This window comes from Parasteatoda tepidariorum, chromosome 9 (assembly GCF_043381705.1).
Source record: "Parasteatoda tepidariorum isolate YZ-2023 chromosome 9, CAS_Ptep_4.0, whole genome shotgun sequence".
Taxonomy (NCBI): domain Eukaryota; kingdom Metazoa; phylum Arthropoda; class Arachnida; order Araneae; family Theridiidae; genus Parasteatoda; species Parasteatoda tepidariorum.
Genome location: NC_092212.1, coordinates 60,908,922 through 60,981,010, shown reverse-complemented (window position 1 = coordinate 60,981,010; position 72,089 = coordinate 60,908,922). Strand labels below are relative to the sequence as shown.

The window sequence follows — 72,089 nt, the reverse complement described above, 5'->3', positions numbered from 1 at the left end:
ATGAATTAGTCTTATTCTTATTGGCGCGTTACCACTAAACACTCCAGCCCGTCAATATCACGGGAGCGAGAAATAGCGGGCGAAATCTCACCCCGTCATTTTCAAAGAAGCGAGAAGGAAGAGGTTAATTTTGTTACCACTTCTTTAAACTTACAACGCCCGCGAGAACCCTGTTTACAACATTACTTGGCTGAATTTCTAAATTTATTAGCTTAATAAAAATAACTTAATTACAATACTTTTTTTATTATTTAAGAGTGGTACTTTTAATATTTTAATTTATTTAAAGATTTTTGCATACTCATATAAAATATAAAACCTATGATAAGTTGCACATTAAGAAACTTATGCATTAGTTCCAATAAAATAATAATAAATTATTGATGTAATTCTGTAGATGGTTTTCAATAGTAAAATTCATGCAGCAATCTCCAGATACTACCTAATTAAACAAACATGGCACTAAAACTTAAGAGGTTGCTCTATTTATCCATGATCCGCCCCATCCATACACATGCCTCACTAGTCTTGACAAATAAAACACAAACTCGGCTAAACAAATTAATAGTCTGCCAGAATAAATTACTAAGAAAGATAGTAAAATCCAGATTCGTAAGAAATGATACACTGTTTGAACTAATATAAGTAGAATTAACTCTATTAAATCACTTAAAATGCATAATACATTGTTTTTTATATAATTTTTAAAATAATGTATAATAATCAAGGTATAACAATGTTTAATATTAGAATAATGATTGTTAATGGCAACATCGGAGTGCAAAGGGTTAAACCTAATTAGTAGTGTTTTTGTGTCCTCAAAATTCCGATCAGTTTCATTTCCATTCAAATGAGTCTGCTGAATTTATTACCCCTAAATAAAAACTTTAACAAAAAATCGTAAAAATTGTCAGAATCTTTAGCGCTCGAAAACTCCTCCCAGGGAACATAAATTATCTACCACACTGATTGACATTTTTACACTTAATAAAGTGTTTAGAAACCACTTTATTTAGAGACCTCCATGTATTCTATGGTAATTGTGCAAACAGTGGGTTTTGTCTCGTAAAATCTTAGTGGTTACGTCCGTTTTTTTTCGTTTTGTTTTTCTTTTCTTTTTTTAACGTTAAAAAAAAATTAGTGTAACAGGTTAAACGAGGGTTTCCAGAGATTTAAAAAAATTTAAATAATAACAGATTTACAAAATCTATACTTTCATTTGGCTATCAGTTTAACAGTTAAAGACTTAAGGGTCGTAGAAAGAATTATAAAACGTAACGGAGAGGGATAAAGTGTGGAGAATGCAGAAATCATATAACTATGAGGAGTCTGTTCTATTAACAAAAAGTATAATGGCGTCTTCACGTTTTTTTGAATAGTGATTACTAAGGCCCGGATTTTGATGACATTTGCATTTTTTTGCATTTTTTGCATTTTTTGGACATTTTTTGTCTTTTAGAGCACTTTTTTAGATTTATAGGGCATTTTTCTTTAAATTTTGGGGCGTATTTTGCATTTTAATGCATTTTTTAAAGTTTTTTGTTAGTTTTTTCCAATTTTTATTATTTTTTATCAACTTTCATTATTACACTGGCTTCCAAACAATGAAGAAAATCTATAGGATATTAACAGGTGAAGCAAAATCTCTTCAAATTGAAGAAGAATTGTCAGTTAGTGAGACCGTCTTTTTCAAGTACGCACCTATAACATCAGTAGACGTTGAAAGAAGCTCCTGCAGGAATGAAAATTTACTTTCAGACAAGAGACGCTCGTTTACATTTCAAATTATCGAAAAACATTTAATAATCCAATGTAATTCTGATATTTAGTAATATGAGATGGAAGTTGTTATATCCATTAAAGTTTCTATACAAAATAAAAATATTTTGGTGTCAATATATTTTCCTTTTTTTGTTATTTTAGGATATAAAACATATTTTTCAAACTTTAATGAACGTAGAACAAGTATTGCATTGTTTTATATTTTTTAAATGACTCATAATAATTTTAAAGAGCGAAACATTTGTTTAATTCAATATTTTTACTTTATTTAAGGCATTTTTTGCCCAATTTTTGCATTTTTAAGGGCATTTTTTGCCCTTTTTAAGGGCATTTTTTGCACTTTTTAAGGGCATTAGTGGAGATTTTTTAGGTCATCAAAATCCGGGCTCTAGTGATTACATATACAGATTTATCAGGAGGGGTGCAGCTTTGGAAAGATATACTGTTCAGCTTTCACGAAATCTCGACTAATATTATTTTTGTCTCCTACTAAGAAAACAAGGGTAAAACCACTTCTGATGGGGGGAAATTGATGAAACATCATGATTCTTCCTACCTGCATCAAAGTGAAATAATTAATCCCATACTCTTATTGGAGGCGATTTATCCTCGTAACCACAATAATCGCCAACATCGAGTCTGTTGAAGTTCTGTGGAACTGTGCAGTTCTCCCCTTTGTTATTGATTGCATTATCACTAACCTATTTGCGTCCAGCCTCCATTTAAAAGAACGGTTTCTTTTTTCAAAAAATAAAAAAGTGGTAGCACAAACTTATTATTAGTATTCATACAGCAGGAATAAGAAATCTTTGTCTACCCTACTACATTAATAATGCAAATTATATTAACTTTATATAAAAAAATATGTACTACCATTTTATCATGATCATGATAGTTTTTATGTATATGTTATGTAGCCCTCTTTTCGTAGCCCGGCATTTTAATGGCTCAAAATTCAAAAATACCATTTTAATGAGGAAAAAATTGTCCAAACTGAGTATTAAAATTTATATCACATTAAGTTTAAATATAGCTACCTGCATATTTTAACTCTTACTTAACACGCCTAAATCCGAAAGCGCAGGCTTCGAATTTTTAATTAAGTGAAAATTAGGTTTAAAAATTTTTCAGCAACTTCATTACAAAAGAGATACTAGTTTTTTCAGTTGCGTTTGAACAATGTTTTAAATCATTAGCCTGACACCACTTTTTAAATGTTGTCATTTATAAATCGTTAACTCAACTAATATAAGATGCATGTCAACATCTGTCCAGCATTTGAATAATATTGTCACAACAGCCATTAATAATTAGTGTAGTAGTAGTATAACTTTATTTACGCCATACTAGAGCTGCACAATTGGCTATTATTGGCGACGTTCTGGGAAACACACTTAAGGATGATCCGAAAACATGTCATTACAATTTTGATGCACTGCAGAGGAGATGGCTTCCCCGTTTCGCTCGCCCGAAGATTTGCGCGTGAAGTCGGGCACTTAACGGCATAACAATCTAACGAGGATCAATACCGCACACCCTCGGTTCCTTCGAAAGCTGATCAAAGCGGTCACCCATCCACTAACTCACTGTTTCTCAAAGTGTGGTACGCGTACCCCCAGGGGTACGGAAACAGTTTAGCGGGGGTACGCGTTCTTATGCGAAATATCTTGCAACAAACGAAAATTTGAAGAAATTTTATTTAAAAACAAAGCTGGTCATGAAAATTTACGATTACGTATTTTTCTATTGACTATTTTTTGCAGAGTTAATGGTTAATAATTAGTGGTGTCAAGAGCCAGTTGCGATTTTTAACTTTAGTGTAATTTTTTCATGGCAAAAAATAGATTAATTTTTTTTTTTTATTAGTGGTACACAGAAAAATTTAGAAAGGGTACAGAAAAGTCATAAGTTTGGGAAACACTACGCTAACTGAACGCTGGCAGTGATGCTTGACTTCAGTGATCTACTGGGAAACGTGACTTACGATGTGAGGCAACAATTATTGAAATTGCTTTATACTTCTAAATATTCTTAAACTTCATAGTTAAAAAGTGCTAAGTAAAGATTTTTGATATCGGTGAAATATATTGCTATTTTAATTCATTTATTCCCAGACACAAAAAATAACCAAGATAGAGGGTGTTCTCAAGTTCTACTGACAAATTCTAGGGAAAAGGCACAGAGAGGGTGAAAACAAGCGATAAAACATGGAGCCCCAAACTACATAGAGAGGATGAAAATCGCGAAAAACCCATGCAAAATCAAAGTCAAGCTGGAAAACAAATACAAACTTTCAAACTACAAAAATATTTAATTGGTTAATTATTACGCGAGATGTCCAAAGTGGCACTTACTGACATCAGAGTTAGCCTGCGTTATTCAAAATCTTCGCCCTCTCAACCTGGTTTTCATTTCGTTGATACGTTTTACTACCCTTTTAAATTACTCAGTCAAATTTTGTAACCTTCTGCATGTAAAAGAGCTACTTGAAAAAACTTGTAACGCATATTTGTTTTTTCTAATTTAATATATCTTTCAGTTACATAATATTTAAAGCACCATACTTAGACTTCAGATACAAATATAAATATTTTTATTATTAATATACTATGGAAAACAGAATTACAGTCAAACCCCGCTATAGTGAACACGACTTATAGTGAACTCCCGGATATAGTGAACGAAATGCTCGGTCCCGTGCCTTGCTATACTCGTATAATGTTATTTTTAGTGGATATAGTGAACCAAAAAAGTGAGGAAGTTGGATATAATGAACTTTTTTCTGTCTTCGACTGATTCCCCTCCCCCATTTTCTTTGTAATAATTTTGAAATTTGTACTTCAAAATAAATACATATGCCGATTTTTAAAATCATCTTTAGAAACTACTTTTATATGCTCGAATGGCAGGTTAGACATGTTTAAAAAGGGGAATAGCAGAAATTCAGGAAAAATTATCTGAGAGTCGGGAAGTGTTTCCATATCTGATGTTGAGGATTGCTCATCAGCTAAAGATTACTAATTTTTATTTGTACGCAACACGAAGGGTGATGAAAAATAACACATTTTTTGCTACTTCATAATATTTTTCACTCATTTGTATGAATATAATGTAATAAAAGGGAGGAGTTTGGGCACCATTAGTGAAATTGCCTGCGCAACGGATATAGTGAACTCCCGGTTATAGTGAACCGAAATTTCGGTCCGTTGAAGGTTCACTATAGCGGGGTTTGACTGTATTTGGTTTCTGCAAAATCAATCTTAATAATGAAACACTTGTGCAATCATTTTTCGAAGGAACTTTCTTTTTTTATAAGGACGCAATGCACAAAATTGTTAATAAATTCGGATAGTGCTCAAAATAAAGAAAATTGAATGCTTGATACTTTATAAGTACTTGAAGAGATTTATTTTGAGCGGCTTTTTACTATTACTTTTCTCTTAAAATCAGATTCAGATTATTCTTACTTATTATAGAAACATTAAAGCTTTCTCGCAACAGCCCGTTGTAGGCCAGGGATGTCATGGCTGGTTAGGCTTCACTATTTCGTGACAAAGAGCTGGTACGCGAAAACAACATACTGGCAACATACTCATATTTGTGCAAACTGATAACAATTGATCTAAAATTTGGAGGACTTCAAGCCGCCACTGAATGTTTCACAGTGACTCAAAGTAAGTATAAATGTTTATTAGTTGTGATCAATTCTCTCAGCAAAATAATAAAAGCAATTTTGTCATTAATTTTAAAAAAGTACTGTTATGAATTGCCAAGACATACGATCCTTTTACTTTAAAGTCTCGCGAACATTATTTTATAAATGATAACAGCGATGAACTTTTCTTCGATAAGTGGATACATGCTCCTCTTTTGTTTTTATTTTTCAGAAAATTCCTCCTTTTTTACGTACTTTTAGGAAATTCCTTTCTTTGTTATTTTCTTGCTGAAAATTATACCTTTATTTTCTCTCTGAAAACAACACCCGCTTTTTTTCAAAAAATCCCCCCCCCCTTTTTTTCAAAAAATCTTCCCTTTTTTATGAAAATTCCATCCATATATTCTGCTTGAAAATTTTCTCTTTTTTTTTTTCACTCTTCCCCCTTTCTGTTTTTATCCCCGATCCATCCTGCTTTTTTTTTGCTTTTACCCTGAAAATTCTTTCCCTTTCAATTTTCAGCTAGAAAGTTTCCCCATTTTTGTTTCCCTCCTCAAAATCCGATCTTTTTTTTTTTTTTTTCGAAAAATCCTCTTTTGTTTTCTTTTCGAAAATTCCCTCGTTTAATATTTTCTGCATAAACCCCTCTTTTGTTTTTCTTTTTCTAAAAAAATTCTCGTTTTTTTTTTGTTGAAAATTTCCCCTGATTTGTTTTCTTCTAAGAAAAAATACAAAAATTAAGATTATAAATAAAAGCACCTTCCAGTGAAGTTTATAAATTTTCTCTGAAACAACACATGCCTTTTTTTTTCTTTTTATTTATTTATTTATTTATTTTTTTTGCTCTCGTTTTGAAAATACCTCCCTTTTTTTTCCTCAGTGGACCTCCCAAAAGGAACGTGAAAGGATAAGCTTAATTCAAAATTATCTTCCAGCAAATTTTCCAGGGTGCGCGAGAACATATTCTAATTTCCCTTCCGCTCTTTTTCCTTTTTTAAAAATACCCCTTTTTTTTACACCTCTAAACGGCAAAAAAAATAAATTAATTAATTAATAAAAGAAAAATTATTTTTACAAATATTTTATATGCGGCAAATTTTTTTCTAAATGATTCTCGTAATTATTCGTTAAAAAAAAATAAAACTATAGATTTTTTTTTCTCGGATACTGAAATTGTAAGCTTATATTTCCCTTTTTAATTTTTCTCTATTAAATATTTTTTAATGAATTATATTATAATTTAAACATGGCAATAACTTCTTTTAATTAAATTTATTTTTCCTCTTCATCAAATTTAAACTTGTCATTAACTTTTATCTTACTTTTCTCATGTCGGCATTAGGTTAAAAGGTTTTTAAAAACATCAAATGCAATTTAATAAAACTGAAAATAAAATATATATATTTATCCATTTTCACTCACCCCAAAACAGCGAATCATTCTGTTCGAACTAATTTAACTTCAATTCTTCATCTTGAATGACTTTCTCTAAATAAATCCATGATGCACCCTACCGCAAGTTCACTATTTTACAAACGCTGAATGAAAAAAACGTGTTCTTAAACATGAATCGGGCACACATATCAATAAATAACGCAAGTGTGTCGGCGAGTCCCCACAATTAATGGAAGTAGGACCAACTGGTTTCGCGCTTCCTCGCTTTCACATAGAGAATCTGGTTTTTCAACAAGGTTGCCAGTTGGCGATCTTTTTCATACATTAAAAGCTCATTAACTAAGAGAACATTGGACGAACCTAACGGGACATTTTTATTACCATCATTCAAAACTGGATAGCTGAATTTGAATGAATAGTAATGAGATTGGTGTCTATATGAGAACGCGTCTCTTCAATAGGCTATAAAGTAGAGGAACGCGTCTCTTCAATAGGCTATAAAGTAGAGGAACGCGTTTCTGGTTCTGAAGAACAAAGGCATAGCTTTAAATCAGGCTTTCTCTTGTTGTAATTAAGAGGATGCTATTCCACAATAAAAACTTTTCATCTCAAATACTCTTTCACCTCAATTACAAGTAATTCAAAATTAAAATAATAGAACAAGTACGTTCAGACGAAACTAGAGTAAGCCATGTAATTTCAAATAGAGAAAAGAAATTCTCAAAATAACAAATTATGAGAGGATAACTTAATAATTTCGCAATCGAAAAGTTCTCTTCCGATAATTTGTTCGAATTTTAAAATTTTCAACAAAAATTATTTTTTTCAGCAATCGAAATTAAATTGGCTTAATCTAGGTTTGCCTGAACTCATTTTTCTTATAACTTTATTTGTTGTTGTTGTTAATTTAAGTCCCAGTAGAGCTGCACAATGGGCTATTGGCGACGGCCTGGGAAGCATCCCGGATGATGATCCGAAGACATGCCATCACAATTTTGATCCTCTGCGGAGGGGATGGCACCCCCACTTCGGTAGCCCGACGACCTGCGCGCGAAGTCGAGCACTTTACGGTAGCACAGTTTAACGAGGACCAATACCGCACACCCTCGGTCCCTACGCAGACTGATCCAAGTGGTCACCCACCCGCACACTGACCGTAGCCAGCGATGCTTGACTTCGGTGATCTGCTGGGAACCGTGTCTTAACGATCAGTCCACTGCGGGACCTTATAACTTTAAGTTAGTGATGGAGGTGAAACCATGGTGTATAGAGTAATCTAAAACCAATGGTTCTTAATTTTATTTCGGCAATAGAACCCTAATCGACTAACCCTCTTTCGGTGGAAACCTAATTTCATAAAAAAAAAAGTTAATAAAGACGATTGCGAACGTATCTACCCAATAAAAGATTTTATTTTAAAAATACTTAATCAGAAGAATGAACTTTCTTCATTTATGTTTGACAGTTAAATTCGAAGTCACGTTCTAGTTATAAATTTGTTTTACGTGTAATACATGCTTGTTGTTGAAAATGAATAAAATAAGCAGAAATATGGTTTTCTTTGAAATAAAAACTATAACTAGCTACTGTAAACCTTGAAGACCGTTGTTAGGGAAGCATATTTCTTTATTAACAAATTTGGCAACTTTATTGTCATTTGAAAAACGCGATGAGAAATAATAAGGAAAGTTTTACAAAAGCGTGATCTTTTTATAATTTATACGATGCACGTTATTAGAAAAATATTAAAAAATTTATTAAAAAAAAAAAAACATAATCCATTTCTTTTTCAATGGCATTTTACTTTAACACGTTGAATGCCAAGCTAATTTTACATGGCTGCCGGTCTGGCCAAACGGTAAACTACTAAACTACAAACTAAATTTGACAGCTTTTGCTAGTTTTTAAATGGTTTATCATGACTATCTGAAAAAAATGGTGAATTATATAAGCCTACGAATTGTTTTGAAATAGCGGTGGATAAAAATCTACTAAATTGAATTTATTAAACCAAGAATCACAATTAATAAACTACGAGTTGAAAATATTTATTCGCTGTCCGGAGCAAGTTGGCATAGCTGTGTATATAAATAAAACTATTTTTGTGTGTTCCATGTTGCATTAATTTCTTTAAACCATTTTAGTAACGATAATAATATAAAAATATTAAAAATTTAATCGAATTATTTGTTTTTAAAAATCTTAGCTTCGCCGGTCACCGGTGACCTCCATGGCATTCAACGTGTTGAATAATTTCATTAATGAAATTCATTAATTAATGAATGAGGAAAAGTCGGCGTGTTTCAAGCTCTCAAGAATATGGGAAACAGAACGCTCGAAGTATATCGATTTCTACCCCCCCCCCCCACCTCAAGTTTTTGAAGCAATTAATGATTTTATATTATAAAGAGTAGTAGTCTCAGTAGTTTTGGCAAGAGCTGTTATAAGTTAGGGCCTCTTAATATTACTTTTTGCTATACTGAAAGAAATTTTTAGGAGATTCGAAAACTATTTGCGCACAATTATAAAATTAAATTATTCACACGTGTAAGATCATGTAGGAAATGAGTCTTAATAATTATTTTAATTCATGAAGGTCGCAAACTTATATATTAAAACAAATTTTTACTCTATGTAATCTTAAATGATAAAATATAAAACTTGAACGAAATCGGTCAAACAATTTTTAAGTTACAAAAAAAAAAAACATAATTAAATAAATAAATAAAAATAAAGAACGTATTTTTAAACTATTACATTATAAGAATTATTTAACCGATTTTGTTAAAATTTTGTATTTAATCATTTCAAATTATACAGTTAAATAATGAGTCTAATTATGAGTTAAATAGTAATCTTGAAAATTAGTTACAATTTATATGAAATTAGTTATGAATTTTTTTATTTAAACGCTTTGCATAAAAATACAAACCATCTAATTGCTTTTAATCTTTCACTCCACACTTATTAAAAGTGAATAATAATTATTATTTTCACGAGAAAAGATTGGTCAAGGAATACAGGAAAAATACAGAAAAAATAAATTACAATTTTTTTGAGGAAAGGATAACTTTCCTCTTTGCATAACTGCCAAACTGTGTGTACTATGTTATAAATTCACTTACACCCAACGCTAATGTAAATAAAATCTTCTAAATAAAAAACACAAAAATCAAATGAAAACTAAAATATATATATATATATATATATATAACNTAGACAGACCCCTGATATATATATATATATATATGTGTGTGTATAAAAAATGAAACGACTGTAGCTTGAAACAGCAATAATACCAAATAGCTCGTACCAAAATGGAAGTAGTTGCGTAGTTAACTAGCTACATGCATGGATACGCCATTTCTTTCAACGTTTAAGCTAGCACAGTGGTCAATTCTTTTTTCTTACTAAAACTTTGCAAATGTGCAAAGCAATTTTCAATGTTAAATGATAGAGAACAACAGAAAAAATCCAGATTGAACTCAGCTTAGCAGATATGCAAAGGGTTCCGGTTAAGAGTTAAAAAGAGAAAATAGGAACATTGTTTTGTTTTTTTCTTAAATTTTATTTCTACACATTAAAATAGAAATCTTACAAGAGAACACATAAAGTATAATTTTCTTTCATACAAAATACATATTTACAAATATAAAGAAAAAGAAAAAAACAGTCTATAAGATGACATTATAAACATAAAATAGTTTGTATATAAGGCAGTCAATAGGCATGACAAATTAAAAGTATGACAATCCCAACATGCATAAATTACTTTACAATTATTAAAAAAGAGGTAAAACCCAACCATTCCTAGATTTGAAAAAAATATAAAGTTTGCATTTTTAAGAGAAATTAAAAAAAAAAATTTGAGCAACGATTTTTACAAATTGGCGTAATAATTGGCTCACAGTTAGAGGGCGAGTTGATTACATATCCAATTAAATAATTTATTAAAAATGAAAATAGATGAAGTTTAATCGGTGCATTAGGTTAGTTTTTCATCGATTAGGTTTTTTTTTTTATTTCTTTACATTTTGGCGACTGAGGATCATTCTTTTTGCTAATCGTTTTCAAATTATCATTAAAATTTGTTTTGTTGCTGTTATTATGGACTTTCCAATCAAATTGATTTATTACAAACTTAGTAGTCTAAACATTGGAAAAAAAAGTAAATTGAGCTTAATAGTTTTAAAAAAAAAGTACAAATTGAGAAACAATTTAGTATAACTACAGTTAAATACAAAAACGTTAGTCTTTCCCAATCTAGGAATGTTCATAAAATAGTATTTTCAAATAAAAAAAATATATGTGGCATTAAAAAGAGAAGAATGTAACGTTAATTGTATAAAAATCTAAAAACATTCATGCATAAATAAGTAAAAATTAAACTCTAAAATACAAAAAGATTAAAAATTAATAGTGCATCTAAAAACACTACAAGCTATACCTAAATATAAAATATTAGTTAAAGGAGTTAAACTTTAAAAATGTTTCTAGTTCATATTGATATTTAAAATTTCTTTTTTTCCAAAATACAGCAATTAGTATTATTTACTGCTGAATAAGTCTTTCCAAATTATCAAAGTGATATAAAGAGTTATAAGTTTTACAGACATGTCATTATTTTAAAAATAAAATTCACTTTAAATTCAAATCGTAAAAAAAACATCACAAATAAGTATACAGACATGATTTAGCGGCAATAGATGTTTTTTTTAATACAAAATTTAAGTAGTTGGCAAGAAAAAATTTTATATATAGCTATAGTTCATATCAGCGACATACTAGAAAACTAATGTTAAAATAAAATAAAAAATTTTTTAATTCATTTCAGTATTACATGAGTTATACTTTTTAAATACTTAGAAATTTTAATTCAAATATCTTGAGTTACATACATATTTTAAATGCATTTTCAGTTTTTTCCATTGAAAGTTTTATTGTAATATTAATAATGATTTTTTAAATATTTTAATGTAAGCTGAATTGTAATTTGATAATGCATTTTCAAATATTTTCATTGTAAGCTGCATTATAGTTTAATAGGGCATACTTAAATATTCCAATGTAAGTTATATTATGACATAATTCCACATAAAAGAGAATGATTTATCAATATTAATTTAGAATAATACGTTATTATTATTAAAAATAACGATAACAAATTGTGTGTTTTACATGAACATGATTTCATAAACAGATGTTGTCAGCAGATTTTAATACAAATTTTGTACTTTCTTAGTTACAGTTCAAATTAGTAAACTAATATACAGAAATATAAAAAATATTAATTAATTTTAGTATTTAATTAATATTCATTTTTTAAGTATTTCTAAGATGTAATGTATTTAATATGCAGTTTAAAATACATGATTATATATTTTTTAGCAGCAAATATAGTTAAATATTTCTGTTTTAAGAACCAGAACCAGTTTCTGGTAAGAATCATAATCCCACCTCAGTTTATAATAAATTATTCAATTAAAAATGCATCACTAATATAGTACTTGGTAATTATTAATCATGCTTTTTTTCAATACTCTTTAAATAAGTGAAATAATCTAAAAAAAAAAGATTTTTTTTAATAGTTATGGTTTGAACATTAATTTCAATACTTTATCGAAGTAAAATAAGAAAGTTAGAGTAATATTAAAATAATAAAATAGTCCAATTTACAACAAGCAGGTGATTAGTATATGTCTAATTAAATTATCTATAAAGGCACATATACTTTAATGAACTTAAAACACATTTATTAGATATTGTTAAAAATATGACTATTGTAGGTAACAAAATAATTTTAGAGGGATTTTCTTGTCACTGTCATTTTTCTAAATAGGTAAATAATAGTGAATACGTTTTCCATTTGATACGGTTGGACATAATAATATTAGAAAAACTAGTTTTATATAGAGAAGAAAAGATGGTTTTTCAAAGTAAATGACCCCTAGATTTTTGCATGTAATGAAAAAACATTAAAATGCATATTAAATAACACTAAATTTAAAAATACATGCAATATTTTTTTTTTTTTCTAATTTTTTTTTTTACAAAAAAATATTTTATTTTCCGTAGAGCAACTATTGAATCTACAGAGTACTCTAGCATACCTAAAGCAAATTTAGTCCTAAAGATACAAATTCAACAATATGTATTTGAGAGGCAGTTTTTCAAAAAACAAAATCAATTGAACTTTTATCCACTCAATAACACCAAACAATCAATATACCAAAAAAAAAAGCATACAAAACTAAAATGTTTAACATTCATATTAGCAAATAATAAATGCAGATATTGTATTTATGTAGTAAATAATTAAGATAATTTTGTGGAATAAAATGCAAAACTAAGACACCACAGCAGGCACTAGAAAGATTTTCTGAAATTGTTAATGTTTTTATAATCGTAATAATGTAACAATCAATATGATTTTTCCCAATTTATAAATATTAATTATTTGATCAATTATAATTTGATCAATATTAATCAAAAATATTAATTATTTGATATCTATATGAGAACATAAGCAAATTTATACATATACATTAATGTATAAAATATAAATACAAAAATAGGACTAAAATACTTTCTAAAAATTTCCCTTCAGTCTTATGAAGAAACAAGATATATATTTTACAATAATTGTTATTAATGATAATTTCATAGAAAATATTTTTTTCCAAGCCTTCTATAAAAATTTTTTTTAAGATAAAAATATATGTAAATATTTTTGAACCATGAATTACATACATTAGATATTTGAAAATTTATATAGCAAAATATGTAATATTATAATATTCATATTTGTCAATTGCAATAAAAAAAATTTTGATATAAAAACCAGTATAAAAAGTCAAATGTCAAATAATTAAAGATAAAATATTACGATAAATATTAATCCATAGGATACGAGTAAACTATATTCATAATCGTAAAATGTGACATTTTCGGATTTTAAACAGTGACATTTTTAGATTTTAAAACCATTTAAAAATTATAAAGCTTATTACATGTATAATGGATAAGAATTATCAATTGATTATGAGTAAGAAATGAAAATTTTGTATAGTAAACATAAATTCAAATAACTTACTTAATATAAAAAAAACTTAAGTAAATAAATAATAAAATTGGAATTAACAAGAATATAAACATTTATTGACTAAAACAAACGAGTTGCTACACTTAATGCAATTAGAAGTAGAAACAATTACCGTGTTTCTTGCATATTAATATAAATAATTTTCTGGAAATCCAGTATTTTTTTAAAAAAATATTATAAATTATAAACCACAAACAAATTATATTAAAATAAAATTAATAAATCAAATTTTAAAGAACTTCAATATTGATTAAAGGAGTAGCATTAAAAGCTCACCGGAAAGAAAGCAGAGATTGGATTGAAAAAACACAGACTGGAATGAGAAAACAGGGATTGAATTGGGGAAACAGGGATTGGATTGAATGAAGATTTTCATGGCACAAGATATATAAAAGTTTATATTGTGTAAATGTGAACATAATGCACTCAATGAAAGGGCGCAATAAACTAAGTCTGAGACAAAAAGATAATAAAAGTATGAAGAATTTTTGTGATATCTCAGAGCCACAAGAACAAGACACTTTTTTAGTAAAAGAAAGACTCGCTTTAAAAATGAAGTAAAAATTAATAGGGCACCCTAGGATCATTTTTATGGCATTTAAACACACTAAAAACTCACACTTTTAAATTAAAGATAGAAACATGTTCCTGATGATTGCTTAAAAGTAAAAAAGATAAAGGTAATCATTGATGGCTAATTTGCTAATAAAAATATTTTTTACACTTGAGAAAAATCACAATGAATTATTATTTTAGAAAAATATTATCGTTCCAAAGATAACATTTATATAGATAAAAATTTGTTTCAGAGAAGCTCAGCTGCATTTGATATGAATAAAATATAGCAGTGCTCAAACAGAATAAATTTGTTTTTACATAAAAAGAGATGGACAGCTTTTAAATTAAGCTCTTGCATCGAAAAATTATTCAGTACTTCTAAAACAGGGGTTTCTAACTGGCGACCCGCAAATTCTTTTTTTGTGGCCCGTGAACTAAAGTATATTATTTGTCATTTTTTGTGGACAATTTATGTAAAAAATCTATATAGGTTTAAAATACTTTTCTCGGTAATAAATACCTATTTTCTTCGTTTCTGTGAAAATTAACATACCAACGGTGCAAAAAAAATTATTTCTCAGGTTTTGCATTCAAGAAAATTATTTATTCAAATACAAAAATAATAGTATATGTTATTCTTTTTTATTACTTTTTTTGTATTTTGTGAATATAATTTAGCATGTGCGTATGAGAAATTTTCTCGAAGAAATTCTCCGATTTAACTTTTTAAAACCACTCATTTAGGACGAAAATATTTACACACACATTTGTAAATTTTAAATTTAAAATGTAAATATCTATTCTCTGGTGGTTGCAGCAGACAAACCTCAATTTTCTCATTGAATATTTTGTGTGCTACTATGTAAGTTTTAATACCAACCTTTTTAAAGTTTTATATCTTAACAATTAGATATCTGTTCCACAATAATTGTTTAATACATAGGCGCACATTAAAGTTATTGTAGCACGAATTTTCATTATTTATTTAATATTTTTTAAAATATTATTAATAACAATTAAATATTTTTTAAAATTTACTTCTTATTTTAATTTGTTATTCAATACTTTTGTTTTGTACAACTTGGTAAAAATCCAACAGTAATAATTAATGTTCCTTCAAACATAAAAGAGTTCTACATAAAATTTTGATGAAGTTGTGGCCCGCCATTTGATTTGTGTTTTTAATTGCAGTCCCCGGCCTCATGCAAGTTGGAAACCCCTGTTCTAAAACATAGTTCTAAAAATAGCTCATCTTAATTACAAATTTTTATGTTTTGTTTGCATCAGTATATATTTTTACACAATAGCCTGTATTAACTCAGTTCTTTGTTTGAAAAACTATTTTTATTCTATTTTATAGTTGCAAAATGGGTATAACTCTAGTTTAAAATATCGTTATAAAAATAGCTTGCTCTAATTACAAATTATTATTCATTATACTTTTCTTAAATTCATTCAGAATAGTTTGCACTAGTTATACATCAAACTTTATATCACAAAACTTTTTGCAGTTCTAAAATAACAGATCATCTTTAAAATATACAGTCGTGTCCAAAAGTTTAAGACCAGTAGCAGATTTTCCGTATTTTAAGGCATCACATCATCAGTACAGATAACTGCATCATCTTACACGTAGATTGCATCAGATGCAATTAAGTGATATAAATAAATGCCTCTTTTTTTTACCTCCTGATTCCTTTACAGATTTCGCAATAATATGCACAGTTTTATTGTTATAGATTTAAAAAAATTTTACTTATAGTTGCAAAAAAAGTAAAAATAGGGTCCTTGTATAGAGATATATATAATTAGTTTAATTGATTTTTTTAAAAAGAATTAAGATTTGCACATGATCAAGACAGTTTCCTCAAGCTGCCAGTAAATTAAAAAAATTTGGAACATATACAGATCTGAATAGGAGCTGTTGCATTACCCAAGAAAAACAGTAGCATATGATCCTCTGTTATCCATTGTACATTATCCAACTACCTCATACAAGATTAAACATACTCTGAAAAATGCAAAATCAAAAAGGAACACAATTTTATGATGATTAATAAAAGATTGTGCTCATTTACACTATTAACATGCAATGAAACGGTGGTCCTAAACATTTGCACACGAGAATAGCTTGCATTGATTATAAATACTCTAGATGAAAAAGGCATAAACAAAGAAAGTACTATTTTAAGATATACATAACCAAAATTTATGCTGAGTTATCCTATAAATCTGCAAGGAAATGGTGGTCCTAAACTTTCGCACACGAGAATAGCTCGCATTGAATATGAATACTCTGGCTGAAAAAGATATCAAAATGAGCACTATTTTAAGATATAAATCAAAGATTGTGCTCAATTGTTCTACAAATCTGCACAGAAATGGCAGTCCTAAACTTTAGTACATGAGAACTACTTGCATTAATTACGAATATTCAGGCTGAAAAAGGCATCATCAAAGGTAGCACTATTTAAAGAGGTTTAACAAGACTGTGCTCAGTTATCCTATAAGCCAGCAAGGAAACTGTTGTCCTAAACAAACCGGATGCTCAAAGGGCAACCTTCATCAGTGCTCCTGATGCACTGATGAAGGTTGCCCTTTGAGCATCCGAAACAGCTGTCTGCTTTTAATAATATTTTTGTGCTCTTTAACGTTGTCTACCTCAGTTTGTATTTTAGCACAAAGGTCGCCCACTTGTGTATTGTTGTCCTAAACATTTGTACACAAGTACAGCTTGCATTGATTACGAAGTGGTTAATAACATTTACTATGTATATGAATCTATGAAAAGTTTATAAGTTTGTCATCATTGAGTTTTACATCCGTCTTTTGGTTTCTTTGATTTTTTCTTTTCTAAAGATGTGGTCCTACGCGTACCTTGAATAGGCATATAAGGAGGAGCAGGTTCACTGTCTTCCTCATTCATTAAATAGCTGTCAGAGACACTGCTGCTCGGACTATAAGGGGGTACATCTAAAAATAATACGATGTTTTAGTGTTTGTTTAGTCAAAGATTTCACAGGAACAGAAAAGAGTATTACAGATAAGAGGCATAAATATACTTATTTTGAATGAAAACTATAAAAATAGAATTTTGTTTCTTGAAAAAAGTAAAGTGTCTTCCTTGAATAAAGCAAACTTTTATAATGTGTATTTCCTTGGAAGCATTTAATACAAAAATCTTTAACCGAATTATGTCAGTGGCTTTTATTGAAGACATGAGCTAAATACTTCCATATGAGCCAATCATTTCAACTGGTTCACAAATATACATTGGTAATTTATTTACGATTACCAAATATGAATAAAACTTATAAGATGTAAATAAAGATTTGAAAATTTCAAATTCAGATTTTTTAACTCTTAAAGCAGTTTAGGGTAAGCTTGCATAGGAATTTTCCATCAATGCATTGAATAACACATGTTAAACCCTGTTATATACATAGGATAGCAACTATCTAATATGACTGAAAGTTTTAGGTTAAACAAGAGAGTTATAATATAGGTGGAAATTAAATCTCTAAGACTTCACAATATTCTTCACTAGTTTTTACTTTTTTCAAATAAGAAATATTTTAAAATGGTGAGTTTGGAAAACTCAACATTTGCAAACTATCATAGACACAAACTATCGAGGTTGGAAAAAAATCAGGGTTTTAGGAAAAAACTTAACATGTATGGGTATTTCAAGAAAAACCTTCAAAAACTTGGGTTTTTTTCAAAAACAAAAGTCTCCTTTATTTATTTTTTTAATAAAATTGGACTTTTAAAGAAAAAATTGAGTTCTAATTGATTTGAACCTAGTCAGTCCAGCAAATTATTATCTAAAAAAAATTTTAATGTGACTTGCTTTACCAAAAAAAATTCCATTTTAAAGTGCAAATTAAATTCTTTTGGGGAAAATAATTTAATAAATTGCACAATTTCGTTTTTTATTTTTTCAAATTTAAACTTCTACTTCAAGTAAAATATCATGCGTTGAAATTTTCCCTGATAAATCTAATGTAGAAGAATTTAGAAATATTAACACAAATCTTATGGAAGATATGAATATAGAATTTGAAATTTCTTTACAATTACTAAACAAAAAAACTTCAACAGATTTAATAATTATTTCTCAAATATTTAAGAACAACACATTATAAAATAGTTTTTTTTTTTTTTTTTTTAAATAGTTATAGCGATTCTCAATTTTTTAACGTTTGACATTTAAATTAATACAAAAATAATAAATTATACATTACATACCATTAGACAGTGGAGAATTGCTTGAAAAATTATGAGGGGATAAAACATATGAAGATTGGTTACCACCATTGTATGTTGGATCAATAGCTGCAGCAATATTATTTACAGAACTCCCAGGAAAATTACAGCCATCAACTGGACTCCTAGAATAAGCAATAAATTTTGATAAATTTAATCAAACAATATGTTTAAAAACATTTAATTTTTTAGCTCTCAAAAATTACCAATTTGTGTAATCTTTTAGTTCCTTCTTATTTTTTTTAAAGATTATTACACAATATTTACACTGTTTTATTGCAATTTAGAAATAGGTGATAAAACACACTGCATGTTTCTAAATTCCAGCACAAAAGGTGTTCTTCCGTCCTAGTTTGGAACGCTAAATATACAGATAACAATGTTCCACAACTAACCTAGGATTTAAAAAACCTAGGAGAATAATTATACGTGTGATGTGTTTTACTTACCAAATTAGATAACTTATCAAATTTCAAAATTAGTTACAAAATTTGTAAATAAATGGCACTACCAAATGAATAAACTGTTAAATAGTGATTTCAAAATCAAAGTTAATTGCTGTAATAAAATGGTGCAGTGTGAAGAAAAAATCAACGGTTGTCAGAACAAATCATTCAGTTTCAATGGTCAGATATGCTGCAAACATATTTAATACTTTTCCTTTGTTACTAATTTTGAAATTTGGCCATAATAAATTTTCTAGTAACCTAAGCAGAACAGAGTAAATTATAAATATGTTTTCCTATTTTTTATCGAATTGATTTTTTAAATATATCAAACATTTTTAAAAAAGTAATCAGTGGCATTTAGATGAACATTAAATACATATATGCAGCATAAGAAAACTGTAGCTCTTTCTAGTAGTTGAACATTCAAGTAAATTTAAAATACTTACTGTAAAGTTTGAATAAAAAATTATTATAATTTCTTTTTCTGTTGTTAAATTAGAAGTTACACTTTTAAACACAGTATAATTTTCAAATTCGGCTTTATAGCCAATATTGTTGCTTTGCTTTTTTTCTTCCCCTCTTCAGTCTTTTCCAATTGATTTTTGATTGATTTTTTTTTCAATATTTTCTTTTTTATAGTTCTTTAGCAGAGTTAAGTTTTTCTCTTAAAATATTTAAGTTTATCATTTTAATGACATTTTATAGTTCACATTAAGTATAGTGAAACCTTCAGGAAAAACCACCACTGTGTAGTAACCTCCTCTATTCATGACCACTTTAGGGAAGCGTGGAATTTTTTCAATAGACTTTGCGTTGAAAATAATTTTTAGGAGAGACCATCAAAATTTTTCACAGTGATCAGGCAAACCTGTGCACCAAATGTGGAAAAGTTAAATAAGAAAACAAGAAAAAATATCAAAATAAAAATATTAACAAAACAAATATGTAGATTCTAATGTATTTAAAATATTTGTGAGCGGCTCTTATTTAAAGAGCTTTTCTTGACTATCTCTTAAAACGATTGACAACCACATGTTACGGTACAGTGCACTAAAGACGATGCTATCAATGATTTAGTTGTGAGTTAAAAGTTAAATTTAAAAAAAAAAATTTATTTATATAAAAACAAAAATTATTTTAGAAAAACTAAGCATCTCAAACAGACTTCTCATTTTTAAAGTAAACTAATTTTTATGATATTAATTGATATTAATATTAAATGCAAATTTAAGCAAAAAAAAAAACATAATTGTTTATTTATTTAAAATAGTTCTGTCATTAATAATTGGTAAACTTGTTTTTACACATAATTATATCAGATGGGGTCATTTTTATTTGAGCTAAATTTTATTTATTGATCTAGTTTTAATGATGCCAACATAAATGTCATTTGATGATGCTGAGTAAGTGACATCAAATGATACACAGTAAAATTAAAATTAAGCTCACAAAGGAACATGTATCTTCGATAACATTTTGTAGTCAATGGAGGAAACCCCTAAGATTGACCAACCACCATTAACGACCATTTTACTGTGAGTTGTAGCTCCCGAGAGGTTTTTCTGTATTAAATATTGAACAATATGTAAGATGATTGGCAATTTTTAATATAGTTTTTAAAAACCAGCTCTCAGTGTCCTTTTCTCTACTAAATGCAATTTTTTCTAATTCACTGAAAAAATTTGCATGTTCTGCCACTAAATGCTTCATAAAAATAAGGTAAAGTCTACTAATTTTTCACGTAACTTAATTGTTATAGGTAGCTTGCATAAATATACAAAACTTTCAAGATTTTGAAAAGTAATGTATAAACAAACTGGACAATTACAAAACAGACTATTAAAAAAAAAACACACACACACACAATAAAACATACCTCTCCCTTTGTTTTTGAAAGATATACATACAAATTTCCTTATAAAGTTATTTTGATTGTTAGATTTAAATAAAAAAAACTATTAACAAAGAAATTTTGATCAACAAAGAGAAGCTGTAAGGAAAATTCAACAATACATTAAAAGTCTTAGAATGGGTATCAAAAAATGGGTATTTATGGTATAAGGATACTTAGGTATTAATGGGTATTTAGAATAGGTATATATAAAAAAAATGGCGAAAAAAATTTTTAATACAATAACCAAATAATGTTTAAAAAGAAAAAAGAATTTCTCTTCAAATTCCCAAAGAAGATGTAAAAATTAGAAAAAAATATAGACTGAAAAAAAAAATATATGAAAATAGTGTGAAACTTTACAAAAAAAAAGGAGCAACAAAAACTAAGTCAACATTTGCAATTGACTACAACAATTGACCACAAATGCCTTTTATTTCTTGCTTATAAGAAAAAATTACACAGTGTTCTGTACTTCAAGTAAACAAGCTAGTTTCGGTTTCGCTTCTGCTATGTAGTCGCAGAAAACTTAATAAACTTTTCTTGTTTTTCTGTGTAGCAAAAAAAATTTACAAAGATAAATAATTCATCATCATTTTTAACAAAAAAGAATGGAATTTGGAGACTTTTAGCAATCAATGAAAAAAAGTGACTTTAATCCTGGACTTTAAAAAAAGTTACTAGGTGTAAAAAAGTTACTTTTTTCTGATTATTACCAACTTAACAAATTATGTTGAATTCTAGTTAAAAGATACAATAAATAGATATCACAGAGAACACTTTCTTAATGAATAAATAATTACTACTGTCTTAATGAATAAATTATTACTTACCAATCAGGACTAGACAATCTTTCTTTTGTACATGTTTCTCGACTCGGTGCATCAGGCATGTGTCCTTGTAGACCTAGAGGGCGTGTCTAAAAACAACATAAGAATAATTAAAAGAGTTCAAGAATGCTTAACTATATAGCAAATAAAATATTATTTTCAATATAGATTCAAGTTAAATGTCATATTCAATGGCACAAGTGTCGGAATTGATTATAATGATCAAACAATGCATATTGTATGTATTTAACAATGTATAAAACAAGAAAACAAGAAGAAAAAAACCAGACAAAAAAAGTAAAAACATACTACTACTTAAAGAGGTGTATCTACTTAAAGAAAGCAAACTCCTTAGAGGCATTAAAGATATAATTGTCACAGCCAATAAAAAAAACAAAAAAGTACATTTAGAAATTCTGATACATGTTTGGGGATACAAATTATTTTACAACAGCAGAGTTTACAAATTGTGGAAAATTTAGAAGTTAATTTTAAGAAACAAGCGTAAACATTAAGAAAAAGGTTTTTTATGATGATGAACTTAGAAATGAAAAACAAAAATCAATGTTAAACTTACAAATATGCTATGGTACTGTAATTAAATATTTAAATACGATATTAATATTTAAAATTAGTTTTTGTCTTTTATTAATTTAAAAATTATAACTAAATATCACTTTTACACGGCAACTACTTCAAGGTTTAGCAAACTAAATATTAGCACTTCGGTATTCATAATGAATTAAAATTTAAAAATAAGAAATAAAAATTTTTTTCATAAAAAGGACAGAAAAACCGAATCTACATAGACACTAAATTAATCAACAATAAAAAATAATAAAAGAATAATTTTATATTTTATACTAGCAGTCAAAACTTAAATAAACCAAAAAATTAACCATTACATGTATTATTACATAATTTACGAAATAAGATTTTTAGTTTACCAAGAGGTCAACAAGCTGGTATTCGATATATAAAAAAAAAAGAGTTATACCATTTCAGGTTGATATCCAACAGCTGCTTTCTGTCTGGCTCTCTCTCTAGCTTTTTTAGCTCTGAGCCTTTCTTGTTCTTGGAGAACTTTAGCTAATTCTCTGTCTTGAGCTTCAATGGCTAACTGCTGATCTTGCTTACTTCCTCCAGGTGACTGTAAATGCAAAATAAAAATTATGGAACAATAACGAGAAAAAAGGTGTACAGGTCCAACAGAGACCTTTGAGAAGGCTTTGTTTAAACACCTAATAAAAAGACAACATATTTCTAGACTCAAGAACAGTTCTAAATCCCAGATTTCTCTGATAAAGGGGACACAAGATATTCCCGATTTTCTAAAAAGTGCAGCTGCTGCACTTTTCTGTCTTTCTATAGTTTGCCTACAGTAAGAACTGCCATCGCCACAAAGTCTAAGGCCGCCTGCTGCTATGGAAACAAGAATAGCACATTTCAGAGAGGAGAGTTTCTCTTAACTCTAGGACTAACACCATAGACTGTAGAAAAAGATTCCCTTTCTCTCTTCAACCAAAGCCTGTCCTCACCTCTAATCCCCATTTGAAATAGTTATACCTCATTACCATAGTCAACGCCACGGGTCTGGATGAATGGCATGGGGAGTTCTCATTTAGACAAACTATACAGGTCATAACTGTTTACATGATTATTTGCACAAGCTCAAAATTTAAGGTTTTCTGTTTTCCCTCTTCAGTGGGAAAGATCAAATTTTTGATGTCTTTTATCTTGACATGTGTTCTGTACTTGTTGTGTCTTTATACAGCAAAGTTCAAAAATATGGGAGGACAAGAGAACTAATAGCCTCAAAGTCAATCTTCTGGGCATTTGTAATAAATAAATGATATCTGATGAATATGTAACAGATCACAGATTAGCTTAAGTTGAATTGGATAAAGGAGAGAAATACCAATACTACTCAGATAAAAATGTAGAACATTCATGACTTTTCATCTTCAACACGATGAATCTGGGTGTAACTAATAATAACCAGTAAAAACTTAAATTTCAATATCTACATTATTATCATAGAAATGTTCTGCTATCTTAAATAACACATTAGTGAATACTGAGAAATAACCCTTAACTTGTAAAAAAAATAATCCGTGATTTGAATTTAGGTACTGTACAGGGCTCATAGGCATTATGTCCATATTTATGAACAACCCATAGATTGTTTCCAAATATATATATCACAACTCTAAGAAATAATTGGCAAAAATTGATTGGATCAAGTTGAGCAAGTTTTGGTAATTGCCAGGATTGGCATTCCCCACTTCAGCAGGTTAAACCTATATTTATATTAAATTCCTGCTTCATTCATAACATAAAGATAATAAAACAAAGATATTATGTTCAAAAGCGATAATTTATAAGATTAATAAATATAATGCACAAATCTATGTTGCAAGTCTGTATGGAATTTCAACGTTTTTTTTCCTCCCCAATGCACAAAAATGCTTATTTGAACAGAATTTTAACTCTACAGTTTAAAATAAATTATTAAATAAATGGAGTGCATAAATTCTCTTTTTTTAAACGTTTTTTTCCCTATGTACAAAAATGCTTATTTGAACAGAATTTTAACTCTACAGTTTAAAATAAATTATTAAATCAATGGAGTGCATAAATTCTCTATGCTAGTTTACAATATTTATTCTTTAATCCTTTTTTCACGTGCCTAAAATTAGAATTAGAGAAAAATAATAAAAAGATTTCCGATCATACAAAAAACTTATTCCAATCAAAAGAGAAATGGCAAAATAAAATTAAGATTGAAATTGTTTACAATTAAATAAAATAGCACCAAGAAGAACAAAATTTTGCATATAAACTATTTCATTTCACCAAGAATTAAATAACACAGAGTAGAAGGGGAAAAACTAACCTTCATTTCTTGTTCTTGGAGTAATCGAGCCAGCTCCTGTAAAATTAAAGAGCAATTTAGAAGATCATTATCACAACATGAATTTATAATCAAAAAACATATAAAGAAGCATGGTTGAAACAACTCTAATACATTTTATAACACTAAAAATGACCATAGCATTAAACTAAGTGCACTGATAACTTACGTGTCAAACTTGCATATCCTATTCATCATATAAGAGCAAATTTAAAATAGATTATTCAGATGCAAAACAAACATGACTGGTTAATCAAGGAAAAAGCAAAACCCTTTCCTACAATATTTTGACTCTCTTGAAATGATTATGAATCCCTAAATATCCACCAGCTTGTGTAATTTCCAGATAGCATTTATAATACTAATCACAATGTATGATTCAACTTTGCCAGCTTGTTAGAATAGCGATGTGAGAATTGAAATTAAATAATGATATGAGTTTCAAAAATTGAATTGTGCTGCATATTTTTTTAATGTCATAACTACATATTATCACAAAATACGTATTATTGCAAATTATGTTGAAATGTATCAGGATGTGTGATTCAGCTAGATAATAAAATATAATATGTCAACTTTAGACATTCAGAAAACTTTTTAACTTATGGTCCACACTCTGTCACTTACTTAATCTCAAGGTCTAAGACCTAGCCAGCAAAGACATAATTTGAGGAAAAGACAATTCCTCTTTTAGTTTCAGATATTTAATAATAAAAAGTGCAAGTTTTTACAATTTTGGGGATTATTTTAAACATTTCTATTCATTAAGAGCATTTAAGACTTATTTTCTCAGAACTGTCTCATCACATCAACATATTAGTCTAAATGCCTGCAATTGCTAATTTTGAAACTAGCCAGCCGATGAGATATCTACAGTGCAAATATCTGTCAAAAGTAAACATGTTGAGAACTAAATATGAGATATCTATAGTATATTGCTGTAGTTCTTAGGCCAAATTTCATATAAACTAGAATTGAACTGTTGCTTTGCATTATGTAAGTCTGAAATTGTGTGGGCCGGGATAGCCTGGTCGGTAGGGCGCCGGGCCCATGCCCGAGAGTTCGTGGGTTCGAACCCCACCATCCGAAGACTCCTCGTGTAGTCGGTGACTGATGCACGTTAAAACTCTGTCTAGTCGCAAAGTCCTCCCTATTTCAACACAACAAATCAATACCTCTGGGGGTACTGGATTGGAGACCGATCGTTCTATGATTCAGATCAAAATTATGATCTATGGACAAATGAATGGATGTAGAAATGGGTCCGCCTAATAAACAGGCGTGACGTATGATGTGGCAGAAGTCGAATTCTTGGTCATAGATGGCGCCACTGAAAAACAAGAATCGCACACTCTACCTAAAATTTGCTCGGTTTCACCAAGCAGGCTTGCCCGTGTGGCAAGTGGCATTAGAACCAACCAACCAGAAATTGTGTTTCATTTCATAAGATTTACTCACATCGTAATCTTATAAAATAAAATAAAAATATGCTGCAACAGTTCATGCCAGATATCTAACACATTGCATCCATCACCATAGTCTGGTTCTAGGATGATGACCAGACAAAAAAGGCCTATGTAATCCCTGAACTATATATCCATATCAGGATACCCCTGAACTAAATAAAAAAACAATTAATTAAAAAAGTTTAATGGATATTTCACATAGCTTACAGCATCTCTAGAATGAATAAATTTCTGAAACTGATCAGGTGTCAAATCATCAGGAGGTTCAGCTGACAATAATGATACATCTTTATCTAATGGACTGGTGGCGCTATCCTCCATAGTCTTGATAGGGCCAGCTGGAAAAAAAATTACTTTTAATTAATAAGCATAGACTTTATACGGGAATTTTAAAAAAAAACAACAACAAAATTAAAACCAAATTTTAAAAAAGCATTTCTCAATGAAATATTTTTTTTGCACAAGGTGTCCAGCCTGTTTTTAAAATTAAAAATTTCAGAAACAAAAGGTAATACACGAATGAAAATAAATGGCACATTTATTGGGAAAGTTGTAAAAATTTTACTTAAAAAATTTTAGATTTCAATTACATAATTTCACAACAGATGCAGCTGCAATACATCACTGATCAGAGCAATCAGTTCTAGAGTTAAAATGTGAAAGGAGGTTTCCAGACCAGATTAGGAGGTTTATAAATTGTGTTCTATTAAACAATGTTCTGATACAGATTAAATTAGAGTCCTACAACATTTGCGCTCTTTGTACAGTGCTACATTTGAATAGTGCCATTTTTTGTCAACTTCCGTGCGTACATTCCAAAATTTCTACATAAAACTGTTACAGCTTTCATAAAAGCATACGTCTTGTTGCATTCTTAAATCCATTTTTGGTTAAAAGATTTTTTAAATCAGTCGGACTTTAATAAATAAATTAGGGCTAATAATAAATTAGTGCTTTTTAATGTATATATATCTCATACTGAGAGTATTAGCAACAAATACTTGCAGTATTTATTAAAAAGCCCTAACAGCTTTTATATAACAGAAGAATACCTTGGGAAATGAAAATATCAAGAATTTAAACAAAATTTGCTAAATTTCTAATGAGTTTCAGAAAAATGAAATGAAAATTACTAAGAGAATTTGAATACAAAGCAATTGAAATAATTGCTTTGCTAAGAGAATTTGAATACAAAGCAAAGAATTGAAATAAATGTAAAATTTCTTACAGGTTGTAGCTAATGAAAGTTCCATTCTTGCCCTCTCAGCTTGTTTCAATTCTTTTTCCTCCCGTTTGCGCTGAAGACGCAATTTCTCCTTACGTTGTAGCTCTAGTGCGATTTTCTGAAAATAATATAAACATTTCGTTAAAATTAGTATTAAAAGAAAATCATATAAAGTTAAAAGTTTTCTGAAAGGAAAAAAATAAACTCAATATAAATAAATAAAGAATTTGTATAAAATTTATTGATTCATAAATTTATATTACATCATGACACTTCTTTAACACTTCATTAAAAATTATATTTTGGTTATTATATATTAATTATATATACTTACCTTACATATTTAGCAGCAAAAATATCAGGTGCTGTATTGTACAGCAAAATTAAAGGTTGCCAAAAGCTACGGAGCAACTAAATATAACAAATAGTGATTACAAAATTGCTTGCCAGTCGCCACATGATCAGCATTTATTCCAGTGAAAATACACCTCATGTGCATTTTATTATTGTTATTACTTTAAATAACAATCATTAACAAAATTACTTTATTTCATGCTTGTTTCCTAATATTTTTTTCCCTTAAGAAATGAATCTTGTAATTTTTACTATATTTTGAGAAAGGCTTTGAACTAGATTATAAGGAGATAGAAATTAAACATAAGATATTTTTTAATTTAAACAAAGAAGTGCCAAACCTGATCTTCCTCTTCAATTTTTTTCTGCTGCACAAGATCTTCAAGCAAAATTTTGTCCTGGAGTTGCTTTGCAATAAGGGCATCATGGTCCTCCCTAATTGAAATTTTTAAAATTTTTTAACTAATTTAAAAAATACTTTAACTAAAATATACAACTAGAAAAATGTAATCAATGAGTTAAAAATCTAAAGTTGGCTAATTATTTAATTTTTATCAGAAAGCAAATAATGCACTTTATTACATTAAATATTAAACTATAATTAATTAAATATATTAGTTAAATTGTGCTTTGTTACATTAATTAAATCAGGGCATCACATTCTTCTCTACTTAAAATTTATGATTTATTCTATGAAGTAATTATTTTAAAACATACTGCTGAAAGATTGTTATGAATGAGCTCAGAATCAAATATTAGCTAATTATTTAACTTTAAATCATATACAGTGGTGGCCAAAAGTGTGGACACTTTTTGAAAGTTTCATGTTTTTCAACTTTGTGTGCTTGTAGAATATATTAATTTTCACTTAAATACAAAAGTTTATATATCAAATTGAAGGTAATTTAATGAAGAATTTAATAATGAATACAGTATTACAATATCTGTATTACAAAAAAAGTTATGCAACTAATAGTAAGATCTATCTTAGATTTGCATTTTTTTAAAGTGATACTTACACAATCAATACTTAGTAGGATAACCCTTATTTTTTAAGACAGCTTCCCAGCTTCTTTTCATTGAGTGAACGACTGCTTGAAGTTCATCTTTCGTAATCACATGGTGCCAAGAATCAATTATAGCTTCAATAAGTTGTCTTTTATTGGATGGACGTTTTTTTTCGTGCAAGAATTTTCAAACGTCGCCACAAATTTTCAATTGGATTGAGATCAGGACTGTTTCTTGGCCATGGTAATATATCTGTACCTTTATTTTGAAATCATGCTTTGCATACTTTTGCTGTGTGGCATGGAGCTGAATCCTGCTGAAAAATAAATGGTTCGTTGTTGGGGAAGAGATCCCTGATGGAAGGTATCAATTTTGGTTTCAGGGCCAATTTCAATGTATTTTTTGGCCTTCAGGATGCCATCAATCACTTGAATTCGGCCCACACCATCTGCAGACATACATGCCCAAATCATAACATTTGTTGGGTTTTTTGTAGTTGCTTCAATGCAATCAGGATGAAGTGCTTCACCTACTCTACGTCTCACGTATTTTCTATCATCACTACCAAAGAGCGATATTTTACTCTCATCGCTCCAGATTACTTGCTTCCATTGATTTTCTGACCATTTAATGTGTTCTTTTGCCCACTTAACTCGTTTTTCGCTTTGCTTTTGATTTAAATATGGTTTTTTCCTTGGAATTCTAGCTTGTAGTCCAAATCCTGATAACCCTCTTCTTATTGTTCTTGAACTTACTGCAACACCCGCTGCATTCATTTCACATCTAATGGCGGCATCTGATGAAGTTTTTCTATCTTGAAGGCATAGCCGTTTAATTTTTCTATCGGCGGTAGCACTTGTGCATTTTTTTCGGCCTGATTTGGCTTCATTTTCCACTGATTTCGTTTTTTCATAACGTAAACAGAACTTTCGTACACCAGAACAAGTCACTGAACCACTAACTTGTCTTGCAATTTCAGCATAAGAGAGGCCATTTTCTCTCAATATGACAATTCAACTTCTTTTTGTAGAAGTCCAATTAGTTCTTCTTGTTGATGACATTGCTTAAAATTAGTTTAACTAAACTTTAAACTATAGTTACAGACATTTGATTGGTCCTAAGAACAGTGTTTGTGATTGGCTAGTACGCTTTTATTACAAAACACGTCTTTATTCAAAATGATTTATGTTTGTTTGTTCTACTAAAATAGGCATAACTTTTTTTGTAATACAGATATTTTAATTCTGTTTTGTTATTAAATTTCACATTAAATTACCTTCAATTTGATATATAAACTTTTGTATTTAAGTGAAAATTAATATATTCTACAAGCACACAAAGTTGAAAAACATGAAACTTTCAAAAAGTGTCCACACTTTTGGCCACCACTGTAAATACTGTCAATTAGTATACTTAAATTTTTGTTCTTTCCTAACTGAAACTTTTAAAAATTTTATTCTTAAGAATAATAACTGCATTGAAATGTACAACAAAAATTTAAAATAAAACTTGATTGTATATTTAATTGAAATTAAAAACCAGAAAATAAGCTCGAAATCAAAAATCAGCTAATTATAAAATTTTTATGATAATATGACAACACAGTTACAGTTTAGAACTAAATTTTGTTCTATTCTAAGTAAATTTTTTAAAAATATATAGTCATTTCAAATAATATTTGAAGTGAAATATATTTACTAGTAAAAAATCAAAAGTTATTAATGGCTGTGAAATCAACAGTCAGCTAATTATTAAACATCTACTTTGCAAATCAAGTTGAGTATTGTATTTTATCTTCACCAAATGAAATTTGAAAATTACATTCATTAAATTTAAAACCACTTTAAAAAATTTTATTTTATAAAAACACAGAGGAAATAAATTTGAATTATTTTAAAATTAAAATTCATTATCTTGTGCTTTTATTTTGCCATTACAGTTAAAGAATATATCTCGCAGAAACAAATTTACCAATGATTTTTTAATATTAATGCATATTCAGAAAAGAATGGACTTTTTTAACTCTATTAAAGATAAAACTATTTTTATATCTCTATTAAATGTTTAAGCAACAAAATTTATTAAGGAATACAATATGGTACATTCTTGTTTTTGACTTTCTTGTTTGTTTTTTTTCAATCTATGGTTTCATGAATTTGGTCTAACCTAGTTGTTAACTTGTTAGGAATAACAACAACCACATTTTAACTAGATCTTGATTTCCTTTTAAATAATACTTTCGATAAATATATTAATTTAAATACAGAGATTATAAAAAATATAGATATTCTGTATAAATTTCACTCTTCTTATTAGTCTATGGTCTCTTGAATTTCATTAGCCTAATGGATAACCAGTTACATTTAACACATAAATACAAGTAATGCACTTATCTATTTTTTTAAAAAATAATAATAATAATAAAAATTTTATAAGAAAAAATAGATATAGCAAATGAGAACACGTTTCTGATTATCTTAAGACATCTGTCTGTACCTGTGGCTTAAAATAAAAAGAAGAATTGCTATATTTAAAAAAAATTTAGTTTTGGCCTTAGATTAGAAAAACAATGGGAATTATTTCTATACAGATAGACTACAGAATGAAAGCACTGAAATAACACGCCACAGTAAAAATTTATAAATTTGACAAATTTTAAAAAAACATATTTACAAGGAAACATAATTCAAGCTCAAAAATTAAAAAATATTATTCGTTACTTTGCATTGGCAAAATGCAACTCTACAAGAAATTTAACATTAAAAAATATATATATATATTTTGAACATTATTTCATGCACTATGTCTATGAGCTTTACTTAACTTATTATTCTCTCAACAACTTTATAACTTTAAAATACTTTTAAAGTTAGACTATTTAACTTTTCTCTTTTAAAAGAGAAGTTCTGACTAGTTATAAAATATGAAAATTTAGCAATTTGAAAAGGCTCAACTGATTAAAACTCCTCTTAAAGTTTCACCAGTCTAAATTGTAAACATAAATGAAATAAAGCTATAGCAAAATAATAATTAATATTTAACTTACTGTTCTTTTAGCATTTTTTCATATGCCAAATGCATTGCAACAGCTTCTTCCTCTTCAAATTTTTGTGCGGTTTGAGCTTCTTGAAAATCAGAGCGTAATAATTGACTCCTTTCTTTATTGTGACCATAATGATGTTCTACTGCAAAATTATTGACAATGCACATAAAATCAGATTTTAAAAAATATATTTGAATATGAGTGTAATAAAAATTTTTAAACTAGAAAAGTCTTAGCAAAGTTTTTAGTCAAACATCTGTAAAGATGTAAGGAAGAAAACAAGAACTGAAAAAGTAGAAAATGTTTCATTTAATAATAATTTTAAAGCGCTAGTTTGTTTTTACACTTTCGAATGAGAAATCATTGAAACTTAAACACATTTTAAAAGTCTAATTCAGCAATAAAGATCTTATAAAAAAAAGAGAGAGAGATTTTTTATAAGTGAAACAGAAACTTACACAATAAGACAATTACATCTCATCTGAGCAAAATGTTTCTTAAGCTATATGAAATTTTTCTAAATAAAGAAACATTTATTATGTATCTATTTTTTGATTATCCTTTTATATCAGAATCATATAATTACTCAAATGAAACTCTCCCCCTTCAATTAAAACTTTTATCATCACTTTTTAAAATCTTTTACATAAGTTGATATTATGTTATAGGTTTTTAATTTAGACGGATATTTTCTTAATAAATCCACAAAGATTAGCTATGCTTTGAAAAAGTTTTTTACGTATACTAATAGATTATATTAAAGTATATATCAATAATCTAATATAAGAAATTTAACTTTATAAAAATTGACATTTTCCTGATTTATTTATTTTCATAAAATTCCATTTTTATATAAATTGTAAAAAAATTGGAAGGAATTATTGAAAATAGTGAGATACATAGAAAGAATGAAGGCAGAATCATTTAATTCAAAAGTACATCCGATCAAGGATGAAACTTTAAATCTGGTACTAGTTTACAAGTATTATTTTTATTATGGAATAAAAAAAATTAATTAAGCAAATTTTTAACTAAGACAAAATATTTTAAGAAAAATAACACAAAAACACAATTTTATTACATATATATGCCTTTATTTTAAATTTATTTTCTCTAAATACATACTTTCTTCACTTTGAAGTTTATAGGCTAACACACCATCTTCTCTTACTAGCCATTCTCTGCAAACTGAAAAAAAAAATAAATAAATAAATATATATATATATATATAAATAAGAATTTTAAAAAATTAGCAATTTGATGTTAAAAAAACATTCAATATTTAAAGGAGTAAACAATTTATTACGTAAAAACTACAACATTTAACAGAAATTATTAGTGTCTTATTATTGACAAGAGTATCAAAAAATAATTGAATCTTAAATTAATTTATAAGGATTCTTTATCAAACAATGTGAAATCATTTTGAGCAATTTAAAAAAGTATTAATTAAAGTTGGCATTTTTTCACAATGATGCAGTTGGAAAATTTTTATTAATAAAATCGTCATTATTGTCATGGTCTTCATTAATAACACAGTCTTAAAAACAAATTTTACTTTTTGCTTAAAAAAATTTGTTAATAGGAGTAAAAATCTTAGTTTGTACAGGAGAAAATGTTCATAATAATAAAATATTACATCTAAATAATAATAATAAAAAAAGATTATATTAAATTTAGAAGTTAATAACAAAAGATTACATTGATAATAATAAAAGATTAGAAAAAAGATTACATAAATCATAGAAAAAAAGCTGACATAACTCTTCCAACAATGTTTACTTCAATAGAATAATTATTTTTCATTTTATGAACATGATAAACAATAGCAAACTTAATTCTTTGTTTTAAGAGTAATCAATGTCAATCCAATAATATAGGTTCATAAAATTTGGAATGATAAATTTTTACGTTTGAAACAGAAAATAAAAATAATCATCACTTCAAAAACATAAATTTTTTAATAAAATAATTTACCTGATTCAACTTTACCCTCTGGTATGGTTACTTCCTCTGGGACGTCAGCTCCCATACATTGTATTTTACACTCCATTTTTTACGCAGTGTAAAAAAGTTGATATTTAATTTTGATTACGAGATAAAATCAGAACATTGCAGCTTTAATAGGGAAAATTAACATCCTTTCATTTGACTGCATCAAAAAAAGACTTTTTGACATGAAACAAACTGGAACTAAACAATAAATAACAATCTGTTGCCAATTTATTTTACAAAAATGAAAGTTCGAAATATTCCTTTAACCAATTACAGTGATCTTTTTTTCTACTATTTTAGTTTGGATGGCAACAGACATGCTTTCTTCTTTCTTTTTATTTTAGCAGACGTAAATTATAAGTTGGCCAAGTGTCACGTTGGTAAGTAATTTATTAAAAAATTGTAGTCTAAACATTTTTTTTCCACTAACGACTTTTAATTGCATGTTAGTTATTGACTTATTGATCAACTTTATCGTAATAATTTCTGCTATTTATGTGGCTTGAATATTTACAATCGGATTGGGTTATTATAGTATGATGAGTTGAGGAATTTAACAACTAAAAGGATGTTAATATGAAAAAATTAATTATAATTTCGTTATCAAAATTGTTTATATTGGTAATGTCAAGGATTGTTTACGTACTTGATTTAGAAATGAGGACACTTTACCATTACTATACATTATAGAGAGGAATACTATCACTGTTTAGCGTGGTCTTCGATCCGTAGTTCCACATAAGAAATCTTAGTTCTTAATAGTACAAATTTTCGATTGTTCCCTTTCCAGTGAAATTAACTTTTAAAAAGTTAATATTTTTTAGAGCTTGCAATGATTTCTTTAAGCAAGTGAGATATGTAACTTTTCAACTAAAGAAAAAGGATAACAAAATATTAAGCAAATATCAAATAATAAGCTGTTAAGGTTACGATGTCTAACCTACAAATTTCATCCTTGGTGACCTAATAGGTCACAGCAAGGGATTAACTAGAAAGGTATAACTCGTAACCACCCATAGGCAAACAGCTAAATGTTTTATTTTTTTCATAATTGCTAGTTAGTTTTTTCATAATCTGTTTGGCACCTTGGCGATTGTAGTTGGCGCAACAGATCACGATACGGAAATATCCCCAAAAATTATTAATAGAATAAAAAAATTTCATTGTAACTTGAGCTGTAATGCTCATTAATTCTTCTTCTTTTAGCATAAATCGTTCTGCTACATGCATTTGAGCTCTAATTGCTTTAGGGGCAACCCTCTAAAAAATAGTAATTTTAAAATGCAATGAAATCTCATATCACGCAGACACTGGCATATGTATATACATATGTCTATGTGTATATATATATATATATAAAAATTTCTTCATATAATCTTTTTGCACTATAAATAATTTTTATTTTTAACAGTGACTCTTGATAAATATCATTAGCTGGATTGTGCAAACACTCCACACTAGCATACTATGAGAATAATCGTTGAAAATTAACACCTAAATAACATGAAAATGATATGAAAACATGATATCGAACTCTATCATGAAAATATTATAAACATTTAAAACATTAGAGCATTGAAAACATTGGAACATAGAAATTTTATAAAAAATACATAAGCAGAAAGTAATTAGAAAGTCATTTAGTTTGCATGTTTTGTAATAAGCTCACGAGCCCACCAGTATCTTATATGTTTCCTACCACTGCTCATCAAACCCCCAGGTTCTCAGCATTCATCAGGGCGTCTTTGTACAAATAGAATCAAAGAAGTCATTAATTATTTTACCATTAAGCTGAGACAAAACTATTAAGGTGATATTGTGCATCACATAAATCGTTGACTGGTATCAATGAAAATGGATATTGATAAAAATACTGAAAATGAGTATTTCTTTCGGGCTGGATAAAATGTATGTTATATTATCATGGCTGATTACAGAGATCTTAGTTCTACAATAAGGAAAAGCTAGTTCTGCCAGTCAATAAAGGAGCACTATACCATGGTAGATGCTTTTCTTGGAAAGTTCTCTTTTTCACCGGCATGAGTAATTTTAAGTAAATATATCAAAGAGTGAGTTTGAATTAACCTAGAATTAACCAAGAAGTTTCAAATGCTGAAAAAATCTTTTCGAATTATCAAAATGCAATGCAATGATTTGAAATAAAAAAGTAATCCCGCCATAATTGATTTGAATATTGATATTTTTTAAACATTTTTTCAGCACTTGGAAACTTTACAGTTTGCTGTAAGATTGCTTAGACTTACTTTTCTCTAAACTTAAGTTTTAAATTAGGAATAAAGGTAAAACAGAATTTACCATGAAATGTTTCTTCCATGATACAGCATCCTCTTACTTAAAGAGCGTTAACTGGATGTCACTGCCATAAGATGTCATTGATATGACTGATTTTGTACCCCTTAATACTAAATATTGAAAAATATATCAAGAGAATTTTCTTATATTGATAAAAATTTAAAAATCATATTTTTTAAATAATAATTTTTCTGTATAAAAACTAAAATAAAACATTTTTGTATACTCTTTTAAAACGGTACATTTCATATATCAATAATTAAAAGTGACATAAACTTATCATGACATCTTTNTTTTTTTTTTTTTTTGAAGGGAGGGGGGGAAGGACATTGAAAAAGACAAAGTTTCTGATAGTGACAAATTTTGTATTACCTGCTACGAGTCTGCCTATCAGAAACCAGAGCTTTAGAGTTTCCAGTTTTCTAATGGGTATAGACAGGGTTAGTCCTACGTCATCAACGACGTCGCTAGCTCTCCTCGTTCCAAACAAAGTTTTGAACGGAGCAAACAATATGGCGTTTCTCATGTAGTTAAAAGTGGGTCAACTAAATCTTTGAATATATTAATATAGAGTCGAATTTAACCACTGAAATGGCAAGAAAAAGTGTTGCATATATTAATATTACGTTAATCTCTTTTTATGATATTAATTGGAATAGCTTATTAATTGCAAATGATTATGAAAACTTTTTGTATATATGATTGAGAGAATTTGTATTTAATATTTACCATATAAATTGTATTTATAATCTGGAAATCGGAAATTTGTGAATTTTATTATTTGGAAAAAGTTATTTCTAATTTATGTTTAATTTTTCTTAAAATATGTATATTATATTAAATCAATTTTTTTTATAATATTGAGACAACTTATTAATTGTAAATAATTATGAGAATTTTAAAACAAATTAAAAAGTTATGTAAGAAGCATGAATAAAGTCAGATAAATTAGTGAAAATTATAAAGCATTTTAGATACACGTTTTTAAAATAGCTCAAATTAATTGGTAAATTTACTAAAATGATAGGAAGTAAAAAAAAAAAAATATAAACAAAAGAGTTGACAGGTCTTAAAACATATTTACAACCAAATTATGAAATAAATATGGATGACTTGAATGTTACGTTCACTGCAACAAATAGAATATTACTATGAAGGTAATTTAAAAAATTTTGATTTAGACTGTCAAATGCAAATTTTATTCTATAAAAAGTGATAACAGTAACATTTGCCAAAATAAAAGCTGTATAACTAAATATGCATACATACATTAAAGAATTAAGTTTCTAAATTAAAAAATTTCTTAAAAATTTGAATTATATTTATTTGAAATGCATGCGAAATTAATATTATTAAATAAGTAAAATTTAAACATCTATGTGAATACATAGATTAATAAATATGAATGTTAAATAAAAGTTTATGTATGGGATAAGTATGTTTTAAAGAATTCTAAAAAAATTCATGTTGCACTTTCTTATCGAATAAAATAGGAATCTGAGATTTTAAGATAAATTCATATATAACACCTAAAAAAAATTGTTCCTCTCACATTTTAAAATGAAAATTAGAAATTTAAAATTCTAAAATAATTTAGCTATTCTATATATTAAAATTCTGGAAACTAAACATAGTATTGACCCTTTTAACATAACACTACACTGTACTATCATAACACTACACATTAACATAGCACTACACTAGTAACGTTAAGAATAATCTAATATTAATTATCTAATAATAAGGTATCTTAATTTTCTCAAAAAATTAATGCATAAAATTATTGTTAAAAACTATTTAATGATGATGTTGACAAATATAACAAGAAAAAATCTCAAGTCAAAATAAATCTCAGTTTAAACTAAAACTCTGTGCACATTTAACAATAAGTTAGTAACATAATTTATTCCTATTTAGTAGTTAAAAACTAAAGCTAATGAGAATTAGCAGCAATAATCAGAAAATCTTAAGCAAACAAAGTTTACAATAACTACAAATTTAATCATCAGACTTAATTAAATAAACAGACATTAGTATTGATAAATACAATCTAATTATAGATTAAAAATTACAAAACGTTTTTAAAAACAATGCATGCCTATCCATAACTAAAGAAAAAAATTAGATGTAGGTCAAGAATATGTAACAAATTCTAAATAAAATAAGACATTATTTTAAACATGAAACAAGAGTTAAAAATATTGACGCTTAGATTTTTATACATCAAAATTAAAGATAACTTGACCATTTTGAAACTTTTTTTTATAGCATTTAATGCGCTTAACTCGTAAAATCTGCTGATACTCCGTATAAAGAAAACTACTTAAATTAGGAATAAGTCCCTTAGAAGCGCTATATAAATTTATTTATTTCAATAATAAACTAAAAATCTTGCCGTCTTAAATTCACATAGGAAATGCCATTGAAATGGTTCGTTCGAAAAATTGTTTGGAAGGAGGCGACGTCATAAAATACGTCATCACTGTCCCTGTCTATTAACTGAATACTTTTAAAGTTTTCTAATGATCCTATGAATGTTTAGCAAAAATTACAAAACACTAAATCTTAACTAATTTCAGTTTGTTTTTCTGAATGTTTAAAAAAATCTAACCTTATAGTTTCACTTACTAATTTTAAATGACAGTGGTTATAAAATTACCAGTTAAATTAGGTGGGTATTTATATTGTTATTATTTATTATAATTCTTAATTATTTATATTTTGCACTTTGTTTTATAATTGTTTTAAATATGTGGTATAGGCACGATAATCTGAATTTCCTTTGAAATAAAATAAAGTCTTTTGCCCTGAAGGATTGCTTGTATTTAAAAATTAATCAACTATACTTGACTAAAAAGAGGAACTCGAAAAGAGAACTTAAGAGAGAGAGAACTAAGTTTTACTAAAACAATGGATTAATAATAGAATTATTTTGAAAAAGCACTTAAAATCGCAATAACTTTAGAACAAATAAAAAAAATTCAAAAAATTCTTGTTAACACTATAAATAAAACTAGGCCTTTTTAGAATGTTGAATTTCAACACTGTAGTAGAGATAAGAGGGGCTCATCCGAACCCCAAATGGGCGCGTTTGTTTAAAGGTTTTGAAAGAGCTATGACTCAATAAAATTTTATTTAACTGTTTTACTACTTTTGAACAAACGTTTGATTCATTATTAAGCATAAAAAAGGTCAAATTTATGAGGTATGAAAAATTACTGCGATCTGATGTATATCTCGGGTTGGAACCTCCAAAAGTAAGCCCAAACTGAACTCTGGTAATTATTTAAATGCGTTATTTGAAATTCGCGTGTTATGAAAATAACTTGGATTTACGATTAAATCGGCACAAAGCGCGTCAGAAAGCGATTATTCTGGGCAATTTGAAACTCCCGTATCATAATGATCTCTTGGTAAAAATACGGGATTTTTAAAATCACGCTGAAAAGTGTAGCAATAACTACCTTTAAAAAGTCACTAAGATTTACGATGAAATCTTGCTTAAATAACGCACGATAAAAAGTGATAAATTATTACATGCGCGATTTATAACTCACTAGTCCTAATTAAATGTATTAGGGTTGTAAAAACTACATGGAAATTAGGAAGTATAACTGCCAAAGAAAAAAGTTATTGGATTTATATTGATATCGGCAAAGAAAACTCATCAAAAAGTGATTGCTCAAATTCAAAATTCCCGTATCGTGATATCATATTAAAAATATTGGGGTTTTTAAAAATCATGCGGAATTCCAAAGGAGTATCGCGGAAAAGCGATCGAGATACTATATAGATTTACAGCAAGATCTGTGCATGTTGAGCACGTCAAAAAGTGATAACTCTAATATGCGATTCCAAATTTTCGGCATTTTTTATTTTTCAAAGATAAATAATATTAATAGTAATCTCTTTTTAGTGGGTTTGGAAACTCCCTTAGGCCGCACATCAGCAGCCGGAGATCTGAGTGAGGCTCGCTGGTCGCAGCTTGTACACTCCTATATAAAAGCAAAAATATTAAAATCCATTTTATTTCCGAACAGTTTTATTATTGTTTATTTAGAATAAATTCTATTAGAAAAACTCCCACTTTTATTCAACATTCATGGGCGTCGTTGGCAGAGGGACTGTGGAGGAATATGTACCCCTCAATAATTTATGTCTCTAAAATTCCTTCTCAATGGACAACTAGTCAAATTTTCATTTATGTAACGTTGATAAGTTAACCGGGAACAGTTAACCGAGCTTTATGCCAATCTTTTCTTTGCTCTGAATCTGTGAATAAAAATCGGTTTTAAAGCGTGCGAAAAGGTTTTATAAATACACAAACCTAAGCTCGTTACATAATAGAATCGGTTGTACCCATTGATCAGTGGTTGATGCAATAATTTAACTAAATAAAGACAAGTTTCATAAATCATCATCGATTAAAATTATTTAAAGTTATTTACAAGAAGAAAAAAAAGAAATAATTCATATTTTTGCAGTAACAGATGAAAGATTTTTTTTCTTCTTACGTGTGAAATTGAGAGAAATATTATGACTGTGTATTTTAATTTCATTCCTCTCTAAAAACATTTCATTCAACCTCTAAATATTGAAACCCTGCAACGCTTATGTCTACAAAAATTGCGTTTTTGATAGAAAAAAAATATTTATCTATTTTTAAATCGCATCTCATACTTAAAATTCTCTGAATATTTGAAATGGGGATGCCCTAAATTGTGATTTTGGCCTGAAACTGACTATTTTGTATTCGGCCCTCAAATAATTCATTTATTCAAGGAAAATAAGCTCACTGAATGTAATGCAACCTTCAACCTTGTTATGAAATATTTTATTATGTGGAAAACCTTTCATGCATAATGAATTTAAATTGATATAAATAAACATTAACATACATGATGTCTACGGAATAAGTTCGTAGAATAGATGTTTTCAGATTCGTAGGTTTTTTAAAATTTTATGTAGCATTTAATTTATTATTCACAAAAAAACAAATCAATTTGTGTGTGTAGGTGAGTATGTTTTACAAGGGAGGAAATAATCTTTTTGGCTTAAGGACATTTTTAAACTTATTTGCTTTTACTTTCATAAGTGTATTATAAAGTTAAATTTAAATTTTTTTTTAAATTTCAGCTTTAAAAAGAATAGTTTGCAACATTGTTTAATTAGATATTTACTTTTTTACCCCAATTCAATTATTAATATCTATTATCACTAGATCGTATGCAGCCATCCAAATATTTAATTTTCCAGCATATAAACATTTAATGTTTCAGAAGAGCGAAGATTATGAAAGATTAGAATTCATTAAAATTAAGTAAGAAAAAAAAAAGGTTTAAATAATATCAGTAAGTAGATTCAACATACAGATTAAACTGCTGAGACCAAATAAATGAAGAAAAAAGAAAAAGTAAAAAATAACAAAATATTATATTAAAAATTATCCAAAAATTCTAAGTAAAGTAAATTCTAAAAGAGCAAAAAAATTATGTTTTATTGATGAACAACTACTCTGTCAGTACATTGAATAAAAAGCACAGCACAACATGTAAATTTGAAATTTCAATATTTAAAATTTTTTGAACCAGGCACTTTCAGTTATTCTATTTGAAAAATCTTAAAACTTAAACCTAACTTACGCGTAGAATAAAATTTTTACGTAAGTTTTTGTTTTCAAATGCATGGATTTCGATCCGAAGAATAAGAATAATGAAAAGTCTGCTCACAGTGTCAATTTAAGTTTTAGTTTGCTACCACTAGATAAAAGCTTCTTTAAAGAACGTAAAAGTTGACAGGAATGTAATTATTAATATTTTTTCTATCTATATTAAAAAATAGTAAGTGCCGCTATAGCTGTTTTGGATATTAAACTTAACGTTGCATTTTGTTTTGCCGTGCAAAAACTGTCAGACTTAGAAACTTGAAATTACGAAGAATGGTATTCGGAGTACAATGGAATAAAATAAAAAATTAAAGACTCTATAGTCAGTTCGAGAATTTTTAACTGTCAAGCTTGTAGGAAAAAATATCACAAAAACCGCTCTACGAGAATGCAACTAGAGAGTTTAATATGCTAAAAGTTTGTTTTTTACTTTAATCTGTTTGAAAGTAATTGCAATTTTAAAAGCTTTTTTTACAAATTTATTTAACTTTTTTTTGTGCTTTACTTTTCATTTTGCTTAGCTGCACAAAATCTGGATCACTTAGGATGAAGGTATGTAGGAAAAAGTACAGAGTAGAACGGAATGGGAAAAAAATTTATATTCCCATATTTGTTCAAGAATTATTAACTGTTAAACTTGTAGGGGGGAAATACTATGTTGGATCGATCTGTAACCCTTTGAAATGCAACTACGAAGTTATGTAGGAAAAAGTACAGAGTAAAACGGAATGGAAAAAGAATTTATATTCCCATATTAGTTCAAGAATTATTAACTGTTAAACTTGTAGGGGGAAAATACCATGTTGGATCGATCTGTAACCCTTTGAAATGCAACTACGAAGTTAAAATTTGACATGCTAAAAAAGCCATTTTTATTTGTGAACTTAATTCAAATTTTGCTCCGAAATTTCAATCTATTCAAAAGTTATCGCCAATTTAAGTGCATTTTCGTAATTTTGTTCAGCTTTTTTGTTTTAAATATTGACTATTTATCTATTGTAGAAAATAAATTTTTTCCACACGAGATCTTTATTTTTTCAAATTTATTGCTCAAATCTTAACATTTATAGACAAATATTTTAAAATAAAAAGACTTAATAAAGAGCATTAAAATCGTTTCCTATTTTAAATTTTTATAAGTATCGTTAACAAGTATAATTACTCCTCATTTATTTCTTTTTATATTGAGTCCCACAATCAGTATTCCTTAGGTTAATTTTTTTTCTTCCCTATACAGATGATGATTTTTCTAATTCTGGGTAATCGCCTATTTCGTTACGATTAGCATATTAACAAAATGTTCTGTGTTTCTTTTTTAAATTATTGACTATGAATGAGAATCAATTATGGGGGTGACTTAGCGGAGCCACCTAAAAAAAGTCCTCACATTTTTGTAGTTAGCCAAGAAAAATAAAATAAAAATACATGTGATAATAAAGAGATAATATGTAGATACAATAAATGTTGATAATTTTCCGGAGTTTATTAACTTTTTAAATATGTTAATAATGTGTAAAATCCTATAAATGTTCGTAGATGGAATATCTACTAGATTCATGAACTGGTGATCGCATGCTTTCAAAACCAGTTCCTTATCTGGGAGTTTCATGAGCAATTTAACGCTTGGTACGAATTAATTGGAATTTATTTAGTTAAATTATTCTATGGCTTGTATTGTTATTTCCTTTGTACATTTTTAAATTTAGAACATTTTTAAATTTAGAAAATAAGTAACTAACCTTTTAAATACCAAGTTTTAACTTTTATTAAACTTATCTCAGCCTTTGTTGAATGTAGTTGCAGGTTTCTATTCTTTTTTAAACCACTTAAGTCGCAATCTTTCTTTATTTGAAATAGTTACTATTTATTGATTAATCTAATAAAATTGTTCCTTCAATCTTGATTTTAGTTTAGTTTGTATTTCTCCGTATTGGAAAAGTTTGTGTTTTGGTATTTGTTTGTTTATTAAGTTGCGTTTGTGGTTGATTGCATCATCAACGGAGAAAAAAGCTTTTACAGGAATGTGTTGGATTCATGTATTTGTTCAGATATATTTATACACGTTTCCTTTCGCACTGATTTGTTTATTCATATTATGATGATGCCATGGTCTAACAGACCAAAGACGCAGAAAATCATAAATCAAGTTATCGTGCGCGTAACAATTTCTCCCTTCTCTGATACGTTACTCTTATGAATCGCGACATAATATCAGACGATTTAAAATAAATAAAAAAATTAAGAAAATTCTCTGAAGTTTACAGATAAATATTTCGATTCTATAAAAGGTAATTTACATTTGAAGTATTTCTTAGTGGTTCTTTTTTTAGAAGCGATAAAAATTATCTATCATCGGGATTTCTAAAGGTAGTTAATTTTTTGTGAAATTTTATTAGTTGGGAAGAATAGAGATTTTCATAAAATTACCTTAGTTATATCTGCGAATGTTTGCTAACTTAAATAGCGATATGTTTGCTGCACTTGCTAAATCTAATGTTCCTAAACAAGTTTGTTTTCAAATGGTTGAACGAGTTTTTTTTTAAATTATCTTAGCGACGGCAAATACCAAGGTGAAATTGACAAAATAAATATTCTGGGGGATATTTATTCAGGGGTCAGTGTAGGACAAATCTGGGTCCGTTAATAGTCCCTTCATAAAAGGAAGAGAAAAAATTCATTATTAAAATCGACCCCTCTTAAAAATTATGTAAAATGTCTGTCAATGACGTCTTTAATTCATTATTTTAAAATGAAAACTCTTTGGTAGACTTTTTTTTTTTCAAAAACTGGACTTTATTTTCATATTTTCCTCAAGATTGAGTAGTTTTCACAAAATTCTGAAGAAAAAAAAAACTGGTTTATTGTTTAAAAAAAAAAAAAAAAAAAAAAAAAAAAAAAAAAAAACATGAAAACTGGTCTTGTAATAGGTCTTGTGTGTGTAGAAAAATAATGACTTGATTAGCGAGCAGTTTTCATCATAAGAACTTATAATTTTAGTTTTTTATCTAGATTGCAAAAAAGATGTTTTCTATTAAACTAATTTAGATTACAATTTTTTTTAAAATTATGATAGAAAGAGTGTTTTCTGATACAGCTGTATTTCTTTTTAAAGATAATACAAATTAATAAAAAAAATTGTGTTTTATATTTTTTGATGATTTAATTTAGAATTTATATAAAATAATGTCTAAAGCCGAGTCGGGTAAAAAAAAAATTATCTACTTTATTTTCTTAAAAAATAGATGGAAAAAAAAGTTGCTTTTGTTATCAAAACTAGTTATGCAAGTTAACATTGTTGATCAGGGACGAGTTAACACGTCTTTGCATTTGTATTATCTATGTTAATTTATGAAACCCAGGGCGATATAGAATGTTTCAAATTTTAATTTAATTTCATTCAGTATAAATAAAACTTATTTGGAATATTTTACTTTACATGCATATTCAATTACAAAATAATAGCTGATGACATGACAGTTTCCGTAAAAAATTCCCAGTCAACAAATTATTGAATAATTGAAATAGTTTTAAAAATATAAATTTGGAAAACAAAGCATCCTTCTCAAAGCATCATCCTCCATCTTCAATTCGTTTTTGTATAAAAAATCTCTTGAGGTGAATTGTTTTAACTGTTACCATTGAAAAAGTAGATCTAGTGAAACTACTTTTAAGTTATTGAATCAGATTTTAGTTCATGAATTATTTGTTAATGAATTTTGATTATTTCAACATATTCCCAAGATTATAAGAAGAGTTTAAACAAAACTCTGAAGGGGAGAAGAAAAAAAATTGGGTTTATTGTAAAAAAACTGGTCGTGCAAAAAAAATAATGACTTATTTAGCGAGCAGTTTTCATCATAAAACTTGACATTTTCTATGTTGATTATGTTATGAGATGTTTTCTATTAAACTAATTTTGATTCAAAAGAACAATATTATTAATTATGAGAGAAAAAAAGTGTTTTATGATTCAGCTGTATTTGGAATAATTGAAATACAAGTTAGGAATACAAAGCATCCTTCACTTTTTCAATTCGTTTTTGTATAAAAATCTCTTAAGGTGAATTGTTTTAACTGTTACCATTGAAAAAGTAGTTCTAGTGAAACCAATTTGAGTTATTGCATCAGATTTTAGTTAATGAATTGTTTGTTAATGAATTTTGATTATTTCTACAAATTCCCAAGATTATGAGTAGAGTTTTAACAAAACTCTGAAGAGGAGAAGAAGAAAAAATTGGTTTATTGTAAAAGAAAAACTGGTCGTGCAAAAAAATAGTGACTTATTTAGCGAACAGTTTTCATCATAAAACTTCACATTTTCTATGTTGATTATGTTATAAGATGTTTTCTATTAAACTAATTTTGATTCAAAAGAACAATATTATTAATTATGATAGAAAAAAAGTGTTTTATGATTCAGCTGTATTTGGAATAATTGAAATACAAGTTTGGAATACAAAGCATCCTTCTCTTTTTCAATTCGTTTTTGTATAAAAATCTCTTGAGGTGAATTGTTTTAACTGTTACCATTAAAAAAGTAGTTCTAGTGAAACCAATTTGAGTTATTGCATCAGATTTTAGTTAATGAATTATTTGTTACCCCTGAGAGCTTCGGAAATAATTTTGATTAACTTCCTTTAAAGAGAAAGGAATTCTTTTATCTACCAATATAGGTCATTTCTACGGAATCATAATGAACTAGACACACCTTCGCCAAAGCCGGTTATTAACCGATGCGAAAATAGTTTCGGTTTCCCCAAAACGAAACCGCGCCATTCTTTCCCTTTAGTTTTGATTACATTATTTTTAATCTGCATAAGTATCTATTTTTTCTCCCACGGTGGAAGTTTTTTTTTTTTTTTTTCCTTTGCCATTTCCCACATTGTTTATTTTTACCAAATTAATAACAATCGTTCCGTAATTAAAGTTGTGCAATATATCGTGAATTATTGATGTATTCAAAATTCCTGATAACGATATTTTAAGTATTATTTGCTCTATGTAACGTGAATGTCATTCTTTTATGATCAGGGGCGGATTAAGCGTACGCGGGGACCAAGGCCATTTAAATTTTTGGAGCCCTTAGACTAAATTTTTTTCTCGTATATTTTTTATTTATTCAAATATAAGAGTATTTATATGTCTTTTCATTTAAGAAAGCATATTTAAAATTAAAATAATAATAAATTAAATTTTACTTTATTTTATTAAATTAGAACTGAAAAAATTAACCATAAAATTTTGAAAAATCATTGTTTTTCTTAATTTTTCTCAATTTATTTTCAAAAAATCAATTTTAAGGGGGCCCCTAAATTAAATTAAATTTATCTAATCATTGGGGGCCTTAGACCATGGCCTAGTCTGGCTTAATGGGTAATCCGGCCTTGTTTATGATAAATATCAAATACTATAATATCGCGACTTTTATCGGATACGATAATCTAGCAACAACTATCGATGACTAGTAATATGCAATACGAAAACTATCGATATCGAATACAATATTATTATGAATAATTAGTAAATTTCATCTAAGTAGTGAAAATATTAACGAAAGTAAAATTTTAGTTAGTTAAATGCATAAAAATAGTGATATACCGTGAAGTATTGATATTTCCTGATTTTAAATTGGGAAACTAAAATTTCTGTATCACCTATTTGTGATTTTTTTTTTTTTTTTTTTTTTTTTTTTTTTTTTNTTTTTTTTTTAATTTTGAATATTGATTGTTAAGTGTTTGATTTGTAATAGCTTCTTGATTATTGTGGGTGAGGATCATTTTATACAAATGAAAGATCAATAATTAAATTCCTACCTATAAATTTTTTTTTTTTTTTCATTTATGAAAGAAAAATCATAAAATTACATATGATATGCACAACGTTTGTAATATGATTTGGAATTTTTTTTTTTTAATTTAAAGTTATTATCCATAATAGTGAATTGTCATTGGATCTAATTATTTGTCAGTGAAAAGTGGGAACTTCTTATAGCAAATATTCTGCAAAATGTTTTATTTTAATTATTAGTTCATAGTATTTATTAACTATTTCCATTTTAATCTAGTGAATTGAGAGTGACGATTTCTATTTTCATTTATAAGATGTGACAACTAACATTCAATTTCTTTTTCAGACGCAAATTTAATTTAGAAAAATGGCTGCTCAAACCAATGGTGATCATGTATCCCCAGAACAAAAACTCAGTTTAGTTACAAGAAATTTACAAGTAAAGTAATTTGTTTCTTCCTAATTTAACATATGACTGTCAATTATAAATGTCTTTTTCTAGCTATTAAATTGTTAATGTTTTTACTGTAGTCTTATGCATAAGATATTTTATTGTATGTAACACATATATAATATGCCAGATAGACCATAGAAATCAATAAAATGAAAAATCTTAACAAATAAATTTTTATTAAATATTATCAACAAAAAAATCTATCTTATAATACATAATTTGGTATTGTTTTTTAGCATGTAGATCTGTGATTGATTTGATTAATCTTTTTCATTTGCCCTAAATTATGTACCTATCACAATCTGATAATAAATAGTCCCTTTATGAAAATGCTGGTTTACTGTTTCACTAATGTTAATTAGCTATTATTAGTATTGGTCTTTCTATTGAGCAGACGTGATAAAACCAAAATTTCGNCTAATCATAACATTTTGAAAAAATTTGAAAAATCATTGTTTTCCTTAATTTTTCTCAATTTATTTTCAAACAATCAATTTTAAGGGGACCCCTAATCGTTGGGGGCCCCAGGCCATATCCTAGTCTGGCATAATGGGTAATCTGGCCCTGTTTATAATAAATATCAAATACTATAATATCGCGACTTTTATCGGATACGATAATCTAGCAACAACTATCCATGACTAGTAATATGGAATACGAAAATTATCGATATCGAATACGATATTATCATGAATAATTAGTAAATTTCATCTAAGTAGTGAAAATATTAACCAAAGTAAAATTTTGTTTAGTTAAATGCTTAAAAATAGTGATATATCGTGAAGTATCGATATTTCCTGTCTGTAAATTGGGAAACTGAAATTTCTGTATCACCTACTATTTGTGATATTCTTTTTTTTTTTTTAAATTTAAATATTGATTGTTAAGTGTTTGATTTGTAATAGCTCCTTGGTTATTGTGGGTGAGGATCATTTTAAAAAATGAAAGATCAATAATTAAATTTCCACTTATAAACATATATATTTTTTTGTTATGAAAAAAAATCATAAAATTACATATGATATGCACGATATTTTTAATATGATTCGGAAATTTTTTATAAATTTTAAAGTTATTATCCAAAATAGTGAATTGCCATTGGATCTAATTATTTGTCTGGGAAAAGGGGGAACTTCTTATAGCAAATATTCTGCAAAATGTTTTATTTTAATTAGTAGTTCATAGTATGAACTATTTCCATTTTAATCTAGTGAATTGAGAGTGACGATTTCTATTTTCCTTTATAAAATATGACAACTAACATTCAATTTCTTTTTCAGACACAAATTTAATTGAGAAAAATGGCTGCTCAAACCAATGGTGATCATATATCCCCAGAACAAAAACTCAGTTTAGTTACAAGAAATTTGCAAGTAAAGTCATTGGTTTCTTCCTAATTTAATATATAACTGTCAATTATAAATGTCTTTTTCTAGCTATTAAAATCTTTTTACTGTAGTCTTACACATAAGATGTTTTATTGTATGTAACACATATATAGTATGCCAGATAGACCATAGAACTTAGTGAAAAATCCTAACAAATAATTTTTTATTAAATATTATCAATAAAAACTATATCTTATAATACATAATTTGATATTGTTCTTTATCATATAGATCTGTGATTGGTTTGATTAATCTTTTTCATTTGCCCTAAATTATGTACTTATCACAATCTGATAATAAATAGTCCCTTTATGAAAATGCTGGTTTACTGTTTCACTAATGTTAATTGGCTATTATTAGTATTGGTCTTTCTATTGAGCAGACGTGATAAAACAGAAATTTCGCTAACACAGATATTTTTGGATACCTTTTTGCTAAAAACGCAGCCCCTATTTATAATATGACTTATCTACCTCCATCTATTACTTTGCACATTTATAATAATTCTATCCATTGATATATAATACAAAGAATTATCACTGATACATTTTTAATTATCACTTATAACATTTTAAATTATCACTGATTAAATACCAGCATCAAGAAAAAGCAACAATGTAATATGATATTCAGAATTATTCTAATTTTTTTCCTTCAGGTAATGATAAAGAGAAAAAGTTTTTATTTTTAAAGTTATGCTCTAATTTTGCACTCACACTATTTATTTATTTGTGCTAGAGAAATACACACCTCCTGAGACCCATAAAAAAAATTTTTCGTGTCTCTTCTACATTTTTTTTACATACATATTGCATTATAGCGAGTGGAATCACTATAAAAATAGTAAATACACAGATATAAATAAATATTTATTAATTTCAATTAGTTACCCTCGTATTCCTTTGTGAACATGTGGTAGTTATTGCTAAAGCAAATGATGGTCTTAATAAACAGTAACGTAAGTTTGAGGAAATAGTATTGTTAGTATTTATGTAAAATGTTGTAATCTTGTGATAGTAATTATTGCATAATTTTTATGTAGGAAACTTTAGGAGAAGACAAATTAAAAGAAATTCTGAAGGAACGTGATTTGAAAGTCTATTGGGGAACAGCAACTACTGGCAAGCCACATGTTGCATATTTTGTGCCTATGTCTAAAATTGCTGATTTTTTAAAAGCTGATTGTGAGGTAAAAGTAGTGTTTTAAAAAAATAAAAATAGTATTTAAATTTTTGAGTTGCTTAATTATTGTAAAATTAATCGTAACCAAATTTAAAATTCATCTCTTGTTTCTTATTTTACTTCAGTTTTGGAATAACTAAGTTGTTTAGATTTAATTTCTTCTATTTTACTTTAGTGAGTTATTTTTAGAATAAATTAGTTATTTAGAATTCTTATCTCCTATTTTACTTTATTGAGATATTTTTACAATAACTTAGTTAATTTCAATAATCACATACTGTTAGCTATTATGCAAAAAAAAAAAAGTCTTGTCCTTCCTGTAGTTCTTATTTTCTGAATGAACTATGTTGTAGTTAGCTGTCAAATATTTCTCAACTTTTAAGGTTTTCAAATTTATTACATTTATCATTTTATTCTTCCGTGAATCTTTCTATTGTACTACCTTAAAGGGAATGAATTTCTTTTGAAATGTGTAATCTTCAAGGTGGTTCATTATTCTGGGGTTTCACAAGCATACCTGCCAACTTTTACGCATTTGGCGTAAAATTTAATTCTTATATTTAAAGTGGTAGTAAATATATACTATTTTTTCTTTTATAAACTAAATTTTTAAATGATTTTCATCACCACTATTCTTAAGAAAATTAAGCATATATATTAATATGTGTTACCATCATGGTAGGCAGCTTAAGCTTTTTCAAATACAACGCATTTTTTTGCTTAAAATTGAAATTTTTATTCCATTTTAATACCACTGGGAAAAATCATAATGGAAGGGATTAAAAGTTGGCAGGTATGCACAAGGGTATACAACAAGGTACGTTCTGGGCACACTACAGGGTTTCTTTCAAAGTTATTTTTATCATGATTTTGTACCTTTGTTTTATAAATCTTTAAATTTAAATACATCAAAAGCTTATATTCATGTTTTTTTTATTGTTTTACCTTTAAATTTTTTAGCTTGTGTTTTTTCTGAAAATGTTAATCCAAAATTTACCTTACAGATTTTTTTTCTAAGTCGATAACTGTGAAATACTGCGTTTAATTGATATTTTTTCCATTTTCATGTCAGGCTTAATTTTTAATGGCATTTATAAGCTCTGTTTTTAACTCAGTTGTAAATTGGGTGAGAGCTATGCTAATATTAAAAAGTTTTTTTTTATTATTATTTTTTTTTATTTAATAGTCAAACTTTAAAATTAAAATCATTTCTATAGAATGACTAATAATAAAATTTAAGGAAAAAATATTCAAATCTGGAAAGTCAATATTAATTTTAGAAAAAGAGGAGAACTTTATTTTTTAATCTAAAAAAAAAAACTTTTTTTATTGTGGTTTTGTGCTAAATATTATCTGGGTTCACTTTGCCTTNTAAAATCATTTCTGTAGAATGACTAATAATAAAATTTAAAGAAAAAATATTCAAATCTGGAAAGTCAATATTAATTTTAGAAAAAGAGGAGAACTTTATTTTTTAATCTAAAAAAAAAAACTTTTTTTATTGTGGTTTTGTGCTAAATATTATCTGGGTTCACTTTGCCTTTGTATCTCTATATTAATTCAAATTAAATTATTTTCTTTCTTGTAGGTTACCATATTGTTTGCTGATTTGCATGCTTATCTAGATAACATGAAAGCTCCCTGGGAGTTGCTTGATCTCAGAGAAAAGTATTATGAAGCTGTGATTAAAGCTATGTTGGAATCTATAGGAGTACCCTTAGATAAACTGAAATTCATTAAAGGCTCTGATTATCAACTCAGCAGGTTAGCATGCATTTATGTCTATTTTATATATTTTTACAAATTATTAAAATATTTTTATAAATCTGTGATACCAAATACAGTGAAATTTTTATTGCTCAAAAAATGAACAACAGTCAAAAATTAGTTAGAGCGAATTTAAAATTTGAATTCTCAAAAAACTATTCCTGTTTTTTTATTTTAAAATTGTTAAAAGAGAGTTTGGAATATACCAAAGTATATATCAGATTTGAAATCTGCCTTGTTGCCTTTTTTTCTTCTTCGTTTCTTCGATAAGTTAAGAGTTCATTTTATTAAAACTTAGGTCAAGTTTGAAATCTCCCAATGTCAAAACTACACTTCTTAACAAGAAAAAGTCTTAATAACGAAAAAGAAATGAAAAGAAAAGAAATAATTAATATTTTTGAAGACAATTTTTGGCAGTGATATAAAAATAAAATTTATTAATTTCTGTTAGGAATAATAAGAGGGAATGATTAATAATTGTTATGGATCATAAAATATGTTTATTAGTGTACTTTTAACCAAATGTAAAGTAATTTAAAATTGAAAATGATTTACTTATTTATTATTAATATGAACAAGGTCTAAGTATTTTTCATTAATTTCAGTTTTAAAATACCAACTTTTGTTGCCTTGTCTGTTTTTTTATTTATTTATTATTGTTGATCATTTTGATTTTAACAAGTGAAAAGTTTTCTTCGTGTTGTTCTATGAAAAAGTAGTGTGTAGGAGGGCAATTTCAGTACAATTTTGCCTGATGTGTAATCCCTTAAAGGATTAACGATTACTAGTAATGATACAATATATGTCCTATTGCACTTACAAGCAGGATTGGAAAAAAAATTATTTTGTCAGGNAGTATATGTCCTCTAGCACTTACGAGGAGGGTTGTAAAAAAGAGAAGTCATGATTAAATTGGCTTTTTTCTTAATTTCTTTTATTCATTAAAGTCTTTGAGAGACAATTTTCAAAGTAAATTTTTAACCTGAGAAATGTATTTATGCAAATGTGCCTTACATTACTTATCTAACAGTGTTATTGTCTACTTATTTATGTGCAGTCAAAGAGGGCTTCTAAAATAAGCTCTACTATTTCAACAAGGATTACATCAGAACAAGAATTTTCTACAAGGATTTTACCAGTTAAAAGATGCTATTTTTTAAAAGTATCATTTTAAACTATGTGATTAGACTCACTGTTTAGGAAAATAGTATTTAAAATACATTTTTTTTAAATATTTTCCTATTTCATTGAATTGTGATTCTAATAATATTTTATATTGTATCTTGTTATAGCTGGTTTTAATTATATGTGATTTAGTATCTCAAATTTTTGTGAGAATACCTTAGTACATTATTTCCACTTTCTACTAATACATATTTTTAAAAAGGTTAGTTAAAATTTTAATGAACAGAATATAGAAGTAATGGAAATATAAATATTTCAATATATGTAATTTATATTCTATTCTATTATAAACTTAATATTTTGAGCTGATTTGTTAAAAATAAAATACAATTATGAGAAAACTTGAGTTTTTTCTAGTGGGTTTTCTCAGGTTGGGTAAAATCATAACAATCCTGCTCACAAGGGAAGTACACAGCTTAAAAATACCTGTTGAAGCAAAGTTGACCCGAAATTTAAGAGCATTTTTAAAAACCTTGGATAGGGTATATATTAGTTGCCTAGCTTGACTAAAATTTGCCCCATTAAAGTTTCAGTTCATTTTTAAACTAACAGAAATGATGTCCTGAGATTAGAACCAATGAGGTCCTAAGATTAAATCCCAGGTGGGAAGGTTGAATTATATCTCTAATTTTCTTTTCTGAAAGGGATTCATAACTATTTAATATTTTATTCATTTAATGAATTATTTTTTATTTTTTTATTTAGAACTTTAGAACAACTTAATAGAAATTTTAAATTTTTTTATTTAAAATATATAGATTATTGAAAAAAAATTTTTAAAATTTAATTAATAACATTTTATAATCTTTTTAAAATTACAATCTAATAAAAAATTTATTTTTTATTTAAATTGTATGGATTATTTTTAAAAAAATGTGTCATTCAAAATTTATATTAAAATTGTATAATTATTTTTTAAATAATTCCATGCATTTTAATTAAAAAATAAATATCTTTTAATTTTTTTTTTGCTTTTAAAAATTTAATTTTTTAAAAAAGAATAAATTTTAGCTAAAAAATAATAATTTATAAATTGAATAAAGCATATTAGATTGTTATCAATTTTCTTTAGAATAGAAAATTAGAAATAAAATTCAATCATCTCAACTGAGATCAGGACTCCCAACTCGAGACCTCTCTGGTAGAAGGCATCATTACACCACCATTGCACATAAGTCTGGAAGCTTTGTTAGTTTGAAAATAAATTAACTGAAACTTTAATAGGGCAGATTAGGTGACTAATTTTGTCCCTTTCCAAATTTTTCAAACATGCTCTTCAATTGAAGTTTAATTTTGTTTTGATAGGAATTTCCAAGATGTGTACTTCCCTTATATAATTTATATCATTACAGAAGCTAGTTCATAAAACCAATCTGATTTCTCTTTAATAATGTTGCTGTATGCTATAAGCTGTCTTATTTTAACTAAGCAAAGTTTATATTTTTAGAGAATATACTTTAGATGTGTACAGATTATCATCTTTAGTAACGGAGCATGATGCAAAGAAAGCTGGAGCTGAAGTTGTTAAACAAGTAGATCATCCTTTCCTAAGCAGTTTAATGTATCCAGGACTGCAAGTTAGTATACACACTTTTAATATAACATATTATTGATACAAAACTCGTATCATATTTATATTTAAAAATTACGTTGATTAAAGGGTTCTCTAAAATAATGTGCATCTACTATATATCGAGGTTATTTGTTAAACTCTATTGACACTATACGGTTTTAATAAATGCAAAGCAGATTTAAGTTTCATCAAAAACTTAAAAGAAAAATTTTTGAATTTAAACTAAAAGGCTTATTTGTTACGTGAAAATGATTTTTTTTCTATCTGTAAATGCATGAATCATGTGTAAATTGGCTGCACAATTTATTTAAGAAAGATGTAATTTTAAAAAAAAAAATTATTGCTACATTAATGATCTATTAATCATGTCATTTTCCTCTTAAATCAAATTCGATATGTTTTCTGAAAACGTGCATTGCTTACAGTTTTTAGGATTATAATTATTCTTTTGGTTCATTCCTTTTAGCATCATTTCAATCTATAATCACAAAATATTTCCTCAAATCTATGATTTTTCACTTATTTTATTATTATTTATTTATTTTTATTTTTTTTTTGAAAATTTTCTATCGAACTATTTTTTCAAAAGTATTCAAAACTAATCTAGTAAAATTTTAAATCTATGGACTGATAGTGGATGAGGTTAGGTACTGGCAATTTAGAATTTTCCATGCAGCATATTAGGGAATTAGTTAGTAATCAATTTTTAAATTTTGCAAAGTTATAAGTTTTGACATTTATACTGATAGTTTTATTTTAATGTAACATAATGTTATTTATTTAACCTACATTGTATAATTCCATATAACTTTAGTGTTTTTCAATTTCTATATTTTCTAACCAACTGAGCTGTTTCATATAATTTCATTTTCTTGTTAAAAATTTTAAAAGATTTCAATTTAAGATTAATTATGTTATTTATTATAAAATAGTATTAAATTTTGTTATTTTACTTTTTTTCTCTATGGCTGTGAAAAGCTTTCAGCAAGGCATTCTTACCTATTCTCACTTGTAAAAGTTTCGAATTTCTTGAACTGTTATTTATTACCATGTCATGAATATGATTTAATATAAGCTCTTACAAATATAACATACAGCTTATGGGAATAAAATGACCTGTTTTTTTTTTTTTTTAATGAAAGATGATAATTTTATGACATAAAATTTTACCCATTTCTTTTTGTTGTATTTTTTTAAAGCGTATCTCATTAGAAAATAATCAAAAACTTATTTTTAATGAACTATTTAGCTATAAACTATAACTAAGATCTGAATACAATAGATTCCCTTTTTTAACAGGCCTTAGATGAAGAATACCTGAAAGTAGATGCCCAGTTTGGTGGTGTTGACCAAAGAAAGATTTTCACTTTTGCTGAAAAGGTATGTTTTTTTTAACTGTTTTGCATAAAATTTACTTTAATTTTCATTTTTTGCATTAGTTTCATGTTTCAATTGTAATATTTTCAACTCTTTTAATGATATGTTTCAGTATTTACCTCAATTGGGTTATGCTAAAAGAATTCACCTCATGAATCCAATGGGTATGAATAATTTTTGAAATTCATGTTATACTTTATTTTAATGAAATGCTTGCAATAATTTCATGGTTAAATCAATAGTTTTTTTTATCTCTTTTACTTACATATCTTTTCTTTTTAAAATAACTTCTTTTTCTGTACATATCTTGAATGATTTTTATCTACCAACTGTTTGACTACTCATAATAAAAACACTTAAAAGTAAACAGTAATTTTTACATTTTTTATCTTCATAATTATTATGATTGTATCCAATTAATAATTTGATAATTTATGAAAGTTTATTAAGACCATTCACTAATTTATGAAAGTAATATGATTTTAATTAGGTGTTTTTTGTCTGTGTAATTCACAACACATCTTTATGAATTCAGTTTAGGCAATAGTTTAATCTAATGAAAAAGAGACTGAAGGAAACTCTCAATATTGGGTATGTGTTAGAGGCAAAAATTGTACAGATGTGATGAAGTCAGTAAAGTGAACCTTTTGGATTAGATGAGAATTGTAAACGTAAAATTTAAGATTCTCTTTAAAAAAAACTTTAAAAAAATTTATCTCACAACAGCTTTTTTTTGCCTTTTTTTAATAATTGCATAATATTTGTAACAAGTCTTAAATATGTGAAATTTTAAATATATTTGAAGAATTTATGCAAGTATCGGATTCATTTAATCTTAATTCAGTTAAGCTTTAAATTTTAAAACTTCAGATGCCAACCAAAAGAGCAGTTACTACATTAATAAAAACTTACTGTTAAATTTCTATCTTGTTAGTATGATCCTGTATTGAAATGAATTTTGTTTATCTATTTTTTTTTTTATGTTTATATAAAAATTATTATTGTGTTATTTGAAAGGTTTTAATAATAAATGGTCCTCCAAAGTCCCCTTTTAACTAGAAATAGCTAAATTCTTTGTCTTAATAATGTTGGGAGCCCTGAATGAGTAAACTTGTTTTGTTTTGTCAATATTGTTTGTTCTGGGGGAAAAATTGAATGAAAAAAATTGAAAATGTATACATACATTATCGATATAAAGAATGTAAATTTTTCATCATTCTCTTCTAAGAATAAACCAAAATTAATTTTAATAAATAAAAATTTATTGAATCAGTAAATTAAAATAAAGTAAAATAAGAGAAATAATTAAAGAATAATTTAAAATTTATGCAATTAAGTTTTGTTCGGATGCAAATTTTATGGTTGTCTTAACAAAAATTTATTTAACGAATTTTTCTTAAAATATTTCTGCTATCGTTTAGCTTTCTTTTCATGAATAAATAAGTTGTTTCAAGTGTGCTTTATTTTTTTGAAATTTGTTAAATTGTAGATTTGCTCTGTTATAAATGTATTACATTGTTTTAATATTAGTGCCTGGACTTACTGGTGGTAAAATGAGTTCCTCTTTAGAAGATTCAGGAATAGACTTATTGGATAATCTCTCTACTGTTAAGAAGAAGCTCAAAAAGGCATTTTGTGAACCTGGTAATTTAGAAGATAATGGAGTTCTGGCTTTTGTAAAACATGTGCTACTCTTCAAAGATGAAGGTTAAGGACTTTCCTATTGTTTTCAAATCGTTTTTAAAATTGAACATTTATTTTGAAATGTAAGATATTTGTANAAAATGTATGCATTCATTATCCATATAAAGAATGTAAATTTTTCATGATTCTCATCTAAGAATAAATCAAAATTAATTTTAATAAATCAAAATCAATAAAGTAAAATGAGAGAAATTATTAAAAAATAATTTAAGATTGAAATTTATGCAATTAAGTTTTGTTCATATGCAAATTTTTTTGGTTGTCTTAACAGAAGTTTATTTAACGAATTTTCTTAAAATATTTCTGCTATCGTTTAGCTTTCTTTTCATGAATAAATAAGTTGTTTCAATTGTGCTTTATTTTTGTGAAATTTGTTAAATTGTAGATTTGCTCTGTTATAAATGCATTACATTGTTTTAATATTAGTGCCTGGACTTACTGGTGGTAAAATGAGTTCCTCTTTAGAAGATTCAAAAATAGACTTATTAGATAATCCCTCTACTGTTAAGAAGAAGCTCAAAAAGGCATTTTGTGAACCTGGTAATTTAGAAGATAATGGAGTTCTGGCATTTGTAAAACATGTGCTACTACCCCTCTTCAAAGATGAAGGTTAAAGCCTTTTCTATTGTTTTCAAATTGTTTTTAAAATAGAACATTTATTCTGAAATGTAAGATATTTGTATATCTAATTTTTTTTTTTATCTTACTTTATATTTGCCGCTTAATTTTTTAAAAGAAACTGAAATTAAGAAAAAAAATTCTATAGTTTATATTGAATATGTAAAAAAAATAAAATACATTTTAAGATTCAGAAATTTTCAATTACTCTGAAATTCCTACTTTTTTTCCTTCTCCCACTTTCTGCTGATCACAAATGTTGAAAATTTCAACATTTGTGACAACATTTCAATTCAACATCTTGTCTTTTCAAAACCATTTTTTAGAGTGGTGTCAGAAAAACGAGTGGCTCGTTTATATAAAATGAGCTATTTATGTTTTCGCATTTTGTAACTTGGTTTATTTGTGTAAAAAGTTATTTGACAGAATGATTAAAATTTTACTAAGAGAGTTTTTGTAAGTATTACCAAGCTAAGATTTTTAATATCAAACTTAGAACTGTAATGTACGTTAAATTATTTGACAGAGTGATTAAAATTAAAATTTTACTAAGAGAGTTTTTGTAAGCATTACAAAGCTAAGATTTTTAATATCAGACTTAGAACTATAATGTTCGGTAAATTATCGATTAAGTTCAATTCCATTATTTCTTGCTCCATGTTCACCTATAATTAATTTTATGTAAAGTTATTTTAAATTTCTTTTTTTTATTTAATTTGCATTTTTTTAGATTTTGTCATTCAGAGAAATGAAGAAAATGGTGGAAACACAAATTATAAAAATTATGCCGATATAGAAGAAGACTTTAAAAATATGGTATGTATTTATGTTAAAATATGTTAATAGAGATTTTCAAAATGTTAATCACCTGCATATGTTCATCATATTTTCTTCATGTTGATTATATTGAAAATTTACGTTTTTTAGCAACTCATTACATTTACAGACCCACCGATTCAAGGGCTTTGGGCCTTAGTCTCTGGCTTTTATGTCCAATCTCTGGGCTTCTGGTCACCAATGTATTTTCAAAGTTTTTTCTTTTCTTTCGTAATTGGCATATGAATCGGATAACCTGTGCATAATTTACATACTGCTTTCGAAACTTTGGTCCAGATCAATGATTTTGTAGCTGAAGTAATTCCCATGTAGAACTTTTTTTAAATATTTTGAAATATTAAAATTAAAATATTAATATTTAATTAAAAATTGAGTAATATTCTTTCCATTTCTTTATTTTATTTTTCATAAATAATTTACACCATATCTAAAAGACTGGTATTTTATTAAATTATATTTCCATTAAATGATAAAGATAACTCTGGCTTATGTTTTTGCTGTACTGTACATATTTTCTTCTTTTTATATTTTTAGTAAATGTAGAAAGATTGAAATTTATTTAAAACGATTTTGTTGACATTTTAGAAATTTGATATCTTAGTTAAATTTTACCATTTGAAATCAATTTTACATAATTAAACAAAATACTTTATAATTTTTGTTCCTATTTCTATTTTGTTTAATTTTTTTATAACCTTTCCTAAACAATCAGGAAATCTTTTGATTTTTTTCAAAGTAAGCTTAAATTTATTTAAATTTTTTTCCTGCTCATTTGATTTAATTAATTTTTTTAGAAACTTCATCCTGGAGACTTAAAGGCTTCAGTAGAAACTTATTTAAATAGATTACTTGATCCAATTCGAAAGAAGTTTGAAGATCCAGCACTTCAAAAGCTATCTGCAACCGCCTACCCACCAATTAGTAAAAGTAAGACAGTGAATAAGAATATTTAGAAATATATTCTATCTTTACATGTATGATATAAATTTCAATGATATATTCTGTTTTAACTCTTTTTATTTGAAATTATTTTCAGATAGTCACTCTTAAAAATATGTTTTATTTTTTTTAAGTTATAATTTGATGTTCTTTTATTGATATTAGTTTTAGGTCAATAACATCAATACTACATGGTGCATAGCATTTTTAAAAAGTGCTTAAAGGTGCTTATTTTCTTTTTTTTAAAGCCCTTAAAGGTGTTATTTTTCATGGGCGTTTTTAAAAAGTGCTTCATTTTCCCTTTTTGAAAATGAGATTTTTTTTTCTTTAACCGTGTCCATTTTCACCTCGTATTATGCGAAAGCATGGTTTTTGCATTATTCTACTCAACATTATTCACAATTTATTCAACCACAATCTATTTCTGCTTACCGTCATTCCATAACGAAACGCCAATAATTTTACATGTTTGATGAAATACTTAAGAGTCCGCATGTGCATATACTGAGCTGGGTTCGGGAAGATTATTGCACTCTCGTGTGCAACTCTGCTGCATTTTGCAAGATATTCTCAATTTCAGGCTTCATTTTCCACCTTATGATGTCGAAGAGAAAAATCTCTCTATCATTTTATAATGGCTAATATAATCAAGAAAAGAGTTCTTTGTCAGAAACTAGTTATTTTATTATAATCATGCAGAGCCTTTAAAAATTATTTTGCATTTTTTAGTGTATATAGTGCTTAAAAATATTTTTTGAGTGATTAAAAAGTACTTAAAAGGTGCTTATTTTTTGTTGAAAGATTTGGCTATGCACCCTGTACTAATTTTTAACTCTTATGGTCATTGTTACTTTTTTTTATTTCATTAAATTTGTGTTTTAAATTTAATAATTTTTATTTTAGGTAATAAAAATTTGATACATTTGTTTTCTTAGTAAATAATCTTTTTCCAAAAGCTAATAAATCATTGACTGAATTGAATTTTTCTAGATGAAATTACTTTTAAAATAATAGTGTGATTAAAAAACATTTTTTATGTAAGACTTTTTTTAGTGCTATTAATTTAGTTTCAGTATTGCATAAATAGTAAATCTAGTATAACAGTAGGATCTGTTTAATCTCTAGTTTAAAACTAAATATAATATCTGCAACATATAGGATAAAAGAAATAAATTAGGTCATATTACTTTCATGTAATCTTAAATAGTAATAGTAGTCATGTAATCTTAAATAGGCTGTAGTACTTGGCTTTTCTATTTTTATTTCATAGTTTTATTTTTATAGTTCATTTTTTCTATATCACCCTGTCTGTTTTAATTTATTTTTCTAGACATCTAGATCAATTTAATTTTGTTAATTTAGATACATGTAAAATTTAATTCAATATTTGGATACGTTATGAAATACTGAACTAAAATTTTATTTTTGAACAAGACTTTTGAAATTGAACAAATTTTATATATTAAATTTGTTTTTAATGAACTTTTAATTTTCTTAAACTATTGATATGAAATACTGTATACAGTATTTTATATCATATGTGTACAGTTGTATACAGTTTTCTAATGAATATTTAATTTAAAATTTTTATTTTCTCATCTGTTAAATTTGAGTCCTTATTTTTACCACATTCAATGTTGTAATTTTTGTTCCAATAAATAATTAACCAAAACTGATTTGTCTAAAACAGACATTTTCTTCAAAATCACAACTAATTTACACTGAAAAGTTTAATTTTTTGCGGAAAGAAAATGGATGTTTATTTGCATTGGTTTTTGAATACATCTTAATACCCATTCACATTCCTGTAATTTCAATGATTTTATTGCGTTATAATTTTTTTCAAATTTAGGTCAGTTGGTCAGTTTTATTTAACCATTGCAATTAATATCAGATTTATTTTCTTACATATATATTTCATGCATTTTTAAATAAGCCTTTAAAGAAAGTCAAGTTTTTAATTCACCCTCATTTGATAGTATAAAAGTTATTTAATATATTTCACATTAAAAATAAAAGAATGCATTTAAATAACAATAAAAGACAGTCTTTTACAAAGATTTAATTACCTGTAAGATAATACCTAATGGCTTTCTTCAAAGCATGCTAACTATATTTTGCACACTTAAAAGAGGAGAACTTTTGCACGTTTAGCGTGAGATTTTCAAAAATGTTGATATCTGATCTGATTTTATATCTGTTATGTTTTTTATTCATGCTTGCAGAAATGAAAAAAGGTATATATTTCTTTGTATTATTTAGTTTGAATATTTTAAATGTAATTTATTTTATGTGTAATATTTTTTCTGTATGCTTTCAGAAGGAAAAATTGTCACCGCTGATACCCCTATTTCCCCTGCAAGACTAGACATGCGAGTAGGAAAAATAGTTGAAATTCAAAAGGTTTGTAATAAAAATGTTTTTTCTTGAAATAATAAATGCATAAATAATCAATTCGTTTATGGCATGACTATGGCGTTCTTATCATTTTTAGGATTAATTTAATTAGTCAGATTGTTATAAAACCTTTAGATAAGAATTGTTTTGTATCTTTTTTTCCTTTTTACCTGTTAATATTGACCATTGTGCATTAGATCTTGCACATTATTTTTAATCTGTTGGGCTGAGTTTTCTTTCATAAGTAAACATAAGTCAAATGGCCCTAAGAACCCCAGGCCTTGAGCAATTACACCCTACGTACCCTCCATCTGTAACAATATTTTTAACTATTAGCTAAGGTAAACCCAGGGCTAAAGAGAATAGAAGGGCTGGTTCACTCCTTTGAAGTAACTCTTGCCGCGCCAATCCTCTGATTTTCTCTAGTGACGTCACTTTGGCGCNAGAAAAAGTCTAACTTATTTTTACAAAGAGAAAGATGCAAAGTTATCATAATATCTTTGCGTGCGATCTTCCGAGATCTGTGGACACAGCGACGTCATGAAGTGGGAAATCGTAGCTTCAGCTCTAAGAGCGGAGTGAACTAGCCCTTCTATTCTCTTTAGCCCTGGGTAAACCTAGATAACATTTAAAAAAAATTTTAAGAAATTCCAATGCCTAGATTTGATTATTTGATGCTTTCTTTATGATTATTCTTTTTAATTTTTCCAAATTTCAAGGTGTTAGTATTTACCAATTCAGCACCTTTAATGGGTTTTACCCTTTAGCATACATCTGTTTTTCTGCATCGTTTGAACGTATTATGGTCCAATGTAGAAAAAAATTTGGCTATTCTTTGCTCTATTAAACATTCTGTCTTCCGAATACAGCAATGTGTAAAAGTTGATATACTGCCTTTACAAGAATATCTAATGTTCAATCGAATAAGTTAATTTAGAGTTTAATTGATTTCCAATAACCAGTTGACTATTATAAAAAAGACTGTTTATTAATAATCGACAATGCTTGAATGACATCAGACTATGTTCGATAAAGTTCACGCTAATAGTTAGTAAAATTGAAATTGACCAACCTTTAAGCTATGTGTAAAAAAAAAAAGAATTGTGCAACTTGTGTGAAATTCATTTATTTATAAAAAAAATTTCTCTTCATAGCATCCTGATGCTGATAGTTTATATGTATCGAAAGTAGATTTAGGTGAATCTTCAGGTCCTAGAACTGTTGTGAGTGGGTTAGCAAAGCTAATACCTCTAGAAGATTTAAAAGATAAATCTGTTGTAGCCTTATGCAATTTAAAACCAGCAAAAATGAGAGGAATTGAATCACAGGCCATGATTCTTTGTGCTTCTCGGTAAGTTTATTAATATTCTTTTATTCATTTTTGCAATTTTTTTTCCTTTAATGTAACTAAACTTTCAAATCAAACACAGTGAAACTTGTCTAAGTTGACCACTTGTGATGCATTGTTCTAGTGGTCAACTTGTAGAGGGTAGAGTTTTATTTCATGTAATTTTTTATGTGTGTTACGTAACATTAATATACATATGTAATACTCATGTAATATTTATGTATAAGTATTTATATAATGCATACATAATCTATATATATTATATATTTCATCTTATGTGTATAGTTGTATTATGCTACTAGTCAAAATTAAATGTAATTAAATTTTCAGTAACATAACTATTTAATTTTATTAAACAAATACTCTATATATCTTATGAAATGAGATTAATTACCAGTATAATTACAATGTTACATAAATTTAATATTAAACTCATTATTTAACCAAAAACAAATTTGCATATTTTGTTAGTAATGTATGCTTGGATTTTATTATGAATAATTTCTTAAAATATCAGTACAAAAAACCTATATGCTATTAGAAAATTCCAAAATATTATTATTTCAGTTAAAATTTATGTTAGATGTACTTTATTGCTCTTACTAAAGCCCTTTTTTTTCCTATAGTCACCTAACAAGCTTTAAAGTTAGCTTTTATTATTTTATATATTCAGAAAATTTCATGAAATAATGGCAGAGAAAATTTTCTTTTAATGTTTATTTTCCAATGAACTTACAAAAGGTTTAGAACAGCATTCAATAAGACTCCCAGAGAAATTTCAGTAGTCTTGTTACGAAGGTTTTGCTCTATTTTATTAAGTAAGATAAAGTCAATTGCTAGTAATAGTGGTTAAGTTAAACATGTAGTCAACTTACAAGTGTGGTAAGCTTCACAGGTTTTCATTGTAACACGAACAAATGAATTAAATGTCATGCCCTGAGCCAAGAAAGGAAATATTTATATTCAAAAATCTAGCATTTATTTGTTAGTTGAATACCCCGAGAAAAAGTCTTGACCCAAAATGGTTACCAAGTTTTTAAATTATTTAGATGGATGTTTTCTGTAAAACTTATAGTATATAGAAAAGCTATAATTCACTACACAATCTATGGAAATTGCATTGATGACAAAACTTTTTTTTTCTTATTCACTTCTTGACTAGTACTCTAGTAACTCAAGTAAAAAATAAAGTTTAGTATATAAAACCATATTTGATTTATTTGAACCATTTAGAAAATCTTGAGAAATAATTTTCAGTGTTTTATTTAAGTGCATAACATTAACTTATTGTTCTTTTAAACTAGAACTAATTTGATTTAGTTACATACATAGTTTTCACTGAGTTATTTTATGTAAACTATATTTTTACCCAGCTTTTAACATGATTAACTTAAAGCCCATAATAAGTTTTGTTGTCAATTAATGGCCTAAAATATATAAAATAAAGTTAATGAAAACTAACAGAAACTGTGGCTTCCTGAAATGTCAGAACTGACTGAAGTACCACTTATGATCTTCCAACCTGCTAGCACCATGGTTAAGTCACCCCTGTGGTATGAACCTTGTACTAGTTTTGTAATGTAGTGTTAAAAATTTTTGAATTGTGTCGTTAGATTATTTGCAGCAGCATTATTTCAAAGAGGAGCAAGAATCAAATATGTGTGTATTAATGCCTGATTAAGTATTACTACATTAGTAGCTTATTTTTGTGTCTCTATCAATAAAACAGATGACTAGTTAGAGTTTATTCATATCAGTGAACCTTTTTCAATTAATGTGCCAGTTAAATCACAATTCATTATTTTCTGGTGTCCAGTGTGCAACTTGTTATGTTTCTTCATGCACATTTAAATTTGAACCACAAGTTTTATGAATCCTTGTTCTTTTTCAGTAATTAAAGACAGGGGTGATTGTGAGCCCAAGTCAAAATTCCGGAAAATTTCTTGAGTGAAAAAAAAAAAGTTTAAATCGAAAAAAATTTAAACAAGGTTTTTTCCTTTTTCTCAATATTTCTTAGTTTACTTAAATTAAATTTAAAATTTTACACATGCCTATGATGACCAGGAGAAGTAATTGCAATTTACAAATATGTCTTTCTTTCTTGAGTTCATGATTATAATAACTATTTACTGATAAAAAATTAATATTAATCTTGAATATAAGCTTATAAGGTAGCTCGCCTTACAAACAAAGAAAACTGTGTTTTTAAGTTTCACCTTTGAAAATTTGATTTCCGAAAACTTTTGTAATCAATGATTTTTTTTAGACATCTGAACCTTCGATCTCCGGAAACTTCCGGATCACGGTTAGCGAAAAATCCGGATTTTTTCCCAGAGCACAATCAGCCCTGAAAAGTGGTAATTTCATCTAAAATTTAATAAATCTTCAAACAATTTTATCCAAAATGTTATTATTCATAAGAAGTTCACCATATTAAGATTCAATTTCATGTAAAAACCTGAAAAACTGGCAATTATTTAGAACATTTGTAAATAAGAATTGAGTCTCACGATTTTAATTATATCAAACGAAACCTTTTAAAATGATTTCATGGTGCCCAGGCTCACGTTTCTAAATGCACCTTTAATGGCCGCCAGTCTTAGAAGGTTTTCATTTTATTAGTAAATGTGAGTGTATAATTTTAATTTTTGTACTTGCTGCATGCCACAAAAAAAAATATTTTGTACCACCTCATGACATACATGCCACAGGTTTGCCATCTTTGACCTATAACAGTTTATGTCCTGTTTACTGCAAATTAGTTCTTGGTCTAAATAAATGTTTACTGTGATATGTTTACAAAATTAGAAGATTTGATAATATAATTATCCACTCATTAAATGTTTTTCCAGAGAAGAACCAAGAGAAGTTGAAACACTAATTCCACCTGAGGGGAGCAAGCCAGGAGATCGAGTGTTTGTAGATGGCTATGAAAACTCTCAACCAGATGAGCAGTTAAATCCAAAGAAGAAAGTTTGGGAAACCTTACAAGTTAGTGATAGATCTCATTAATAGATCCTTCATGTTTGCCTCAATGTAGCATAATCAGGGGTTTTCCAGACATTTTGTGAAAGGTCCGTTTTTCGTGAAATTGTGAAAAAATTACTCACATTCTTTCAACCAGGGTCTGCTTTTATGAATTTGTGCAAATAGGGTCCGTTATTGCAAAAAAAAAACTTTTTCAAGGAGTTTTTAAATTGTAAAGATATACAAGATTATGCTCAACACTGTAAAATTATAATTAAAAAAATTAAATTTTAAAAAATAAACAACAATTGCTGCTTCTAAATTAGAGATGCAACATACAAATATTTGGTATTTAGCCTATACTGCTGAACGCAGAATATTAATTTCGGACGAATAATGGAAGAATCGTCTGCCGAAGACAAAACTTAATTCGTTTACATCCATCTTTCTTGTTTTCTGCCCTGGAAAGGGTTTATTCGATTAACAAAATAATAATGAAGATAAACAAATTTGTGAAGGGTCCGATTAAAAGAAAAATCATTTTGTGAAGGGTCCGTTTTTAAGTTAAAATATTTTGTGAAGGGTCCATTTTTATGAAAAGATATTTTGTGAAGGGTCCGTTAACGGACCCAAATTTCTTCTAAACAGACCCCTGATAATAGTTTACGCTAGTATTTTTTTTTATCCTATGAGCTATTTATTAAAGTTTATTGTTCTCATATTAACATTTAAATTGAAATAAAAAAGTTTTGAATTGGTATAGGTGATATCATGTTGCTACCATACTAAAAAAAATAGCTCAATTAAAATTGTTGCTTATTACATGTGAGAATTTTTTTTCTTACATGTAATGAGCTAATAAGTTATCTTTCTTTTGTGCAAAAGCTAATACATTATGCAGAAAAATCTTGATTGGCTAAATCTTTTTCAATAAAGACTTACCATGCATCACAGGTGAAAAAAATGTTATGTTTAGTTACAAATAACAGTTTTTTATATTTATAAGAAATATTATTTCTGATATGATCATATTGTCTCTATTTTGATTTATTTATCTATTTTTCTGAAAATTGACTTTTATATTTACGAGTCTTTTGATTTAAAAACTTGTTTTTTGACCAGAGCTTGCTGTTAATTCAAAGTTTTAATATGCTAGAACAGTGATTCTCAACCACTGTGCCGCGACACTTTTGTGTGCCGCCAAATATTGGAAATGATGCAATAAAAATTTTAATGCTTATTTTATTACGAGTAAAGCTTAAATTTAAAAAAAGTGTGTATATATATATATACTTTTCATAATTTTTCCACCCTTTAAATGCATGAACATCTTTGTCGGTGATTGTCTTGTCTCAGACAATCTTAAAATTAGTTAGAATAAGAAGGAAGTGTTTAAATTGTCTTTAACAATTTTAAATAATGTTGGAAATTATAGATAGGAAATTTAATGACTATTAAAATTACTAATTAATAAAGGAAAGCAAGCTAAATATTAACTTTCAAACGGAAATGAAAACTAATCATTGAAGTAAGCTATGCAATAAATAGTTATAAAAACAAATTAATAAAGGATAGCTAACAATTAATAATTAGCAAAAATACTAGTTTACAGGAAATCACGAAAAAATAAGAATTAATGTAAAAAAACGAACAGATAATAACTATAGAAAACAAGCTAACATTTAATAACTAGCAAAACATAAATAACTGTTACTAACTAACAAAAAAATAAATAACTGTTACTAACTAACAAAAAATTAGTCGGAAGAAATAATTAATCCCTTAATAAACGTGGTTTTGTAGTACATATTTTATTTCACATTCAAAGTTATGATCACAAACTATTTAACACAGTGTATTATAGGTAAGTAAACAACTTTTAAACTAATGTTTTTTATTGTGTGCCGTCAAATTTCGAAATCGTTAAAAGTATGCCGCCACAAAAAAAAGGTTGAGAATCACTGTGCTAGAAACTTAAATTATGGCTAGTATGAGCATGTATTTGGTATTATACAGTGTTATTTACAGTTGTATTTTTTTACATTTTAGCCTGATTTTCGCACTTCAAGTGACTGCACAGCTGAATGGCAAGGGAATCCTATGATCACATCCTGTGGGACAATCAAATGTAGCTTAATGAAAGGAGCACCCATCAAATAATAATAAAAGCTCCATCCATTTGACTCTCTAATGTGATAAATTATGTATTTTCAACTTTAAAGAATACTTTCTTTTCCAGTATTGTGAAGTTAATTCACCAATAGTTACTCTATTAAAGCTCCTTAATTTATCCTCTGTAGTCTGGTTTTAATGAACTCTGCAATGTTCCAATGATTTGTATGCCACACAAATCATCACCATTTTTATTTATATACTAACTTAATGCTTTGTATATTTTTATGGATTTTGCTTTTAAATAAAATTTAATTTTAAAGAGTTTATTGATTTATACATGATTAAAATGGTCATACACAAATTGGTTTCAAGTTCTAACATGCTAACTTAGCAAAGATAAAGCAATTTTTTTTCTAGAACTAGAACTATAATCAAAAAACTTACATTAAGCTTGTTACTAAGAAATTCCATTAAACCTCTTAATATACTTTATAAAAATACTTGAACAAAAACTGTACTTTATAAACATTTATATCTCTTTATCTATTTGATAGATTTAAAATTATATCGCGAAAATTATGTAATAAACTTGAATTAGTTTTATTTTTTAGCATTGAAACTGCAATTGATAAAATCTCGCTCTGAGGTTGCTTTAGAACTGTATTCGGTTACAATCATATACAGTCAAACCTTAATATCTCACATTCGAAGGGAGATCAAAAATAAAAAATTTCTGTTCTCAAAACTCTCATGTTATCAATAGTAGAATTTAAAAAAAAAAAATTTGAGATTCAATTGTTATTTGCTTGAAAGAAGAAGAAAAGAGAATATTTTATGAATGATAATTTCTAAGACCAGATTTTTCAAGTTTTCTCTGCTGTAAATGGGTAACTTTCAAAGCACTCACAACAAATAATGCTTCTCTGTTTGTGATATTTGATGACAACTCATTAAATATCTTTCTTACTTCAATAGAAAGTATAAATGACTCCGAGACATCTTTTCTAGCCCTCATTTACTATTTTGTTAAAAACCCCTCCCACTCTAGAAGAACAAAAAGGTAAGTGGGACCAGGTATGAGATTCTTCCTCAAATCTTTGATATTATATACATATACATAACCAAGCTACTAGAAACATTCTATCATGCCTTTTTCAAAGTCTATCAAAGCTGATCTTAAGATTCATTAAAATTATCGTAAGATTAAAATTGAGGTCAGGTACTTTTCAATGCCACTTATTTGGGGATAATTCACTCATTTTGAGAATTAAACTAATCTTTATATGGTAAGTTTTACTTCCTAACTGTTTCATATTTACAAAATTTTAATTTTATACATTTCAACTTCAATTAAAACTTATATTACTAAAATATCAAGATCACACTAACATATCAATATATAAGTTTTCAATCACTATATTTTCAACACATAGGTGTAGTGCCAGGGGGGCAGTGTCCCCCAAAATTTTCCTCAACTTCAGAATTTTACTACTTTTTTAAACTCCAAAAGCTACGCCAACTATATTTTAATTTATATATAATTGAACGAGAATATTTTATGTATTTGATAATTTATGCTAGTATTTATTAATAAGTTTAAAAATATTTCAACAATTACTAAGAGTTTGTATAAATTAAAATATATGGTGTTCAGAAACAAAATGGAGATACAAATCTCTTGTTGATGTTATATTTTCAAGTTTAGTGAAAAATATATTTAAAACTATGTTTAGCTCATTATGTTACTGAAATAACTAATACTGATTAATGAATAACCAAAGCAATTCTAACAATATTTTTGTTCACATAATTAAAAAATTTTATAAGATCAAAATCTTATTTTAACAATTCAGGGCTGGTGTCAAGCTAACTTTGCTCTGACCCTATGGCTCTCGTTATTTGAAGAAATTTAATGACTACATAAGTTTCAGATTGATAAATATATGTTAACATTCTAGTATAATAGCAGGTCTTGCATGAGTTACATCAGATAATCACCGTTTTATTGTGCTTAAGTTCAACAAATAAAATAAAAGAATTTATTATTTTAAAATTATATTTTTAATGCATTTTAAAATAACAAAACAATAAAAAAAATTCAAATACTTTAAAGGCATTGCTTTCAAAGACAACTTTATTATGCAACGGGGAAAAATTCTTAACAATAGTTTTATGAACTTTTTTTATATTGAAAAAATAAAGCTGGATTTAAATAAAAATATTTATTTTGAGGTATAGGTCTAGAATGCTCTTTATTTAACAATACATATACAGTAGAAAGTTTGATAACTGGTATTATTAGGACAAAAATAAGTCTCTAAGATATAAAAAAAATTCAATAAATGAATGAACAATAACATTTTGTTATTGGTTAAATGATATAAAATTGACATTAACCCATTTTTGGCCAAAGGTGCGGAAACATACAGATTCATTAAATATTTTTTTATTTTTCTGCTATTCTCAAGGCTTCTGAAGACATCAATAAAATATTAGTAATTCAATTTAAGAAATTTTCTAACTATGCCTAGTTTTTTAAA

General features: G+C 27.1%; 3 protein-coding genes across 5 annotated transcripts in view; 1 reads left to right on the top strand and 2 right to left on the bottom strand.

Moving 5' to 3' along the window:
* The window catches only part of LOC107455231 (uncharacterized), a 64,505-nt gene extending 57,391 nt beyond the window's left edge, over window positions 1–7,114 (bottom strand). Inside the window, exon 1 of the mRNA XM_016072735.4 lies at window positions 6,860–7,114. Coding sequence (XP_015928221.1) covers window positions 6,860–6,877 — 18 coding nt within the window. The 5' untranslated portion in view covers window positions 6,878–7,114. The remainder of the gene's footprint in view (window positions 1–6,859) is intronic.
* Window positions 7,115–16,430: 9,316 nt separating this feature from the next.
* LOC107455227 (coiled-coil domain-containing protein 50) lies at window positions 16,431–34,163 on the bottom strand. The gene is made up of 11 exons (XM_071184764.1): window positions 33,916–34,163; window positions 33,064–33,126; window positions 31,942–32,080; window positions 28,229–28,322; window positions 27,537–27,651; window positions 26,516–26,646; window positions 24,825–24,860; window positions 22,926–23,078; window positions 21,932–22,017; window positions 18,741–18,883; window positions 16,431–17,465 (listed from the first exon to the last, which is right to left on the bottom strand). The coding sequence occupies exons 1-11, from the start codon at window positions 33,989–33,991 to the stop codon at window positions 17,299–17,301; spliced, it is 1,203 nt and encodes a 400-aa protein (XP_071040865.1). The 5' UTR covers window positions 33,992–34,163; the 3' UTR covers window positions 16,431–17,298.
* Window positions 34,164–34,205: 42 nt separating this feature from the next.
* Window positions 34,206–69,873, top strand: LOC107455226 (Tyrosyl-tRNA synthetase). Of its 3 annotated transcripts, none has more exons than XM_043045745.2 (14): window positions 34,206–34,313; window positions 48,045–48,137; window positions 50,583–50,729; window positions 52,311–52,486; window positions 55,122–55,251; window positions 56,547–56,627; window positions 56,737–56,788; window positions 58,755–58,937; window positions 59,677–59,762; window positions 60,578–60,710; window positions 63,043–63,125; window positions 64,274–64,470; window positions 67,320–67,458; window positions 69,484–69,873. In XM_043045745.2, the coding sequence occupies exons 2-14, from the start codon at window positions 48,066–48,068 to the stop codon at window positions 69,592–69,594; spliced, it is 1,590 nt and encodes a 529-aa protein (XP_042901679.1). In that variant the 5' UTR covers window positions 34,206–34,313; window positions 48,045–48,065; the 3' UTR covers window positions 69,595–69,873. The 3 variants fall into 3 exon arrangements, with proteins under 3 accessions (XP_042901679.1, XP_042901680.1, XP_071040863.1); XM_043045746.2 differs by lacking the exon at window positions 48,045–48,137 and adding an exon at window positions 49,433–49,525 and having other exon boundaries at window positions 34,227–34,313; XM_071184762.1 differs by lacking the exons at window positions 34,206–34,313; window positions 48,045–48,137 and adding exons at window positions 44,039–44,199; window positions 49,433–49,525.
* The last annotated feature ends 2,216 nt before the right edge of the window (window positions 69,874–72,089 follow it).

Coding starts and splice junctions, on each gene's coding strand:
- LOC107455226 (XM_043045745.2), top strand. CDS start 48,066: ATGGCTGCTCAAACCAATGGTGATCATGTATCCCCAGAACAAAAACTC. Junction 52,487..55,121: donor TCTGATTATCAACTCAGCAG/GTTAGCATGCAT, acceptor TTATATTTTTAG/AGAATATACTTTAGATGTGT. Junction 63,126..64,273: donor AAATAGTTGAAATTCAAAAG/GTTTGTAATAAA, acceptor TTCTCTTCATAG/CATCCTGATGCTGATAGTTT.
- LOC107455227 (XM_071184764.1), bottom strand. CDS start 33,991: ATGGAGTGTAAAATACAATGTATGGGAGCTGACGTCCCAGAGGAAGTA. Junction 24,861..26,515: donor TTATTCATTCTAGAGATGCT/GTAAGCTATGTG, acceptor TTAATTTTACAG/GAGCTGGCTCGATTACTCCA. Junction 23,079..24,824: donor TCCAAGAACAAGAAATGAAG/GTTAGTTTTTCC, acceptor TTGCATTTACAG/TCACCTGGAGGAAGTAAGCA.